The sequence below is a fragment of the Benincasa hispida genome, chromosome 7 (assembly GCF_027475165.1).
Source record: "Benincasa hispida cultivar pf3 chromosome 7, pf3_genome.v1.1, whole genome shotgun sequence".
Taxonomy (NCBI): domain Eukaryota; kingdom Viridiplantae; phylum Streptophyta; class Magnoliopsida; order Cucurbitales; family Cucurbitaceae; genus Benincasa; species Benincasa hispida.
Genome location: NC_143484.1, coordinates 47225446 through 47297534, shown reverse-complemented (window position 1 = coordinate 47297534; position 72089 = coordinate 47225446). Strand labels below are relative to the sequence as shown.

Below are 72089 nucleotides of genomic sequence, written 5' to 3'. Positions count from 1 at the left end.
CAATTCATACAACAATTCTCTCTGCATGAAAGTCATACAATAAATATATAAGATTGAAGTGGAAATCGGGCATGCAACTGAAAGTTTTTTGCTGAAAAACTTGAGGTTGAAGAAGGTCTTCAGCTATGGTGATACAGTAACCTCATCTTCAAATTCCCTTAATCCAGGCTTATTTTGAATCCCACAACTCAATCTAAGGCACCAAGAGGATAGTAGGGAAGGTTTTGAGGTGGTTCACAAGTTGACCTAGAGAAGATTTTCAGTTGAAATTTGAGTTTTAAGTAGTTCTTCAAAGGTATGTCATGAAACCCTCTTATTAGTTTATAAGCATGCTTGGTTTAAAGCTAAAATTAATGAATTAGAATGCTTTTCGATCCATTTAACTTTCGCTTTGTGTTTTCTAACTCTAACAATAAGAGGTTAGATAGGTTTGCGATTTGTTGTCTATAATGAACAGTATTGTTCCCATTGACCAAGGGAAAACTTTATTGAATGTTTGGTTAGACGATGAAAACTAAATATTCCTCATAGCGTAAGCTTTAGAGCATAATGTTGTTAGGTAAATGTGTTTAGTATGGATTCATCTAACATGTTTAACTAATTAGGCATTTAGGACTATTGGTTGGATATCCAATCAGTTGGGCTAGGCATAATTAAGAACCACAAGATTGCATTCGAATAATTCGATGAACAAGATTAATTGAATCATTCTGATATTCATCCTCTGAGCTAGAGCATATTTGTTAATTGCATTTCTATATTTTATTTTTCTTGCAATTCGACTTATTCAAACCACCCCCCTTTCCCCCTTCAATTTTACCACTTTAACCAAAAATGCGCTTCGAGGAACTAATCTTCCGCGCTTCCCTGTGGTTCGATCCCGAACTTGCCGCTTGTACTACTAGTTACTATACGTAGCTTGTTTGGTGATTTATAAATATTATTTTTCTAGTAAGGGTTTATGTGCGACGATAAATTCCGAGCTTAGCAATTTTATAAAACAAAATCTAGAGACCAATACATCCAATTGCTTCTGCTATGGGGAATTCCAATCCCTTCAAATCAATGATATCGATTGCTATTTGATTTCCATTTAATTGTTATTTGATACTGAGTACTTTGTGATTACTATTTGATCATCATGCAACTTCTATTTGATCTCCGAAGCTATAATTGGGATAGTTGATAAAATAATTATTTGATGCAATTTGATATGAGATTTGATAATTGAGGATTTGGAGAATTCGAAAGATTTGAAACTTAGGCATTTAGAATTGAATTGGAAAATTTTAATTCATTGGTTTTAATATGAAATTTGAAGTTTTAAACAATATACATATACATATATATAAAAGAAGAAAAAGGATCAAAGCACACATTTTTAGAATTGTTACACTTAGAATATCGTGCTTATAAAATGAAATACACATGTGTTATTTTAAAATAAGTTACTGATTGAATGTTGATTGATATTAGATATATTGGCGACACATTTGAAATGTTGATTATTGTAAGATATACTATTAATATGTCACATTTTAAGTGAAATACACATGCTTTACTTAAAAATAATATATTAAATGCACATTGATTGTTGTTGGATATACTAAAATTGAGAAAGTGGATAAAAAAGAAATGAAGATTTGCCATCTCCCAAATATGATTTATGTACCAAACATATTGTTATAACATTATTCTTTGGTTTCAGGTACACATGTAAATCTTATTATTATTTTTCTTTCATTTGTTCTCCTAATTGTATATTTAAATTTAAAAATTCACATTATGAAAAAAAGACGATGATCAAAAAAGAGAACAAAATCGCAAGGAATTCAGAGAAAAAGAAAGGGCAAGCCAAATTAAAAATCACACCAAATTGAGAGAAGAGCAAAATACGATTCACACATGATCAGAGGAGAGAAGAGCAAAAATCAAGCGAGAGAAATTCACAATGACAATTAAAAAGAAAAAAGATAAAAAAGAAACCTCACACAAAAGAAATAAAAAATATTCACTCGCAACATTGTAAAAAATAAAAAGAAAAAGAAAATGATAAAAAAAAAGAGAGAAAGATTTATTGAAAAGAAAAAGAAAAACGCAAAAAAGCAACAAAAAGAAAGAGATAAAAAAGAAGAAAATACGCAAGTGATAACAATGAGAAAAAAAATCTGGCTTTTAAAAACCTTTTTTTATTTACTATAGATGCAAAAGTTTAAAAACTCAAGCTATAATTACAATACACGATTATATTTGACTACTCATTACAATCTTCCTGGATCTTTTCCAATTGACTTCTTGACACAAGCTAAAGTCTTGAGAAGGAAGAAATTTACATTGAAATCAAAGAGGTCAAAGTAGTAATTTCATATGATGTTGACATAATCAGAAGCCCAACTCTATAAATTTGAGGCTAACTTTCAGCTGGTTTGCAATTTTCTTGAATACTACTCATGAAAGAAAAACCTCGAGAAATTTGCATGGATGACCCCTGTTTAGGAGTCTACTCGAAATTTGACCTCACTTTTACAAACAAATGAATTTTGACCATTTGTTGACATCATCATGCTGTAAATTTACCACGTTAATATTATTTCTTATCCATCATTTCTTTTGCAACACTTTTATTACTCTTCTTTTATTTCAATTTTCGTTTCCGACGATTTATTTCGTTTACGCTGCCATTTAGGCGATTTTCCTTTTTTTTTCTCCAACGATTTCTATTTATGTCGCCCAATTTTTTTTTTGTTTTTTTCTCTTTATTCTTCTTCATATAATTTTTTCTCGAAGAAAAAAGGTGTTTGATGAAGAATAAGACAAAGGAATGGGGAGCGGGAGCAAGGAAATGAGATGAAGAATCTGAACAAATAAAAAGAAAAATGGGAGAAAATTATTGTTGTGTCTCATGAGAATCAAGACAAAGGAGTTAGAAGCATGAGTGGGAGTGAGAAGCTAGAAATAGGCCCTCGAAGCTAAAAATAGACCCTCAAAATGGATACTTCCATATGTGAATAATGTTAGGTCAAATTTCGAGTGTTTTTAAAAAAATGAATCAAATTTCGAGTGACCCTAAATAGGGTCATCATGCAAATTCCCCAAGAACCCCTGGCGACTCTTCTTGGTTTATAGGGTTTAAGCATCGCCGGCAACTACTGCTCTGTTTACTCTCTCGACATACACCATGGATCAATTTTCCGAAGATCTCGACAAGGAATTCTGCAACACGAAGAAATTTGAGAGAGAAGAAGAAGATGACGACGACGAGGAGCAAGAAGATGGACAAGACGACTGGGACGATTGGAATGCAGACGAGGAAGAAGGAGATGAAGCATTTGATTCGAATTTTCTGTGTCTTTTCTGCAACTCAAACTACAATGACTGTGACACTCTGTTCAACCATTGCAACTCTGTCCACTATTTCGATTTTCACAGCATCAGAAGGGCCCTGGGTTTGGACTTCTATGGTTCCTTCAAAATTATCAACTACATACGATCTCAGGTTAGATATGTTTGTCTGAGGGTTTTTTTTTAAATATATATTTTTTAAAATTATTATAAATTTTGTGAGTATCGCGTTTGTTGGATATTGTTGACAAATGGTCTACGAGGATTTGAAGGTTTTAGTTTACAATTATCGTTTGCTACTGTACAAGCGTTAACTCGTTATTTACCATTTATGGTACTCAGGTAGCAGAGAATAGGTGCTGGAGCTGTGGTCTCTCTTGTAAATCAAACCAGGATTTACAGAATCATTTACACAAAATTTTAAATCTCAATGACATAAAGGTTCTTTGGGATGATGATAAATATCTAAAACCCTTCAGGCAAGATGATCCCCTCCTGTACAGTTTTACAGAAGACGAAGAGGATGATGAAGAAATGACTAGAGAAAATCTTCCAATTCATCCAAACCAAAACAAAGAAAATGGAATGGAAGATTGTAGTTCTACTTCACATGGTTATTTGAATACTCCAAGCAACTTAGAGGCTGAGATTGAGAAAACTGTGAAAACCACGGAGACTTTGGGGTTGAAAGATGAGATGCAGGAAGACAATCAATTTAAAATAGCCAGACGAAATTTTGATAGAAAGGATATAAAAAATGCAAATGAAAATTACTTTGGTTCATATAGCTCTTTTGGCATACACAGAGAGATGTTAAGCGACAAGGTGCTACACTACCTCTCTGTCTGCTTTTGAATTGAACATCATAAACTGATTTATATTATAGAGGGGGATATTTAATTTTTGAAGTAATACATCACCAACATTACCTTTTATGCAGGTCAGAATGGAAGCTTATATGGAGGCTATTTTGCGAAATCCGTCTCTCTTCCACAATGCTACTGTGATGGATGTAGGCTGTGGAACAGGCATACTTAGGTGAGGTGGGAATAAGTTGGCGTAGTTTCATTTGTGCTTTTGCATTTGCTACTCGTTTCTAGAAGATTTCGACGTTTACACTTTAATCAGGTGCAATAACTACAAACAGTTGCTTTAAGCTATTTGTGTGTATAGATATTCATCCCGACCTGTTATGTTTTTCAATCAGGTTTGGTCGATGTTGACAAACCATACACTCTTCATTGTTCATTTAATTACAAGGTTTATGTAATCTTCATCCTCTTCCTTTCTAGTCTCTTTGCTGCAAAAGCGGGTGCATCAAGAGTTATTGCAGTTGAAGCGAGTGAAAAGATGGCAGCAGTGGCCACCCAAGTAGTGAATCAATTTCAGTATAGTCAGTTAGTTTCCTTATTTCTTAGATGATTTGTTTTACGGTAGCTCCTTTACTCAACTTGGCTACAGATTGCAAAAGACAATGGCCTCTGGTGGAACAGGAAACAAACTGGAGATTGTGGTGTGTCAAGTGGGACTATAGAAGTGGTTCATGGTATGGTAGAAGAACTTGATAAGAACATAGAGATCAAGCCTCATAGTGTTGACGTATTATTGAGTGAATGGATGGGCTATTGCTTGTTGTATGAATCAATGCTCAGCTCAGTTCTCTTTGCAAGGGATCGTTGGTTGAAGCCTGGAGGTGCAATCTTACCAGATACTGCGACGATTGTAAGTCTGCATTATTTTGTTTCACCTTGTGGAAGGTCTAATCTTGAAATTACATTTCACTCAATAATTTCTATCTACTTTTCAGCTTGTTGCTGGATGTGGAGTTGGTGGAACTAGTCTTCCATTTTGGGAAAATGTGTATGGTTTCAAAATGTCTTGTGTTGGCAAGGAACTTGTAAAAGATGCTGCCAACGCTCCTATTGTTGACATTGTGGATGCTAATGATTTAGTAACTAGTCCTGCAATCCTCCATGTAAGTACTACCAAACAAAATTTTCATTTATTGTGAATGCATTGTACTCTACTACCACAGTTTGGTGAAAAGTTCTCTCCACGGCTTTTAGAATCACAGGTGTTCTGACCTAAGTATGCTTGGAAAATAACGTGATTACTGGGGCAAAAACATTTTATCGTACTTTTACTACATAGTTTGTGAATACTGTTTTTCTATTTAGGAAGGCTATTTCTTGGATCCTTTATCTTAGAAAATCAGATTAATATTTTAGTTATGCTCACATCACTGCGTACTAGTGCGATTCGTGGTTTTCATTACTAATGTATTTTTGAGAAGATCATTGGGTGGGGGAGAAACCCCTGTGTGGGGCATTTCCTCGGTTATACCATTTGTCCTCGTTTAAAAATCATTTGTGGCCAACTTTCTTGTGTAGATAGGGAGTTCTTGTTCATTTTCCTTAAGGTTCTGTCGTGCTCTTTCCAATAGGGAAACAACGGATGTGGTTGCCCTCCTCTCTCTCCTCGAGAGTCATCCTCATCCCTTTTGTCTTGGGAGGCGAGATGGGAGAGTTTGGAGCCCTAATCCTTTGGATGGGATCTGGTGCAAGTCTTTCTTTCAGTGTTTGGTTAATCCTTCACCTTTGAGTGAGTATGTTTTTTCGTCCTTGTGGAGAATTAAGATCCCTAGAAAGATTAGATTCTTTACTTGGCAGGTTCTTCACGGGTGTATTAGTACTTTGGATAGACTTGTTAGGAATATGCCTTTGTTGGTTGGCCCCTTTTGGTGTATTCTTTGCCGAAAGGTGGAGGAAGACTTGGATCATATTCTTTGGCGCTGTGAGTTTGTGAGCCTTGTTTGAGGCTACTTTTTCCATACTTTCGGTTGGGTGTGTGCTTGTCATAGAGGTTTTAGAGAGTTGATCAAGGAGTTCCTCCTCAATATGCCATTTGGGGAGAGAGGGCGTTTTCTCTGGCTTGCTAGTGTTTGTGCTATTGTTTGGGTTTTGTGGAGCGAGAAGAATAATAGGGTGTTTAAGTGGCTTGAGAGGGATGCTAGGGAGAGTTGATCTCTTGTTTGCTTTCATGTGTCTCACTGAGCTTCGATTTTGAAGGTTTTTTGTAATTATTCGATTGACATGATCTTGTTTAGTTGGAGTCCCTTCTTGTAGTGGGATTTCTCTTTTTTGTGGGCTGGTTTTTTGTATGTCCGTGTATTCTTTCATTTCTTCTCAATGAAAGTTGTTCTTATTAAAAAAAAAATGTAGACTTCTTTTTCAGCTATTTTCAAATTGATCCATTGTGCTATGTTGAAAGGTTTCATAAAGTTTTTGTCCTTGTTTGTTTGATTAAGTTTCCTCTATTTTACTAATGCTCGAAATGCTCGCAAGTCTTGAGCCGTCTCTTCAGTTACTAGACTAGCGTTGATTTTTGTATCATTTTAAGAATATCATATGCATGATTTAGGATGATCTGAGCATATTCTAGGGGCAGACGGGTGAGCAACCTGTAAAGTATTTCCTTACAATGGTATTGATTCAGTAAATGCAAAGTAGCTCGAAGGCAGTTACAAGGTTCTCCCCTTCACTCTCTCTCAAGAATTCAATAAAAAATAGACTAACCTTTAAATAGTAAAAAAAAGAAAAAAAACAGATTAACTTCCTCTACTGACCAACCACTTATTTACATACCCTCGCTCATTACAAAGATCACTATTCTGATCTGTAAATGGTCCCCACTCATAACAACCACACACACTCCCGCTTACATAACATTCCCTGTGCTAACAGACTCACCACCAATTCCCCGCCCCCCACCAACATACTGTAATACAATTGGTGACCTAGCCTTACTCTCTGCTTCTAAATTCACCTTGCTCTTACGGTGAAACTCAGGAAACTACCGTTGAAAGTCATCAAGCTTGTAATGACCCAACTCTCTAATGCTTATTGGAGGGACGTTACTACATGCATGCATAACTTGAAAATAGGTCTTTTGTAAATTTAAGGAAAAGAAACAAAACTCGTTTCATTAAATAAAGCTTTGAAGAGTGAAAACATAAAATCACTGTTCAGGGTACCCCTGAACTCTAATTTAAAATAAATTAAATAAATAATGAAACAGAACAGAACAATCAAAGAATTTTAAATGTCTAACTCCTAAACCAAAACATAGAAATTTGAGAAAACATATGCGAAAGCGGTGCCAAGTCCCAAAGCCTCGGTCACAGATTCTTCATATTATTCGTTGATTTGTTCTTTCCTTTACCTGAAAAACATGTAGAGAAAAGGGAGAGTATAAAAATACTCAGTGAGTGACCCACTATTGCGTCCACTAGGTGATATTGTTAACTTTCCTATCGAGACATAGGTGCACATCATGTATCATAGGCATAAGTATAAGGGTGAACCCGAAGGCACATTTTCATTAGTAGTGATCCCAGGGGTCACAATCATAAGCATAGGTGGCGATCTCATAGGGACGCCGAAATATGAACGTAAGAAGTGGACTCGAAGATTCACAATCAGGAGATGTACACAGCCTGATAGGAGCGCTAACAATCACCATCAGTCTAACATGCAACAAACAATATCCAAATTTCGTATCTAACCATAAACATGTATAGCAACATAACTCAGATTTTCAGAACACCTCAACAGGCCATCCATTAGCAAATCATAGCAAATCACAATAATATCATACTTTCATGTGTATACAAAATCTTAACATCAACTTGGTTAGGGTGCCTAGTTCGTGGGTGAATAGGTAGTAAACCACTTACTTTGATATTAAGCCCAACCAAATAACAATTTAATCTTCGTGAAATCCTTGAATCTTGAGTCAAGCCTATACATAAACCAAGTTTTAAAATTAATAACCAAGGCCAAGTTCCAAACACCTAAACATTGCTACATAACTCCCAAATTCCATCATTTTAAACCATTCCAAAAACTCAAGGCTCAATACTCATCGAAACCGATCTTCTAAACTCTGGACAACCCACTGAGCCCCTCCAACTTTGCCTAAAGTCAAAATAAAGTGGGTAAACAAGTGTAATCCAAATAATTTAATGGGTATATCTCCTCAACCTAAAAGTTCTATTGAAACTCCAACTCACCAATTTGTAACAATTTCCGCCAAACTACGATTGAATCCCTTTAGTGACCTCGAACCAAAATCTCTCGAATTCAACAGTGGTGACTCTCTCCAAAGATGGTCAGTTGACGAAAATCAGATATGAGAAGGAAAGATATCAGTGACAGAAATCGATTAGAGAGGGAGAGACATCGAAGGTGGGAGGAATTGAAGATGAGAGATATCGTTACCCAAAACTGGCGATTGACGACAGTGACTGCCTGGACGTAAAACCCCTCCCACGTGCGGCCACTAGCATTTGAACGTCGATTGTCAAACCAAGACGGGCTGGAACGACTGAATAGAAGAGACTTGCCTGCGGTTGGTCGATTGACGACTGACAGCGAGCACTGCGGTAACACGACGGTTGTCAAGGTGGTGGGAGGTGAGAGAGAAGGTTGTTGGTGCTGAAGGTGCACCGAAGAAGAAGAGGAAGATGAAGAAGTCTACTCACGCGTCACGAGGAGAGTAAAAACTAATTATTTTTTCTCTTCTCTCTCTTTTAATCCTCTAAAACCTTAAGCGCACATATATAAATAAGCCCAATTCCTTATTTAACAGGGTAAACCCCAATGCCAATATGCATATTCTTTTCCTTATTTCCTTCCAAAATTTCCTTAAACAAAATCCAAATATTTTAATTATTAACCCAAAATTTCAAATCTCCTCCAAAATTTCTATTCTTTTCTCACTTAAAAAAAATCAATTTGAATTAACTTAACATATTAATTCAATTTTGGCCTCAAAATTCTAAAATCTAACTAAAATAGTTTAAGAAAAAAATTAAATAGGATTTACCTGAAAATTTGGGATGTTGTATTCTACCTTCCTTAAGAAACTTTCGTTATAGAAAGTTCTAATCTTGAAAGAGTTCTAGGTATTGTGTTCTCATCTCGTCTCCTTGTTTCCATGTTGCCTCTTTGAACTGGTGATTCTGCCATAAAACTTTTACTAGTGCTATCTCTTGGTTACGCTGACACTTTCACTTTCATTGTCAAGATTTGAGTAGGTTTCTCCTTATAGCTCAGGTTCTCCTTAAAGGGCTCGCACTTGAAGTCTATCACATGAGACGGATCTGTCACATACCTCCTCAACATCGACACATGAAAAACGTTGTGAACTGCTGAAAGAGATGGTGACAATGTAACTGATAAGCCACAAGGCCAATTCGTTCCAAGACCTCATTAAGTTTATCAGAAGCCAATAACTGAATTAATGTGCAAGTCATTATGAAAATGTAAACAAAATCTATTAGTGAATTGCTTTTAAACCCAATCATAGAGGCCCAATAAAATGTAGACTTAGCTTTCCCTTTCTACCAAACCTTAGAACACCTTTCTTAGATGCCACTTTCAAAATACTTTATCACCCATTTCAAATTCCAAGTCTTTACGCCTAACATCAACGCAACTTTTCTGTCTACTCTGAGCTGTTTGCATTTGCACTCTAATCTTATATGTTGCTTCATTTGTAGCCTGCACTAACTTCGGTCCCAACAATTTTCGCTCACTAACCTCACCCCAACAAACGGGAGACCTGCAACTCTTCCCATATAGGACATCAAACGGCGCCATACCAATAGTAGCCTAATAACTATTATTATAAGCAAACTCCATCAAATGCAAGTGAGAGTCCCAACTCCTTGAAAATTCCAATCTACAAGCATGCAACATATCCTCCAATGTTTGGTTCAAACGCTTCGTTTGACTAGTTTGTGGGTGAAAAGTTGTGCCGAAATCTAACCAAAGTACCCAACACTGTTTAGAGGCTCTTCCAAAAGCTAGATGTAAAGCGGTCGTCTCTGTCAGACACTGGCACTCCATGTAATTTGACCACCTCTTTCATATACAACTACACTGACATATTCACCGAATACGTAAACCTTCTTGGAATAAAGTGCGTTAACTTAGTGAGTCTGTCCACTACAACCCATATCACCGTATAGCTTTTTGTTGTTCTTAGCAAGCCTGGAATGAAATCCATAGACACATTCTCCCACTTCCACTCTGGTACACTCAAGGGCTGCAACAAGCTTACTTGCTTCTATCTCGGGGCCTTCACTTATTGACACACTAAGTACTTATTGACAAACTTAGCTATCTCTCTTTTCATATCATACCACCAGTAATACCGTTTTAGGTCCTGATACATCTTGCTGCCGCGATGATGTATCGAGAATGGGGAGCTATAAGCTTATGTCAATAATTCATTCTTAAGATCATTGTCTGCAGGTACACATAAATGTCCATGGTAATAGAGACCATTATCTGGGGATAATGAGAACTCACTATCCCATTCTGTCTCTACTTGGTGAAATTTCTCAACAAGGTAAGGGTCATCCTTGTGCATCAATAATCTTCTGTTTAAAGGTTAGTTGTACTGTAAACTCTACCAGTTGAGAAGTGACTTCGAACTGCTATTGCAATTTCAGCCCATTCAAAATCCTTGCATAAATGTATCTGTCTGATAATTAAAGCTGCTAAATGGGCTGTCTTTCTACTCAGAGTATCCGCTACCATATTCTCCTTGCCTGGATGATACAAAATTTTACAGTCATAATCTTTCACTAACTCTAGCCATTTGTGCTATCTCATATTTAACTCCTTTTGAGTGAAGAAGTATTTTAAGCTCTTGCGGTCTATGAAAATCTGTATTTTCTCTCCATACAAGTAATGTCTCTCCATACAAGTAATGTCTCCAAATTTTCAAGGCAAAAACCACTGCTGTCAACTCTAAGTCATGAGTAGGATAGTTTTGTTCGTGGTTCTTCAACTGGCGGGAGGCATAAGCAACCACTTTATCGTGTTGCATAAGCACACATCCTAGCCCTTTTTTAGAGGCATCACTGTAAATCATAAAACTTCATGATCCATCTGCCACTGCAAGAATTGGAGCAATAACAAGCTTCTGCTTAAAATCCTGAAAACTGTCCTCACAATCTTTACTCCTCACAAAGGAAGCTCTCTTTCTGGTCAACTAGGTCAAAGGAGAGGCTATGCGAGAGAAGTCCTCTACAAACCGACGATAATAACTTGCTAACCTCGGAAAACTACGCACTTCACTGACTGTCGTGGGACAGGGCCAACTCGTAACCGCCTCAATCTTTGCTGGGTCCACTGAAACTCCATCCTTCAACACCACATGTCTTAGAAAGGACACATGGCGTAGCCAAAATTCACACTTGGAGAATTTGACATACAACTTATTCGACCTCAAAGTCTCCAAAACTTTTCGTAAATTTTTCTCATGTTCAGCCTCTGTCCTAGAATAAACCAAGATGTCATATATAAAAACCATCACAAAAGTGTCAAGCAACTCCTTGAACACTCTATTCATTAGGTCTATAAATATTGCAAGGGCATTAGTCAAGCTAAACGACATTACAATGTACTCATAATGTCCATATCTAGATCGAAAAGCAGTCTTAGGAATGCCATTGTCCTTTATCCTCAGTTGATGATACCCTGAATGTAGATTGATCTTGGAGAAACCTGTAGCCCCCTGTAATTGGTCGAACAAGTCATCAATCCTGAGGAGAGGGTACTTGTACTTGATGGCCACCTTGTTCAAATCTCTATAATCAATGCATAAGCATAATGACTCATCCTTCTTCTTTACAAACAACACTGGTGCACCCCAAGGTGACACGTTTGGTCGTATGAAATCCTTATCGAGCAATTCTTGCAATTGAACCTTGAACTCTTTCAACCTTGTTGGGGCTATTCTATACGGAGCCTTCGAGATTGGAGCTATACCTAGCTCTAACTCATAACGAAGTCTATCTCCTGATATGGTGACAAACCTATAAGATCCTTAAAAAAAGCATTTGTATATTCTCTCAACATTCGGTCTGAAGTCATGGCGACCTTAGCTTCTCTGATGTCAACCACATTGGTCAAAATACTCCAAGTACCTTGGTTAAGCAACTTGTTTGCTTTCATAGCTGAAATTACTTTGGACGAAAGGAAAGAATAGAAGAGAAGACTACCATTGGAGGAGGAAAAGGGGTCGGAGAGCTGCGAGAATTACCATTGTAAAACTCCAAGCTTGGAGTTTCGTTGTTTAACATTACGTCAATATTTCACAACTTGTATGATCATATCGTTTGTTTTTTTAGATTTGGTTGCAATGGACGCGTTGATTGAGCTCAGCGACTTGATTGCATAAAATCCAACTTTGTTCTCTAAAAAACTCTCGTAGACTTGTAGTCGATGTCCTCCATCTGAGGCTATTCTTGCTGGATCTCCTACCATTTTGTGTTCTTAGCTCAATGCAATGCTTGCTGTTGCTCGACTTCAAAAAAAAAAAAAAAAAATAAATAAAATAAATACTTTGGGCGTGATCGTAGTCCCGACCCCTTTAAATTTAAAGCTAGCTTCTATAGGAGGGTTAAAATTCACCTCCTTACGGGAACGGTCTATACTGGCATGGTTGACAGCCAACCAATCCATGGCTCATATAACATCAAAATCACGCATGTCCAAGATTATTAAAGTCACATCTAGTGTATGATTTGCTATTACAATCTGACATGTCCTTATCTTTTCATTTATTATCATAGTTTCTCCAAACATAGTAGAAACTGATAAGACATAATGCAAAGGCTCTACTTCTAACATAACATGCTTCACAAATATTAATGATATGAACGTATGGGATGAGCCAGAATCAAACAATACCAATGCATAATATCCCAAGATTGGGAGTGTACTTGTCACCATTGTGTTAGACTTCCGGCCTCTTGTCGAGTGGTAGAATAAATACGGCCCTGTTGTCGCTGACGGTCTGTACCCTCTGATGGGCGTTCAAGGGCTGGTTTTTGCTACTACTAGATTGAAAACCAGAGAATTGATCGTCGTATGCTCCCCCCACTTGCATCTAGAATAAGTGCCTGCGCCAATCAAATGCCGCCCCCAGGGTTGCCTTCCACATGAATTGCAAACGGGCCTGTCTTTCCAATTTGACATAAAGTTCAACACACAGTACAACTCTTCCATTGATGTAAAGTTCATAAAGTTCCTGCTCATAACTCTTTCACTGACGTAATCCCTTGGCTTCAAATTTAGAAATTCAGCCTACTTGTTGTACTGTGTGTTTGCAGGGAAGTATTTTTCATAGAAACGCTCTTTAAACTAGGCCCCCGTTGGTATCAGTCATCTTTTCCGCTAAACGCCACCATATCTTTACGTTATCTCTCAACATAAAAACTGCGCATTGGAGTTTCTGGTCCTCTAGGCACTTCATGTAATGGAAGATTGTTTTGATGGAGGACAACCACATCTCTGCCTTCGTAGGGTCCTTCAGCTACTCGTCGAAGGTACGAGGGTTGTATTTTCTGAAAAGTGTTTAGCTTCAAGGGACAAATCTTGCACGTTCTGGTTCTGGGGCTGAGTTAGTTGCACCTAAATTGGTGGTATTGGTACCTGATGAATCCGATTAGTTTGAGCTACCTGCTTTGCCACTGCACAGCAGACTAGTTCTTGTATCCTCCCCAACAAAGATGATGTAACCATTTCCTCAATTTGCGCTGCCATTGCCTGGCTCCATCCTCCTACACTCTCGACGCGGAAGGGTCTTGGGCCTGAGGATCCCAAACTTGGGGGTCTTGGACTTGTGGATCCTGAACCCCTCCTCTAACCTTCCTTTTTATTTGAGTTTTGATGCCATATTCTCACATTCACACATAGTCAACTTATATCAAACTCTATCCCAACAGAAAAATGACAAATACAACTGTAAATCAAGCAATACTCTATACGTATAATTCTAGACCCCTTTTTTTTAAAAGGATATGTCTGGCAATGACGAAGAATCCATTAATAGCCAATGAGACAATCTGAATTTTCATAATAAGTCAGTCTACAGAACCTAAAAACTTGGGCGTTGATACCAACTGTAACGACCCAACTCTCTAACACTTACTGGTGGGAGGAATCGAAGATGAGAGAAATCAAATCTAAGAGGGAAAGATATCTGTGGCAGAAATCAATTAGAGAGGGAGACATCAAAGGTGGGAGGAATCGAAGATGAGAGAAATTATTACCCAAAACTGGTGATTGACGACAGCGATTGCCCGGATGCAAAACCCCTCCCACCTGCGGAAGAGACTCACATGCGGTTGGCCAATTGACTATTGACGGTGAGCATTGAGGTGGTGGGAGGTGAGAGAGAAAGCTATCGGTGCTGAAGTTGCACGAAGAAGAGGAAGATGAAGAAGTCTGCACACACATTAGGAGGAAATTAAAACTAATTTATTTTCTCTCTTTTTTCAAATCCTCCAAAACCCTAATTACACATATATAAATAAGCCCAAATCCTTATTTGATTGTCAAAATTCCAATGCCAATATACATATTCGTTTCCTTATTTCCTTCCGAAATTCCCTTAAACAAAATCCAAATCTTTATTAATTAACCCAAAATTTCAAACCTCCAAAATTTCCATTTTTCTCCCACTTTTAAAAAAAATAAAATTGAAAATACTTAACATATCAATTCAATTTTGGCCTGAAAATTCTAAAATAGGATTTACCTGAAAATTTGGGATGTTACAAAGCACCTCTCTATGTGGCCTCATGCTACTGTGCCAACTAATCATCAAAGCTTCCACACCCGTCGCAGTATTCTTTTGATAGGCAAACACCTCCTGTAGAATCGCGATCCATTCATATCGGACAAAGTCTGGAGGCGAAGATTGCACCTCATGTGAGCGGCCCAAAGCATGCTTAAGCTAGGAAGCATGAAACACGGTGTATTGCAGAGCCCTCGGAGTTGTAGCTTATAAGCCATGCGTCCAATTCTCTGTGCCAACAGATTCACCACCAATTCCCTTCTTGCTCCTCCTTTGATATTGTAATATAATTGGTGGCTTAACATTACCCCCTCCCAAGAGAAACTAATAAAGCTGTAGTATATGTGTAATGTAATTGTGAACGTTATCTCACATGCCGTTTTCTTCTTTTTATGTTCTAATTTGGCTTGGCAGTGAATGAAGACATGCCTTCTTTTCTTTTTATTTTTTAGACTTTCGATCTAGCAACTATGCATCCTGATGAAGTAGACTTCACTGCAAGTACCGAGTTGGAACCAAATTCACATGATCCTTCAAACAACTCAAATAGTGTTGAAGTTGAAGCATCTTGGTGTTATGGAGTTGTTCTATGGTTTGAAACTGGTTTTACAAGCAGATTTTGCATGGGATCACCGGCTGTTCTGTCTACATCTCCATATACTCCCAAAACTCACTGGTCTCAGACCATATTAACCTTCAGAGAACCGGTTGCTATAACATCTAGAAAATCGACATCCAACATATCAGCACCAGTAGGTAGCCATGCCTGCCCTGCTGTCAAAGTTCATGTGCGTCTAAGCATTGTCCGTGCGCCTGAACATCGAAGCATTGACATTTCACTAGAGACTACTGGAATCGCTGGTGATGGTAGGAAGCGCCTCTGGCCTGTACAACTTTTCACACTAAGATAGAGTATGCAAACGTAAATGACAGATGCTTGGATCCTGAATCAGCAATTTCAGACAAAAAACTGGTCGTTCCGTTTGTGTTCAGAAGATTCATCTATGGAGTTCGTCAATTTTGACTCTTAATCTTTTATATGTAAGTTATATTAATAGGCATTGAGAATGTAAGCGAGTTAAGCTAGTTAACTTTAGAATGATATTGCTCTCTGTCTCTAATATCATAGTGGTTGTTGAGGCTATTAGTTTTGTTTTTATTGTTGTATTCTATTGTGTGTAGTTTCATAACACAACAATGAATTTGGTTTTTTAGGAATTTACAATTCTGCCTTTACAATTGCGTTGGATAATGGGCCTTGATGCAAGAATTTGATATAATTTTGGATTTTAATGATTTTTTGACTAAAATCCAAGGCTTTTTTGTACGCAATTCGACTAGGCAAGAGGAAAGCAACTAAATATGTTTTGGTTTCTCCATTCTTTTAGGGGGTATTTCTCTTCATTCTTTTAGGGGTGAGACAGAGAATGAAGGTGTCATGGTTTTCATCCATATAAAAAAATTAATACATCATAGAATTGATATTTTTAATTGTGGGATAAAATTGGTGTTTTAGTCATGGGTCACAAACTCCTTGGACCAAACAAGAAGTGAAGTTTACAATTCTACTACTTCAAATTCCAACTCTTTGGATCAAACACCCATGGATAAAAAGGGTAAATGCAATTATGAATGTGGATATTTAAACTTTTTGGGGCGCATAGTAGGTTATTATAATTTGTAGGTAATAAACGGTTTGTTTTTATAGTATGTGTTTGGGGTGCAGACTATTATAGTTTGGTTTATAATAGGTTATTATAGTATGAATTATAACAATTTGTAATTTAAATGAAGATTATTGTAGATCGTGCGTCACTTTTTTTGCTACCATATTTTATAATACTAATAGTTATGCATATAAAGTATCATATTTTGAAAATATAATTAAAATTATATGTTTCACCAATTTATACAAAATTAATTGGATATTAATTTATGTTAAAAGCTAACCATTTTTTTTTTGTCATTTTGGGAGGTACCTTGGTTAATATGGACAAAAAAAAAAAAAAAAAAAAGTATATTACTTTGAGATGTAATTCATATGTTTCATATATAAAGCTTTCTTCTTTGGAGGTACAAAAAAATGTAAGACAAAATAAGTAACTCATGATTCATGATCAAATATGACCAACTAGATTTTATATCAAATTTACTACAAACTTAAATGTATAATTGAAACGAAGTAATTATTGTTCATTATCGAAAAGCAGTCCAAAACACGTGTTGATAAAACATTCTCTTGAAGGAGGAGGTTGCAATAGTCCAACTTCAGGGCTATGAGAATGGATAAGAAGCTCACTATATCTTGCACACTACGGAATATAATTGCATAAGCTCCATCCTCTGTTAGTTATGCAATTCCAGAATATTTTGGAGTTGGCTTACGACTTCCGCACGATGTTCGACCTCGGTTGCATGCTTCTCTTTCGGTCATTCTGCAATCACCTTCAATTGGTCATTTACGAAGTCCATGGCATTTTTAACAATGTCTGACGTTTCAGATTGATTTCCACTTCGCTTTCTCTTACTTCCTCTCAAAGCGTTTCCTCCTTTAGTGCTTCGACCAATATGTATTCCATGCATGTCATCCTATGACATGTTCATTCTCTGACTAGACATCGTGGAGATGTTCGAATCCTGTGATTCACTAATAGGAACACCATCATTCATATGGTTTGGCACATTCAACCGGACATCCGCATAGGTCTCCGATCGTCCTCTAGTAGCCCGATCCTTGTGGAAGACGTAGACCAAATCATCATAGTATGGGAATGACTTGTGTAGAAGCCCCTTTGCTGCAAGATGACTCTACATGATGGGCAAAGTGGATTTTATGATTAGGTCACGAATATTCGTAAATCAATTTAGACAAAATTGCACATTCACCCATCCATCGAATAACTCCCGCTTTGTAGTGATGCATTAGGATTCCTTATTCTAGCTGAATCCACCAAGTCGGTCCTTTCATTTCTGTGTTCGCTTGGTAAGTTTTTTTTTTCTCCAGGATTTGACTCACAATCTATAGTCGGCGATCCTTGGATATTATAGTCGGGCAACTTTTCAACTATCATACATTGTAGTTGTGCCAAGTACCCAGGTCGAAATGTCTCATTGTCTAATCTCCATCCCCCAGTGCGACCAACGCCACCAAGCACTCGACTAGCTTCGCTTCTTCCTCTTTAGTCCAAGTGTACTTTGGGGCTCTAGAGGAACTTGACATTCTAGTATACACATGTACACATTTTAATACAATTAAACAATAAATAAAAGTATGGAACATAACTAATAGGTGAAATGAAGTACAAAATATAGTAAACATAATGATATTAAGAGATTCCAAATGAAGTCATTTCATAACACATGACAAAGGAAATAAGTGTTCTAATTGATTAAAGAAGCATAAAGGCACTACATGTTATGCAACTTCCATTCAATAAACATCCGTTGCACCAATTCATCCCTCCATTGGGTCCATTTATTTGAACTCTTAATGTAATTGATCTCATCCTCCCATTTGTAGCAAAGTTTGAATCCACCTCATCCAAATCCTCGACTAGTTCACTATTAGTCAACTCCCTATTGATTAGATTGTGCAAAAGACAACACGCCATGATGGTTCTGAAGGAACTCTTATTCAAGAGTACCTACAAGCGGAAGCAAATCTTTCCAATTACCACATATACATTCAAACATACTTTCATAATGCTAAAGAGGCCAAGAAATTATACCAAATGAAGATTTCTTCTTCACAACAAGTCTAAAGCCCAATCGTCTACCTCGAACAATCACTACTCGGACAGAAGGAAACGGAGAAGACAACACCACTCAGAGCCCTCAGTATTACTGGAGTGAGAATCCAAAGTGTAGGCTTTGTTCGGATCTGGTAGAGGGAAGGAGGAAGAGAAACCGTATACAACGATCAAGCAAGTGGGAGATGCGGTCATCTATTGCATAGACAAGATGCTTGATCATTTAGGTGAAGTATACGATCGTGTAGGAAAAGTAAGCAATCGTCTAAATGATCGTGTAGCAAAAGGTAAACGATCGTGTAGGAAAAAGGGTGAGCGATTGTCCGAACGATCGCGTAGGAAAAACTAAGCGATCGTCTATACGATCGTTTAGTAAATACTAGGAGCTAAACGATCGTTTAGATAATAGCACGTGACGGTATAATTGATATGCGATCGCTTAGCAATATTGTATATGTAAGCGATCGTACAATCACTATCGTATAGGCATTGATTTTCTAAACGATGACACTATCTTTTCACAATGTTCGCGCACACCGAGATCACACACACCGTCTGCTATTTATAATGCACTCATCCGTTATTTAGAACATAAGAGACGCCTTCCCATTTCCTTTATAACCGTCAAATGAATGTGATCTTATTACATTCATAACATATAAATTAATATCATATATTAATTATAATATTTTCCTCTACTAGATACAAATCATATTTATATCCAGTTTCCTCCAAATTAATGTATCTTATACATAAAGTTAATTATATCATATTTAATTAACTCGTTCAATTATATCATATATAATCGAACTCTCTCTTGTCAATTTGAACATTTCAAACTGACCCAAAAACTGAATCTCAATTTGTATCCAAGCTACCAAGGGGACCTTATGGACTTATGGACTTATGGCTTAAAGCTCCAATGGTACGTGAATAGTTGACTAAACTCTTTAATCATGATATCCACCATCCGTTAACTGCCAGACACTCTACTAAAGACCGACAGTTGAACTTTTCTTGCTATAGATATATTTCTATGTCCATTGGATATAACCAATCATCAGTATGATGACCCTTCACAGATGCTCGTAATTACAGCAGGCCAATTTACCGTTTTGCCCCTGTAATTAAATTTTCCTCCTTAAGTACCACTGATCCCTCTAATGAACAATACAACATAGTCCTACTATGTGTGAACACCTCTCGAGCCATGAAAAGGTACGTGGAGCCACATCGTTCAAGCCCTGGAATAAGCCCTTTAGGGAGCTATCTATCTACTTACCCTTGCCTCGGGGAAGGAGTGAATTCCATCTTGTGTAGCTGAGTTCCCAGCTCCCAAATCAGACGAATCCTCAAAATGGTAAGTTTGAGTCGGCGTTCTGGCCACTCGCACCCATGCAAATCAAAGGACCACCCTTAATGGCAGGAGTTCCCAACTCACTCAGGATTGAGGTCATATTATCTATGGTCATCCTAGTGAAGTGAAGTCTCAGTTATGAACGGTGTTATATAACGAGACATTAACACTTTGTGGTCAGGTCGTATATAAACTCTTTGTATAAGACGCCCCCGCTCGCATGTCCCCTACACGAATGATCGGGATTAGACCATCGTGACAAGTCACAACACTTGTGACCATTCCACAAAGCGGGTCGCATTCGTAGTGTTACCAGGATAAGGTTTCTCTCCTATATCCATATACTACAAACTATTTTAGTTATCTCTCAAAACATAATCCACTTGTATGTCACCACATACATGCTTAAGTTATATACAGATAACCAGGGATATTAAGTTTATTAAAATGAAAAACATCTAAATGTGCAAAGTCAAGTAGTGAAGTAAATATCATTTATATTATACATCACAAGTATTCGTACAAAGTTGTTTACAAACTACTAAACGCGAGACTTTAGGGCACAAACCTCAACAGGTTCGACATTGATTTGCACTAAGTAATATGATTTTCCTCGCAAGATTGCCTATCTACCCTTCAACAACCCGAACGTTCTCTCGATGACATTCTGTGCAGAAGAATGCTTCATGTTAAAGAATTCTCATATAGTTGTTGGTGAATTACCTCCTCCACGCCATTCTGAAGATATCTTTTGTTATATGGCGTAAAGAAACCCTATGCATTTGGGTACCCTGTTGGGGTTGATGCCCTAAATCTCGTAGGGTCCTATAGTTTGTAATTGTAATATACAAGCATTTTATTTATGTAATAAAATATGTGATGATTTATTTTAAAATTAGTTGCATTAACCACAAACTCATAAACTAACATCCAAGATTATCTTGTAGCTTAAACATGTATGTAGAGACATACGGGTGGATCATGTTTATGTGATAACCTAAATGGTCTGTAGTAGATGGATAAGGATGGATACCTTATCCTGGTCACACTATGAGTATGATCTGCTTTATTAGATGTTACAAATGCTGTAAAGTGACATAAATGATTTGATCCTGATCATTCATGTGGAGACATGTGAACAGAAATATTCTATACAAAAGAGTTTGTATAAGATCAGACCATGAAATATTTAGTCTCATTATATAACGCCATTTATAATAGACTTACATTTCACCAGGATGACTATAGGTAACATGACCTGAATCCTGAATGAGTTGTGAACTCCTGCCTATGAGGGCGGTCATTTAATTTGTATGGGTGAGAGTGACCAGATCGCCGATCCAACAAGCCTACCATTCTTCGGATTCGTTTGATTGGGGAGCTGGGAACACAGCTACACAAGAAGGAATTCACTCATTCTCCAATGTCGGGGCAAGTGATAAATTGCTCCCTTAAGGGCTGATTCTGGGGCTTGAACAATGTGGTCCATACACTCTCCTGGTCCGAGAGGGGTTTCATCATAGTTGGATTGTTATTTATTGTTCATTAGAGGGATTAGTGGTACTTAAGGAGTTAGATGTAATCATAGGGGTGAAATGGTAATTTTGGTCCAGCCTTACTTACGAGCAATTTGTGAAGGGTCGTCGTACTGTTGATTGGTTATATTCAATGGACACAGAAATATATATGTAGCGCGAAGAGTGCAACTGTCAGTCTTTAGTAGAGTGCCCGACAGTTAACGGATAGTGAATAATTTAATTAAAGAGTTTAATTAATTATTCACGTACCATTGGAGCTTCAAGCTACAGGTCCATGAGGTCCCCTCAGTAGCTTAATGGGATTAAATGAGAATCATTTTTTGGATTAATTTGAATTGTTCAAATTAATTGAGGGAATTAGTTATATATGATATAATTAATTAAATTTTAATTATATGTGTTATAGTTACTATAATGTATTTGATACATTATATTATCAACTATTTATGAGAGAAAATAAATATTTGAATATGATTCAAATATTAAATATATGAATTAGATTCATATAATTAAATTTAATGTAAATGTGATTTATATTAAAAATCATTGTTGAGAAAAAATTTAAACAATAGGCTATATTGTATTTGATGCAATATAAAAACTGTAGGTTATATGTTATATGTGATATAATATATAGTTATGTATATATGTATAATAAATTAATTATTATACACAAATAGTATATTAATTAATTTAAATTAAAATTATTTTTTAAATTAATTATTTTTGTTTTTTGAATTATTGTGAGGTAATTAACTTCCCTCCCCATTTTTTTCTCCACCCACATATTATGTTGGTGGTTGATAGAGAGGGTGGAGAATTAATTTAATTTTCTTCTTCTTCTTCTTGCAAAAGAGAGAAGTAAGACTACACAAGAACAGTTCTATGAAAACAAAATTCGAATCCTCCTTCATCTCTTCCTCACATTTTTCTCCTTCCCTCACCAAAATCACCATAGCACCACACCTTCTGGATTCTCACAAGAGAATACCGAGGTTTCTTTTTTGATTGTGTCCGGTTGGAGATTTGGATTTCTTTTTTGAAGAACTTCTTCAAAGATAAAAGTTTATGAAACTCAAATTTAATTTATTCTTCTGTAATTTTTTAAGCACACTGTAATTGTTGAAATTAAATGCATAATTGTGAATGTTTCTCTGTAAAAATTGAATTCTGTAAAAATAGGGTTTGGGATGATCCTTTTCTTCCGTTCAAAGACCCTTCAATGGGATCCTTCATACCCGACATCACATAGATAATAATACCCCCTTGAACATCCAACCGTTTCAAACCTTATATTAGAAATACAATGAGTAGGGAGAGATAATATGTGGAGCTAGTTACCCTTCGGAATCTTAAGTCCGTTAGGTCATGATATTGCATCTCTGATAACTCGAGAGTCAACTACAGGTCCTTCCTACCCTGATAAGATGAATATGAAGTCACCATTTGTATTGCAAACACAGAGTACATTTGTTGCAATTTCACCATTCCTCATCCTATACATTTGGCGATAAGTTGTACTAACATTTACCTTGATGTACAAGCCACCTAACACACCCAGAAAATTTTGTGGTGGAACAAAATAAGAAATATTCATGTGCATACATTCACCTAACAAATAAGTCACATCGAACTAATATTATTTTAGTTGAACTGTACCTCGAACCATTTCCATCTCTGATCTGTACATGAGTTTGTGATCGACAAAGGTTTTTTTAACAACACGTCGTGTAATCTTAACACCGCTAATAAAACAGTATTGAAATGCCTAGGAACAGACTCACTAGACTGTACAAATTCTTTTTAAACTATCCGGTTCTTAACGTTGTGGGCTAAGATATGTAAGAACATGACAACCATCTCCTCTTCATCTATGATTTCAGTTTTGACTATTCCGCTAGTTGTCTTAAGTAAATGACATAGAATGACAAAACATCTTCTATCCATTCTTGTACTTCAACGACAACATAAGTCAGATTCATCAATGAGTCTAGTTGCCTAATGCGATGTCTACTGTCGTGTGATGTGTTTTCTATCCTCTTATAGTCATTCAGTAATAACTCTGGTGTTAAAAGTAACTGATGTTGTGATGTTGCGAATGCGGTTAGTATCGTAACTAATTCTTTTGGGTCCATTATGTACTAAAAGCTATGGATCTGGTCCTGAAAGAAAAATTTTAGATCATAAAATAATTAGAATACTGGCTTTTTTATGTTCCTCTTCTTATGTTCTCCCTTTACATTCTTTTAAAAACAAATACACAATAGATTAGTACTCTATTTTTTAATTCACGTCTAGCAAACTGATTTTTTATGTTCTTTTTCAATGCCATATTAAACAACATTGTTTTTTAGGTCTCCGTTTTGAATTTTCTTTTAAGTCTAGCAAACTGATTTTTTTTTTTAAAAAAATTATTCCATAGTAAACAATGGAGACTTACAAAACTGATTTTTTAAGTTTTTTTTTATTCCATAGCAAACTATTCTTTTTATTATATTATTGATTGAGACTCTTTTCTTAAAAAAACTGATCTTTATGTTCTTTTTTAATGCCATATTAAACAACATTGTTTTTTAAAGGCATATTTTTATGTTCTTTTGAGCCTAGCAAACTGATTTTTTGAGTTTTTTTTCGTGGACTTAAAAAACTGACTTTTTAATTTTTTTTTTTATTCCATAGCAAACTATTTTTTTGATACACTATTGATTGAGACTATTTTCTTAAAAAATTGATTTTTTATGTTCTTTTTAAATGCCATATGAAACAAATTATTTTTCAAGTCCCTGTTTTTAGGTTCTTTTGAGTCCAGCAAACTAGTTTTTTAGACTTAAAAAACTGATTTTTAACATCGTTTGTTTTCCATAGCAAATTGTTTTTTTTTTTTTTTTAATTACACTATTGATTAAGACTCTTTTCTTAACAAGCTATTTTTTCATGTTCTTTTTTTTCGTGTTATTCTAGAAATGAATGTGCTATAGATTGGTAATCCTTTTTTAATAAATAATATAGCAATATGATTTTTTATATTACTTTTTCATGTCAAATGAGTACACTACAGGTTGGTAATCTTTTTTAAAAAAATTGGTTTTTTGTGTTCTTTTTTTATGCCGTATTAAACAACACAAATTTTTATGTTCTTTAAAAAAAAAATATTGTCATTCCTCCAAACATAGTAACAAGTATAAAGTCATGTTATTCATCTAGATATGAACAAGAATGAAAAATATTCATCTAACTATAAATTCATCCAAACAATTATAAATACGAAACAAACATATATTATTATTTTCATCATACAAATAACTATAAACAAAAATATATGAATATTCATCAAAATTACTATCGGTTCATGTTAACGAATCTCACGCAATGCTCAATTATGCCAATAGTCCACCCTGACAAGAGCACACAAAAAATAAACAAATATAAGAAAGAAAAATGTGTAACCTATCCTTCGAAAAGAATTACATAAACCATAATAATGACACATAGTTATCATCTTAACAAGATATAGTTGGTAAAAAGTGTTTGATGTGGCTGATTCATAACAAGATCAACCCTAAAACAAGTTACAATAAAGAACATTAGTACTACACGAAAGAAGTTACAACAGGGAGGCACTAGTCAACACCCATGATAAAAAAAAAATGTTGGAGAAAGAGGGAAAAGACATACCATTTGCATTTATAAAGTAGATGGAATGTGTTTGTCCTTATAGTTGAAGGCAAGTGAGACCATAATTATAAAGTGCAAAAAAGAAAAAAGAAAAAAGAGTGGAATAAAGTCTAAACTCAGAGTTCTGAAATTCATTCATTGAAACTTGAATTTCATATGATACCATGAATAATGGTAAATAAGAAATCAACAATGTAGATAAAATAACCAACAATTGATTTTAAATCAGAGACAGACAATGATAAATCATTTCATTCAAGGAAGAAGAATTGAAAATCAAAGAGGAACATTAGAGACAATAGAAATCAAAAGATGTGCAGAAGTTCATTGTAATGTGAAATGAAACACAAGATAAAAAAATATTGGAGGCAAGAGAAATGACATGCCAATTGCATTAAGTAAGTAAATGGAATGAGTTTGGGCCAAAGTTGAAGTGAAGTGAGACCCATATATAATAGTTGTGTGAACTATTGGCCCATGAAATTTTTTAGGTGAGATCCATATATAAATAATAGTCAATGATTTTGATAAAAACCTACCCAAGAAATAGTAATGAACAACCACTGTCAATCAATATACAATAAACCATCCTTAAAAATGGGATATGACAATGATGAATATAATAAACAGTATCCTACAACCGCTGTCAATCAATATATAATAAATCATCCTAAAAATAGAGGATATGACAATGATGAATACAACAAATAGTACCTAACAACCACGGTCAATCAATATACAATAAACAATGGACAAACAGAGGGAAAAGTTTCAAAATGGATGAGCAATGGACAAAAGAGACTGAAATAACAAACAGTGGACAAATAGATATCAAAATTTACGAAAATGGTCAACCAATGGACAAATTAAGACCAAAAGTGATAAACAATTGATAGACAGTGACCAAAATGGACAAATGGTAGACCACTGCATAGAGAAAATCCATCTTCCTTCATCAGTAAAAATCATCAAATATCCTATAGACAACACAGTGATAAGTAAGCAGTAACATTAGAATCAACCCAAGAAGCAGCAGCCCAAAACACATATTTCTCCATTTTGCCATAATTTAGAAAATGGACAAATAATGGACAAACAGAGACGATAATGACAAAACAATGAACTTGAAATGAAATTCGGAGCAAAACAATGAATATGAAACGAAATAATGGACAACAGTAGACAAATATAGAGCATAATTTACAAAATTTTGAGCATTGAAAAAAAAAGGGACCCAAGCTCCAGAACTTGTCCTTCACCCTCTACCACTCTCCAAACGGTAACCTCCACCCCCACCAAGCACAATCGTTCCTCAACCAAACAAATTAGGCTGAAACGACAGAGTGAGAAGATTAAATGATGCAGCAAAGGGAATCAAAGGTTTGGAGCGACAAGGGATAGTATTCATTTGGAACGGCAAAGGTAAGAATGAACGAACACGTTTAGAACGACAATGAGAGGAAGGAAATCAAACAAAACCCCAATCAGAGATGAAGAAACACGAATCCAGATATGTAGATTTATAGATCCGTGAAGGGTCTAGAAGAAAACATGCAAGAAGAGTATCACCATAAACATAGATCTATAGATGTGTGAAGAGCTAGACAAAATAAAGTTAGGGGCTAAGGATCTAGATCTAGTTTTGACATCGATGGAACTGATGGAGATGAAAAAAAAGGAAACTAGATCTGAAGACGACACCAAAACCAGATCTAAAGATGGAGAATAAAGAGAGAAGGAAGAACATCATTGATCTAAGCATTTCGTTCGATCGGAGAAGAAAGAAGACAGAAGAGATGAAGGAGAAGAAAAGGGAGATGTTGTAAATAGTGAAAAGGCACACATCGTGGAGTTGGGAACAGTATTCCCTAGGGTTAATTTTGAACATAATTTTAGGGCTCCAACTAACTGTATTCCCTAAGGTTAATTTTGAACATAATATTGGAGCTCCAGCTAGGGCTATTATAACACACCATGTAGAATTAGTATGGCAACCCTAAAAGGAGTGAATATGGTTGAATCAAACTAATTTAAAACTTTTTACTAATGTGGGCCCCATTAAACAAATTAACAAACTTTCAAGCACCCAAATAATTTAAAACAATAAATTCAACTAGCACAGTAATTAAAACCAATACTTTTAAGCACCCAAATTGATTTGAATAAAAAGATTGGTATGAGATATGTGAAGATCAATTCAACCTACCTAAATAAACTTAAACAATTAATTTAAGGAACAAATATTGCAACTAAATTCATGCAATAAAATATAACAACACATTAATTGAAAAATTAAAGTAGGAGAGGGATAGAGAAATTAACATAAAATTTTTTTATTGTGGTTCGACACAACCGACCTACGTCCACTTCTAAGGTTGGCATCGGGGTTAGTGCGGGCTGGACTCCCCGTTCTCGTGGGGGTGTTTCCCCCATCCCGTTTATATATATTGAAAAAATAAAAATTTAATCGGGGACGAGGACAGGGCGGGGATACCCTCCCCATCCCCAACCCGTTCCCGATCGAGGACCCGATTAGGATCCTTGGTCAAGCTGGGGATTCCGCGCCCTGATCGGGGCGGGGACCCAACCCCGTGGGGATTTTTGCAAACTCTATCCACTTCCCAAGCTCCTCTTGGGTACTTCACTAGAAGTCTTTGACTCTTTCCACGACTTAGAGTCGAACTACTACAACATTCTCTTTTTGGGCGCAAAAACAAACCCGATCTTTTCCACGGTTGAGGATCAAACCGTTACAACGACTCTTTTTCCGGGATCAAGAGCAACCCTTATAAAATGTTTGTAAAAATAAAAAAGCACACTTGACACTCTCTACAAGAGTGGGTTTACAAATTTAGCACTCAATGAATCAATCATCACAACATAAAGTATCTCTTTCAATAAGAAGATGAAAAGAAGAAAATTGAATCTTGGAGAGAGAGCAACAATGGTGGCTTAATGAGTTATGAAGGATTGAAAATAATAAAAATTGTTGTTGTGATTTGGAGAAGATGAGTTTAAATAGAGAGGAAAAATTGTTCCAAAACCACATTTAATATGGACAATTGGATCTTGGAAAAGAAAAATCAATGGTGGAGATTTTAAACTCAACTAATCGTTAGACACAAACAAAATATAATATTAAATTCATTTTCTTTTTTTAAAAATCTAACAAAAAGCAAAAACTTATCATGTGTCCAGAACTAGCTGTTAGTCATAAACATAAAATAATATTATAATAATATATATTTTTTAAAAACATTTCTTTTAAATCCCAACAAAAAAGAAATGTCTACATGTGTCCGAAACTAGCTGTAAGACACAAACATTAAATAATATCAAATTCATTTTCTTTTTAAATCAATTTTCTTCTTAAAACTAATCCAAAAATCAAAAGTCCACCAGTGTCACTTCTCTATTGCTCCAAGTGGCATATTCCAATCGGTTCAATTTGATGAAAAAGATTTGCCACGTCATCAAGTCGAAAATTTTCTTTTAAGCTTTTTTTGGCCATATCTTCTTCGTTTGAACTCCAATTTGAGTGATTCAAATTTCGTTGGAATCATTATTCCGAGCTCTACGCAATAAATACTTCAAATATTCAAATCGTTAATGAATAAAAACAGGTTTGTTATAATCAAAATATTAATTAATTAATTAATTTGAGATTAAGGATAAAAAAAGCCAACACACTCTACCCCACTCCACTCTTGAGCCCAAACAAGCCCTTTATAATATACACACGTACACATACACAAAGAATCCTGATTAAGAATGGATTTGACACAAGTTTTTAAAATAAATTAAAATATTTTATTCATAAACTTGATGAAGTTTATTTTCACAGTAGTAGAACTTTCAATTTTATCATTAGCTTTGATACATGTAATTTTAACTTTCAGTTCACCCACCTCCACTTACTTTAACCAAAAGAACACGTTTTATATTTCTTCGAATAGATTGGGAAAACTATTTTTCTCAATGATTCTTTTAGAAAAAATCAATGTAAAAATGGCTGAACACTTATTCAACTTTTAAGTTTTAGTTCAATGTAGGACGGAGAGATTCAAACATCTAACCTCTTGATCGAAATAACATATTTTATCCTAATCAAACTATGTCATTTTAGCTTCAACTTTGAAGCCAAAGGCCGGCAACAATTATCCAAATATAAAATCCAATTCAATGGAATTGAAAGCTCAGGATAAACATTTTCGACTGACTTGGCTTTGCAAGTTAGAGAATATATGACCTGCTATTGTCCACGCTGTCTAAGACGAACTTGGCTTAGCAAAAACAAGGTCCAAATCTTCATGGTTACGAGAAAATGCATAGTAAATTCAAACATCAATGCAATGTCCGAAGTCTGAATCATCTAAAAACAAAATGTGTTTCTCATGATCAAGGAGGTGAAAAGATAATCGAAGATTTTGACATCAATCAATCTAGACAAGAAAATTTCTAATATTATGAAAATACCATATTTTCTTTATTCACACAATATATATTTATCTTTATAAGTATTAGTGGACCCTATATTAGTGTCAATGGTCACCCTTATTCTAAAACATACTGCCACATAATAAATAAAGAAAATATGAAAAACCTTATTAATAAGAATATAACCCAATCAAAACTGTAACGCGCACTAGAATGACTAAAATATTCCATTTCGTTGAGCACTTTCAAACACCCAGTACCTAATTGAAGAATGCCTCTCAACATTCGAGTTTGTGTTCATTAAAATCTGTATTACGAATGGTTGCTTTAAGACTATGAAACTCTCAGGTGCCATTAATTTTTCTAACCATTTTTTAAGTTTAATATCATTTTAGTTCTTAAACTTTCAACTTCATTCTATTTGATCTTTGAACTTCAATAATAATAGCAATAACAATAGTAATCATTTTGGTCTTATTATATTATTCTGTAATCTAATATCTACTACAAATATTTATCTCATCCTACATGAAACATGCTCACATTAACATGCTATTATACATCCTCTAAACTATGTTATTAATCTGTTGAAGTTAAAAGTAACTATGTTATTAATCTGTTAAAGTTAAAAGTAAAAATAAGAACCAACTTAGTTAATTTTAAAAAATTCGACAAACCATTTATATTTAAAAGGGAAATTTTCATATATTAAAAAAATATCAAACTATTTACATAAATAACAAAAAAAAAAAATACCGATAGACACTGATGGACTTCAATCCGTTTTTATCACTGATAGACACGCACAAACTTCTATCAACCTCTATAAAAAAAATTACAATTTTATTATTTTGTGTAAATAGTTTCCCTCATTTTTCTATTTCTAAAAATCTCTATTTAAAAATTAGGCGACTAAACTATAACAAATCTAAAAGCTCAAAAACTAAAATGAACATTTTAAAAGGCGAATGAAATGAAACTTTAAAAATGACTGACCAAAATGTGATTAAACCCCATTTTTTTCATCCAAAATCATGTTTTATATACAACTTTAAAATAAATAAATAAATAAAAAAGAAGAAACTCCTTGTTACATGATACCTTGCCTAAATCATTGGCACATTTGCTAGCAACTCGTAATAAACTATCACAGCTGCAATAAATTAAATTACTTAAATTGAACACATCTGAAATTGAACTAAACTAATTAATTATAGCCAACTACAAATTTCAGATGGATGCCTAAGACAAGGGGAGTGGTGGCGGCTATTCTACACAATAATTCACCGCTCAATACAATACCCCCGTGGTAATACAACTTTAGAGGCAGAGAGAGAGAGAGAATATATATTTAGATATATGTACCAGAGTTTGGGAAATTGTAAATTAAAAATCAGGTTGTTCAGATTTAATAGGTGCACCTGAAGATGATCCACAACTTCCATTTTGTAGGTAAAGGCTGTTAGCCACCAGGGAATCACTGACTAAACCAACGTCCGCGTCGTCAAAATTTAGTGTGCCTCGGAGTTTCCGCGTACTACGTGAAGAAATAAATCAAATTAACATATTAATGATGTCATCTTATTCATGAAAAATCCTTAGTTCTAAGTTCTTTTGATAACCATTTCAATTTTTAGTTCAAAGCTTCTATTGAAAACCATTTCAATTTTAGATTTTTTTTAAAAGAAAAGTTATGTAGGTTTATTTACAATTTCTTTATCGAAGTTCTCATCTTTTTCAAAGAAACACATGAATTAGTCCAATTTCAATAATATTAGAAACAGTGTTTCAAAACTAACTTTCTAGTTTTCAAGAATTGACCAATAGAAAATGGATAACAAAATTAATTTTCAAAATAAAAATCAGAAACTAAAGGCCTAAACTCCTAGACGTGTTTGAATTGAAACATACCCATTCAAACGGTTGTTTATGGCAGTAAGGTCTTTCGAAGGGCTTTGAAACGCATGGGTGCTTTCTCCGACGCAAGCATAGTAGCTTTTTGAGCTATGTGAAATCAATGCATCCATCTGCATACATTTTTCAAAATTTGGTTAAATATTACACAAATATATGGTGCTACTACTCATGGTAACTTATCACCATATGATGTGGCTACAGGGAAAAAAACACAAAAGACGAAATCAAAGATATCGCAGAACTATATCCGGATTAAATGTCTCAAAGATAAACAACTTGTGACAATGACATGCCAATACAGAGTGAAATATGAATAAAGCACCATGCTACGGGTCCACTAAAAAGTCCACACCTTTAAAAACAAGTGCCGACTTTGGACCATTAGTTTAGCATGACTTGCTATATGGGATAGGAATCATCTATCAAACGGACAAGGGTATGACAGGAATGAACAAGTTTTTCTTCAAGTCTTATATCAGAATACAGATTATTGCATGTTATTTTAAGGTTAAAAAAGATGCTACAATAGCCAGTGAAACTAGTAGCATGAACACTGAAAATTATAGCCCAAGTTAATTTTTTTTACTCTTTTTGACATGACCAGGTGGGAGATTGAACCTCAAACCTCGAGGTTGATTATGCAAATTTATGCTAGTCGAACTATGTTCAAGTTGGCATCATGCGTTAAGTTAAAAGAAATAACTACAAAAATAAAGTAAATAATTTTTTAGATTATTTACAGACTCAACTGTACAAGATAGGTAGGACAAGATAAAGTTAAAGAGAACATTTAGATGATATAGTGAGCTGATCTATCCATATGATGAAAAATATATATTCCCATCCCCATTCCTCGTAATGGAGGCATGTGTCATATGCCAATTCAGCCAAGTAGTGAGACCAAAAAGAGACAGACAGAGAGAGACAAATCAACTAGCAGTACAAAGATAAATATATTGAATGTATGATTATACAAATACCTTCGATGATCTTAATGGAGAGACATAGACATTATGTGCTGAAGATACTTTCTTTGGAGACATATCGGGAAGACTTGGAAAAGGAGATATCTTGGGTGATCCAGGACACGGTGCTAATCATTAGACAATAGAAAACCAAAAAGCATATTTAGAAATGATATGCAAGATACTAAACTGCAAATAGGACATCATCATTACAGTTAAATAAACTTGATCAGGTGTACCGTCGCTGTTGTTGTTGACTTGAGGAACCCTATCAGTTTTCATGGTTGATCCAGCCGGGCCAATCTCAACAAGCAAAGGTTTTACAGAAGGAATAAATATTTCATTGTAGAAGGTAATTATATCCACATGATCCTGTCCTGATTTCTGAATCCAGAGCATTCAAGGAGTTAGACTTGCCGTTCCACTATGCATTTATTCATTAAACTCTGTTTAAATATAATAGATCAAAAAATAAAAATAAAAAACAGCCTACCCCATTACGACGTGCTGAAGACCAGTCAACAAACACATTGCGGAAGACTTGTGGTTTACATTGTGGTTGCTTCCTGTAGTTGTATATGATTTCCCTAAACGTGAGGCTCAATTGAGATATCTGCAACATTGTTTGTGTTAAGATAAAATAAATAAAATGAACCGAAAGGCATCAAAATCTCTTCCAACATCCTTTAGAGCAAACCTTTGCAACACCATAGAAACAACAAAGGATGATCTGGTCGATGTGACGATTAAATAATAGTGGTGTCTTCTGACTGAGTATCTGTTGGAAAAGGCAGTAGACATTCTCCCTGATCTGATGAGATAACTGCAACCTTTCCACCATACCGTTGACTCTTACGGCAGCCAACTTGATGATCTAAAAGTAGAAAATAATATGAGGCACTTATTACCAAATGGTTAAAGGAAGACAGGACAAATAATAATAATAATCACAGATAATGGTGATGGGAAGGGGAAACAGAAAAGTAAAAGAAGTTATGAAAGTAATGTTGAAGATGACCATCATAACTTTTGTCACCAGGCTGAGCGATCTCACATTTTCAACATATGAATAACAAATGCAGGTTACACACACACAAGTCATTTACTCCCCAAATTTCAATCACATTGAGTAATAAGTCAAAGTAAGTTGATCGACTCATCATGTTTCTTACATTGTCATCTTACTATTCTTTAGAAATCACGAATTAGAATGTCCTAAAATGTTTTTATTTGCTTTTATTCTCTTTATACCACAGTAGCGAGAAGTACACATCCTTAACCTTCTCACATATTTAAAATATCTTAAACAATCATATATGTTAACGACTGACCACTACATTTCCAATCAAAATCCAGAAGATCATGTTTTATACCTTGCTAAAGAAAATGTTAATTCCAGTTTCAGCACACGTTTCTCCACCACCTCCAGGATTAGGCCGAGTAGGACTGAAAATAAAGTTATAACGCATGGAAATAATAGTTAGGGAGTAGTCAAAAGATTGACATTTAAGCAGTAGCACTTAAAAGATGCTGATTATACCTTGCAAATGCCGACTGTAAAGGAGGTGGCAGAAGCTTGGACTTAATACTACTGAAAGCCACGAGTCGGTCCTTTACTGGAGAAGTAAAGGAATTCCGCTCCACTAGCACACTTCTTAAATCTGTGCACAATCTTTTGGGTGACCTTATATCCCCATTCTGACCTGAAGGATAATCATATAAATCCATGTTCATAACTGAGGGAAAGGAGAGAAACATATTTGATAAATTAAACGCAAGCTTTTGGACTCAGAAAAACTCTGGGCAGTCAAAGACATTTCAATCTATCTAGAATAAAACACAAAATTTGATTATTTCAGTAAACGTTAAAATGACAACTAGATTGTTTTCTGCTAATGCTGGATTTTACTGTTAAATAATTGTATTTTAATGACATAAACCAAATATGAAAACAAGAGTATTCACTTACCCGGCAAACTCTCATGCTTTTGCAAATTAGGCATGGTTGATACACCAATACCAGAAAAGTTAATTTGAACAGCAATGGCATCCAAAGACGGCATGGGTTCAGCTAATAAACCCAGACGATTAATTTCGGCAGCAAGGGCAGGTTTAGCAACAATCAGGGAGTTATACATTGATGAACCTTTTTCCCATACCATGCTCTCTAATAGCCGTTCTTCCAAAGAATTAAGATGTCGCCTCAATTCTCTAGGTAGCGATTCTTCATGTCTAATGAAACTTTCTATCACCTTACTAAGGTCAAAAGCTGTTATGCCAGTTCTTTCCAATACTGCAGGGAACAACATTGTAACAGTTTTATGAGTTGCCAAAACCAATTCGGCAGAACAAGCCAGCATACATCTGTGGAACCTCTCATTAGTCAGCAAAGAGGTCAAATTAGTCACATGCAGCATCTGAGACTCTGCTCTGCACATTGCTTCCAGAACTCTATAATATAACTTCAGTGCTTCTAGTCGTCGCTGTTCTGCCCAGATGTTATCCATGAGGTTTGCACTTGGTAAATTTCCAGCGATACAGCGCTCTCCTAGAGCACTATTTGGAAATATGGCCTCAAGTATAATATGCGCCCTGCGGACTACATCATTAGTTACATCCCTATCACATGAAGCCAAAAAGCGCTCCATTTCTGCTGAAGGTTTTGCGGGAAGTGGGGAAATAACAGTTCTGAGCCACTTTGCCGTTGTCATGGCTGTGCTAACAGGCGTGGCAGCAAGTTTGGCGTTACCACTATTTAGAGTGCCATTGGCATGTGAAGCAGGAGAGCGAAGTGGAGACATTGGACTGGTTATTGTCCTTGCAGGTGAGCACATTGAGTCAAACTTCCTCTGAAGAGATTAGAACCAAAATCATAATCCAATAGGAATAAAAGAAAATAAACACTGATGTCGGTTGCAATGGGGTACAAAAATTTGCAAACTCAAAAGAAAATACCTTGATGCCACCCATTGTAACAGCACCTGCTGACAAGCTACCTGACCCAAGTAAACTGTCCTCGTCATTAACAAATACCCGCTCATCAAGCTCACCTTTATTACAAATTGCATCTTCATAGTCCTTTTCAAGAATTTCTAAACTGGATGAAAGAGATGACTCCTCCATTAAGCCACCAAAGTATATCAAACCCTCTGCATTAAAATGCAAAAGGAAAAAAAATGAAATTTTATGAAGGGCGTAGAGTGCAACTAATTCATCAAATGAAGCACACTGTAACTGACCAGTGTCAATATTCTCCAAGCTTTTACTGTTACACTCAGAAGCCAAACGAGGCTTCTTCTTCAAAATATCTTCTATCAAACTATTTGCCTTCTCCATAACTTCCCTCAGTTCTTCCTCTGAGGTGTCATAGACATTACATAGTGATCCAAGGAGATCCACTCCTTTTACACCTTTCTTAACTGGACAAAATATAAACACGGTAAGCAACTTCAAGAAAATATGAGAAAACAAATACAGATAGAATATTACCAAAGCGTTCAGAGTCAAGAATGCTGAAGTTTCTGAAACGAACTGGAACATGAAGAATTAAAATAGCCTGTAAGAGAGTTTGCTACTTGTAAGGTTGGGCAGACATTTGTACATATATTCAACATTACATTACATAAATCTGATATGATTCTACGGTACCATAATTTTAGCCCCCTAATTATTGTGTACAAGTTTTAACAATGGAAATAACAACTTAAGAACAGCAGTGACCCATTTATGCCAATTAGACCATTCCTTTATCCCTAACTACTATGGTCATAGATTCATAGAGGAACAAAACTCACCAAAATGGAAACCAAACCATTAGTGCAAGTCACCAAGTCCTTAAAACGACTGAAAGCATGTACACGAAGTGCCAAAAACAATAACCATCCAAAACGATGGTAATCAGATAAGTAACCAGCAGGGCAGGATATAGCTGACTGCTTTTCAACATTAGCATCATTGGTGGAGAAGAACTCTCGGTAGACACGCTTATAATACCTTGAAACATAGGTGTGATATAAAAATTTGTACAATGCAAACAAACAAAAAGACGCTATGACCAAAGAACTAATTTAGAGGCCCTAACAAATCTTACAAATCACAGAGAAAAAATAATAATAATAATAATGATAACTAACTTGCTTAAGAGGCTCAAATGCACGAAGTTAGCCTGCAACTCCTTTGCCTGCTTAAATGAACATATACGAGAAAAACCATAAGTGACAACTGAAAGAAAATACATTCTTGATTAAAAAATACATAATGCCCCTCAAAATATATGCCAAAAATTACTGTACCTCTAGTCTATTCTCCCAGTCTGCACCATAGAGATTACTCAATACTGGACCAGCTTTAACAACAAACTGAGGCAGCTCTTTAAAAAATTCTACAATGCTGTATGATAAGCAGGACAAGAATAAATAAATAAATAATAAGGTCTACAAAAATTGAAGCTACTAAGAAGTGAGGAGGGGAAAAAGGATCCATGACAATGTACTTCAGCTTGCAAACTCTCAATATGTGGCATAAAGTGAAGCTGTTGTTCTCAGATCCCTGATGTGAACTCTCTGAATTCTTATCTCTCAGCCTCTTCACAGAATATAAAACAAAGGCAGACCAAAAACGTTCGGCTTCTTCAGGCTGTTAAAGTAAAACTTGATTAGATTTCAGGGAAATTTCATCAAAAAGAAGAAAAAAAAATCATCCTCGAAGTTGCTAAAAGAAATATACAAGTCCACTCCCAATTGCTGATATATTTGCAACCAAAAGGTGCTTCGTCTCTCTAAATAACTTCAATGCTTGATTAAAACAATTCTCATCCAGATGTAGTCCATTCTGCAGCAAACATTGAATTATAATAAAAATTGACGTAAATGAATTGACTTGGATAAATCTACAAATGACGTGATCCTAGAAACACAGATTAATCACGACTAGGAAGACATTTGGGGGAAAAAACACCTGACACAATCCTGAAAATTGAACGTCAGCAGTGTCTGTTCCACCATCTGTATGACAACTATTTGTAGCTGATGGCTTCGTTTTCTCCACGTTTTCCATGAGTAAAGTCCTAGCTGATAAATACAATCCATTCAGTCAATTAAGAAATAAAATTTAAAACCGTAAGAACAGATATTGCGAAGCTAGTAATTTGGGCGCCAATAACAGTTCAAAAATACAAAGACTGCAAGTAAAAACCAATCGTCTAGCACATAAACCCCCCGACATTCATCAAACGAGTAGGCTAATTCACACAAAAAAAGGAACCCCCCCCCCACCAAAAAAAAAAAAAGAACACAAACTGATTACTAAACAAGCTATTTCCTACAAAAGTAGAAATACAGGAAGTTCCATGCTCATTTTCTCAGCAAATCCGCAACCAATTTCCCAAATCACCTCTATTTCCTCCAGAACGCCCATAATAAAAGTTTGGAAATTAGTTTATATCAGGACTGACAAGTAACCAAGGAATTCATAGTACGAAAAGCACCACAGCATTCGACAGCAGAGGGAGCATAAGCGCACCTTAAAACCCACGAGAAAAAAAGAGAAGCAAAATTTCTTGCCACGGGCTTCGGAAATTGACAGAAATCGGTCGGATCTCTAATTGAACTTCCACCAACTTGCAGATCCAGTAAAGAAACCCGTCCAGTGGCCGGCTTTCTCCGTGGAAACTGAATCAAATGAGGATTCTTGAAGGGCGAAACTATGAACCCTATCTTCTCACTCTATCGCTTGCTCTCTCAAAATTTCCCTCGTTCCCTTCTCTCTCTAAAATTTTGGGGTTTCTCTCTCTTCCAGGAAAACCCTTTAGAGTGGCCTCGCGCGGGAAAAACAACAACATGTCATGATACCATGCCCGACATACATACATACATATCTACCCAATTAGAGAGCGACGCGTGGAATACGTTAGGTTCTTTTACCGCCAAAAATTCCCACCGTTACGGGATTCGCTGAGAGACACTGGGGTATGAAGAGCCAGGTAAACGCCGTTATGGGCAGACGACCGAATTTACATTTTTGTACTTTTTACATGCGCTAAATTACCAAACTTTGCTACAAATTTTTAGGTTACAAATTTGGTCCAAAGTTATAAGTCCATGTGGTTTTTAGATTAGAATTTCATCTTTATAATTTATAGGTAATTTACTAAAAGTCTTTATGACTTGAGCAAATTCTCATAAATAGTATGATTATTTATAAGAGTTGTATCGAATTCTATTCTTAGAATTTTAGAAATTTAAATTTAAATTTAGAGTTAGATTAGAGCTTTTGTATCAAATTTGATTTTATGGCGTAGTCATACCATTTTTATTTTTATTTTTTTTTTTACAAAGGATGATTTAGTTCAACCTCATAATTCTTTTTCCGTTACTATATTGACATTTTTATTTATGTGATGATGAACTAGTATTTTTTATTTTGTTAATTGTGATAATTAAAGACCGAGTACAAGTATAAATAAATACAACCATTTTGAAGCTTAGGATAGGTCAGAACAAAATTTGAAGTCATAAAAACTAGGGTTCTAACTAGTAACATTTTCTTTTTTAGTCTTACGTATATATATTTTTAATTTAATGTTTGCTTCCTCTCAAATTTTTAATTATAATTTCTACATTTCTTAAATCAATAATTGAGATTGCGAACAAAATACATATATAAAAATCATTGAAATTGTGAATTACCTTAATAACTGATGCATAAAAGGACGACTTAAAAAGTATTTGTTATGTTCGATTTTATTATTTAACCTTTTTTCTTTATACTTAAGTCATTTTACCTCAAGTAAAAGGTAATAAATCAATGGTAATCCAAAAAGTGGGTCTCATTTTAATGCATTTGTAGTTGTTGGTTATCTAAAATGAAATCGTGCAGACTGATTGAGGAATTAAAAGGTGCTCAATCTAATTGGGTTTGAAAATGAAATGGGAGCCACTTTCTGTTTAAAGATAATTTTTAATGACTTCCCAATTTTTGTCCTCACATGTCGTCAATCATGGTTCTATCATTGAGATTGATTGGCAATGGTCAGATATGCCATTTTATCGTTCGTTTATTTTTAAACGATTATCGATCTATCGTTGTATACTGTCGCTAATCATAGTGATAAATTTTGTCTGCCTTATTTTTTTGTCTCTTACTCATCTCCTTACATTATTGCATTGCATTAATTTGTTCAATACGTGTAGGCTTTGGAAAATTTACGTAATAAAAGAGGGAAGAGGTTGACCGAACAAAAAAAAAAACAAAACAAAAAACAAGTACAAGAAGAATAATAAACACTACTCCAAGTCACTGGATATGATCACTAACGCACGTCTAATCCTATTCTCACATTTCTTCGTGTCGTTGGGTCCTTCGACGACACAACGTCTTTTCTGAAGGGATCGATTCCCGCAGCGGAAGCGTCTTGTATGAGATCGTCTTGCATTATGTAATTCGATTTTTATAATAAACAAAATCGTTGTACTAGACGGAATAGATAAGCACGTAAATTAGCATGCTATTAGGGAAAGAATTAGAACAGTTGTTACTTTTGTACATTCTCCAAGTGCCACAAACAATCCTCTCCAAGGTTCCAATGAACGAATCTCCAAACAATCTTGATCACGAACAACTCCTTAAGCAATCTCGAACACTACCACGAAAGTTATCTCGTTATTCTTTAGGATTCCAACAGAGTGATAGGTGGTATCCAATTATTGGGAGAGGGAGAGGAGGAGAAGGTTTTGGAGAGTAGAGATGATTTATGGCTTATAAAAGATTTTGCATAATAATACTAAGGAGTTGTGTATTGTCAAAATTTCTCTGCCAAAGAATTGTGTATTTAGTGGTGTGTATTCCCAAAGGGCCATGGAGAGTTTTTATATAGAGAATGGTCAAACATCTTTCCCAACATATTTCTTTTATATCATTAATTAAATTACGTTTTTAATTATTTAGCTTGTTTAATTAAATAACACTTATTCAATTAATTAGTCTAATTAAATAATACTTATTTAATTTGCACAAATAAATAATACTTATTTAATTTTAATTTACATAATAATTAAATAATTATTTATACATTAAACCAAATTTAATGTATATATTTAATTATCATATACATCCAATATATATGTGCAAAACCTCTCTATTAATTAATTATTTGTGATCTAATTCACTTGAATTAATTAATTTGAGTCTTTTCAAATATTGCTTTCCAATTTGATTATAGATCATATCCATGATTAATTATATATCAATTACGTTAATATATGGTTTCCTCAAATTAATTTAAGCAATTCAAATTATCATTTTTAAGTATCTTCTAGTGAGCTAACGAAGGGATCTGGTGTTGAGAATGTCTTAAAACTCGCAGTTCGTAAATTTCGTGTTAAACATTTTATTTATCAATAAAATATTATTGAGTATTTTATTCAATAAAGTTGTTGATAATACATTCTATTATGAAAATTCAATAAACAAATATGTGGCTATATTATGAATACTTTAACTTTATGTAGTGACAGAAATAGGATCAAGTTATAGTATATATCCTAAATGGTCTATAAATATATGGATGAAAAAATGTATCTCATGCTGGTAACACTATTGGATGCGGCCCATTTTGTATGCTGATACAAATGATGTGATCCACATATCATTCATGTAAAGACACATGAGTGTGGCATCCTATGCAATGAGTTTGCATAAGACTGGACCTCGAAATAGCCATTTTGCTTTATAATGACCGTTTTCTATTAAAACTGACTATTTCATACTAAAATAACCTAGGATAACTCGATCTTAATCCTGAACTAGCTATGAACTCTTGTTTATTCGGGGTTATTCTTTGAACTGCATATGTGAGAGTAGTCCAACAACACTGCTCAATAAGCTTCCCATTTTGGGGATAAGACCAGATAGATAGTTGGGGACATAGCCTTGCAAGATGGAATTCACTCATACCCGTCATAGGGTTAGCAGATAGGTTGTTCTATTAAGTGTTGATTCTTGATCTTGAACAACGGGGCCTCGCCCTCTCTTGATAAAGAGACACATGATTCATAAGTGATATTATGAATCAATATGTTCAAATAGAGGATCAGTGGGAGCTTAAGGAGCAAAATGTATTCACAGGGGTAAAATGGTGATTTTGACTCAGATATAAATACAAACGACCTGTGAAGGATCGACTTACCAATTATGATTAAAATGGACATAAATACATCTACATTGAGAATAGTGTAACTATTGAGCTATAGTGGTATGTCTTGATAATTAACGAATAGTAATCAATTCGGTTTTAAGAGTTTAACCAATTAATTACAAATCGTTGGAGCTCATGATATATAGGTTCATTAGATCCCTCTACTTGCTCATAAATTGGATAAATAAATTGAGTATTGTTGGATGAAATTTGAAGTTTGGGTTATGAATTTGAAATGTTTAAATTCAATTTAGGGGTTTTCAATTGATTGTACACGATACAATTAAAACGTTTAATTTAGTCTAAATTAAACAAAATTAGAGAATTAATTAATATTTAAATTATGATTTAATATCATTTATATGAAATTGAATCATAATTGCTAGAAGGTGTTTTATTAATTTAATATTAAGATATTCAACTACTAATTTAATTATAAAGTTTAATTAAAAAATTGAGATTAGTTTTATTTGAAACTAATATGAATCAATTTATAAAACTAAAATTTAAATAAATAGTTTATTTAAATACAAAGTCATACTTTAATCAAATATGATTAGATTAAGTTTGAGTGGGTTTTCCCCAAATTTTGGAAAAATCCACTTTGTAATTTAATGGTTAATCACCAAATTCCACTTGGATCATATTAAATTGGTGAAGCTAGAGCTGACCTCCATGCGAACACCTTCTCTATGTAGCTTTTCAACTTATAAATTAGAAGTGCATGCAGAGAATTGTGAAAAGAAGTTGTGTTCTTTTACCTGAAATACTGCTGCTGTAGAAACCCTAAAAACCCACCAAAGTTCATCCAAAATTCAACTCAATTTGAGTGTTTCCACCACACAATCCTTATTGAGATTAGTAGAGAAGATCTTGATGGCGGTCTATTTGTAGATTCAAGCTCAAATTCGTGGATATTATGCTGAGTTCATGAAGGGTTCTTCAAAGGTAATGTGTAACTCAAACCTTCTTATAAACTTGTTATGAGTAGCATGTTTTGAACTCAAATTAAAAGTAGTTAGAGTACTTATTAATTATGAATTCTTCCATTGCATGTTATATAACTCCTTCAATTGGTATCAGAGTATGATCTAAGCATTCAATTGTCGTTAATTTGAGTTTGGTGGGTGAATTTCTAAACATGTTTGAGTTTGTGACTTATATGGTATAAATACAACTTTGACATTTTTTTTTCTCTTTGATTTCTTTGTTAAATTTGTAGTTGGCTCTTGTTTGATGATCTTATATGTGTGCTCAAGAGTTTATAATTTATTTGGAGTCATTAGAGTTGAAATTAAGTTGTAATCGAAGAAAGAAGTGAAGAAGGTCGAGCTGCAGAATTATGACATTGAGCTTATGTCTAGGCGCATTGCAATGCTGCTCATATTTTTATCAAGGATTGAGTTTCAATCGAGCGTCGACGAGCGAGTTTCAAACCAGTCGAGCAGCGTGCATCGAGTTTGAACCGGTTTGACGAGTTTTGACCAGCGAGTTTGAACCAGCCAACTGTCGAGCAACGAGTTTTCAACCGAGGACCGAGCGAGGAAGAGTGAGACCAGCCGATTCGACCAGTTTTCCTTAGGATCTATCCGGTTCGGCCTCAAATGATTTTTGGTTGGTCCGATTCAAGCAGTTTGGGTTCGGTGTGGGTCGATTTGAGCGGTTCTTTCCCAAATTTGAAGCTGTTTTTTATACAATTTTATAATAATTTAGTATTTTTGATTACTTAGAATGCCAAAGTTGAACCATATTAGTATTATTTAATTATTTTATGCATGTGATGTGTATTATTTTTTAATTAAACATGTCTGTGCATATCGTATGCCATATAGATTTAAAATCCCATCATAGGTAAATATGTAACATGCATTATTGTATGTTATAATTAGTTATAATATATAATATGCATGTTTTAGGGTTTGTTAAAAATTGATGTAATTGTTATATTAATTTTGAATACTTTTGAAGCATGTTATGGTTTAATAGAGCATGTTTATTTTATAAGTTTGTTATAAAATGGAATTAGACTTTAAAATCCATAACAAAGATAAACAACATGCCCACTTAGGTTAACAACTTGTTTTAATAGTTAAGATAGATTGTTACCTTATAAAATTTGGTTACAGACTCAAAACAATTCATAAACCTGTCTACGGCTGGGGATATTTAGATTGACAGTTTACGTAACACCTCCTACCTGGGGATTATGGCCGAAGTGTTGAGCGTTGTTGACTGATTTTATGAGCTTGCGTGAGCGGTGTGAGGTTTAAAACTAGTTTAAACGCTTAGACATCGTAGGTTAATATCCAAATATAAATGATATACTTGGATAAAAATCACATAGATTTAGGTTGTTTAATGTTAGCCATATTAAACCTAAGTAAATAAATACCCAAATATTTAGAACACTTTAGTGGGAGATTAACAATATATTTGATATATAGCTATTAGCTCTCACGTCCCCAAGAGTTCACGTCGTGAGATCCGTACTCGGCTTTGTGTCGCTTTTACCGCAATTACTCCATTCGGAAAGTGTTTGCATGGATCAATAACAAGGTGAATGGGAGAAGTAGTACATAGTAAGTGGGTGAAGGAAATATGTTAACATTGTTCTACGGTCTCCTCCATTATTTTGAACCGTGAGATTTCTATATTGCGTCTGCTGTCATTTTTAGGTGGCACTAGCTAGTTGTTAACCATGACGATCCCTACGAAGGGTTGTAACATAGGATTCAGAACAACCCAAGCTTCAGAAATGAATAAGGTCTTATAGTTCCGTCTTGGATATCGTCTTCCAACTTGGGGACATATTCATACCATTCTATAAGATTTGAAAATGGTGGGACACACTTACAAGAATTACTAATTGTTAGTAAAGATCTTGACCGAAAACAGTAACCAAATGAAGTATAAGAATAAGAGTTATTTTGGATATAGTATTTGGTTGAGATTGTCTTGCTTCGGTGAAGGAATTTTTTGACTGCCCTGCGGTAGCAACTATTCTAAATCACTAAAGTATTGTTGCAAAATAAATAAAGGAAAATAGGTACTTTATTTCTTTGCTAAAATTAGATTTAGATGCATAAAGTTTAATAGAATTTATTTAAATTTTTTTTTCAGCAATGTCGAATTCAATAATACAACTACTCGCTTCTGATAAGTTTAATGGAGAAGGATATCCAAACTGGAAATCCAATATAAACACGATATTAGTTGTGGATGGTCTGAGGTTTGTGTTAATGGAGGAATGTCCTTCGATTCCTAATTCAATAATGAATTGAAATATTCGGGACATCTATGATCGGTGGGTTAGGGCTAACAAAAAAGTTAGGGCTTATATCTTAACAAGTATATCTGATGTATTTAATAAGAAACATGAAGTAGTGCCGACTGCCCGTGGGATAATGGCATCGCTCTAGAAGATATTCGGGCAACCGTCATCCTCTGTTTGACATGAAGCCATTAAATATGTTTATAATACACACATGAAAGATGGTACCAACATCAGAGAACATGTTCTCGATATGATGGTCCATCTTAATGTTGCTGAGGCTCATAGGGTGACAATAGATGTAATACCCCGCACATTTTTTAGTAATAATATAATTTTAGTAACTTTATTATTTGAAATTTTAGTAATTGTTATTAGTTGGAGGGCATTTTTGGAATTTTGGACTTCAAGTGTAAGTGCGGGAATTTAATTGTTGGCGTGAAATTATTCAAATTGGAAATTAATGGCAGGAATTAATTTTATTTTGAAACGGAAGGGAATTTAATAGTAAAACGGAAAGGAATTAAATGTAATGGAATTTAATAGTAAAATAGAAAGGAATTAAATGTAATTATACTTAATTCCTTTATTATTATTGTTTTTTTTAAAAAAAAAAATCAAACCCCACCTCCCATCTGTTAGTTTTCTCCTTTCAATGAACAACGACAATGCCCACGATCTCCAACCAATGTCCTTTGCTGCCGTAGCATACAACTTCAACTGCCACAACGCTTGCGACTTCTAGCAACTTTAAGCAGCATCTCGCATGATCAAAACACCCTAACAATAACGTTTTTCCCCTTTTTGACAATTGTTCGATAGTTTCCTGTTCTATTTCGACATTAGATTTGAGTTGCCCACTTCTTAATGTTTGTTTGATTCTAAGTTCCATTGGGCAAGGAAGAGGTTGAGCTTTTAGTTTCTAGAGTTTGCGATTAGAGGCAAGTAATCTTACTACTGGAACTGCCCACGGGCCACATAGTAGATGTATACTAGCATGATAAATGAATGATATGGCAGGATGATAGCATGATAGACTGATAGTATAATATGATCAAAATATGTTATGGTACGAGATTTGAATTATTTATTTATGCACATAGACACTTGAATGCTAGCATGAGATGGTATGTGATTCCATATGGTTGTATTTGATATGTTGACGTTGAGGATTGTAAGACTAGTTACAAGGATAATCTTGACTATTCTAAGATTTAATAGACTGTTTAGAAAAGATACATGAGCATGTGATAATATGACTGAAGCACGTTAATGTATGAGCATGATTTAGAATTTTATGAAATATATTAAAAGGACGATTGGGCATGACCCTAAATTATGAGTTAAGCGACACCACTACGGAAATGTTTTAAAGTTAGGTGAAAGTTGGAGCATTTTGTTGATGTGCTTATTGATGTGATTTATTATGAAAGTACGTAAGTTATATGATGTATTATGAAATTTCAAATGTTTGATTGTTACATGAGTTAGTGCGTGAAAGTGATGTACTAGAGTGGATCCATTAATACTAGATTAATTACATATGTCGAGGTTAACTAGCCCGACCTTGATCAGGAGATTTTATAGGATTCATGATTAGGTGAATGTTATATGTAATATGAAGTTAGATGCAATCTCTTTTCCTTTCCAGACTATGTGACTGCATGAAAGTGATGCACGTCCAAAGGTGCAAGTACATGAAAGAGATGTATTTGAGCTGGTGTGTACGAAAGTGATACATATCCAGAGGGTACTGGGGTGTACGAAAGAGGTACATACTCAGTGGGTTATGTGTATATGAAAGAGGTGTATGCCTAACCATGTGTACGAAAGAGGTACGCATCCCTACCTTTATAGAAAGGATCTAGGGTGTACGAAAGAGGTACAGAGGATCTAGGGTGTACGAAAGAGGTACAGAGGATCTAGGGTGTACGGAAGAGGTACATATTCAGTGGGTTATATGTATACGAAAGAGGTGTATACATAACTAGATGTACGAAAGAGGTACATATTCAGTGGGTTATGTGTATACGAAAGAGGTGTATACGTAACCATGTGTACGAAAGAAGTACACATTAAGTGGGTTATGTGTATATAAAAAAGGTGTATGCATAACCATGCATATGTAAGAGATTGTGTTTCCTTCGAGATTCATCAGAGGTTGTGGATCCTACGGAACTTACTAGAGGTAGTGGACATAATTAACTACAGTATGATAGAAATAAGTTTTTCATGCATGTATGAGTCCCATGAGGACTAGAACAGTTTATATGTTTCACCAAAGGTGGGTATCTAGAGGACATAGATGCCTAGCCTGACCTCATTAGTGGGGTTACTTACTGAGTATTTTATACTCATTCTTTCTCATGTTGTTGTTTCAAGTAAGGGTAGAGATGCACTGGCGATGGACAAGTGGAATTCGTGATCGAGCCACTGAGACTAGTTTTTACGCTTCTGCATCATGAGATTTAGAGTTCTTTTCATGTCTCTCTTAATTTTTAGTTTTGATGTTTAAAACTTACATTTAAGAATCGTTTTTCAGACTTATTTATTATCCATTATGATTTATGGGTACCATACTATTGATTTAATATTTGAATTTAATGAAAGACTTTTGAACTTACCTTATTTAATTAGCATTTATTTCTCCATAATCGAGTGTCGTTTTGAGTTCCATGCATGCATGTATTTAGTAACGGCCTAACTTAAGTCCTAGGGGGTCGGATCATTATAATAGATGAAACCAGTCAAGTCAGTATGATATTAAAATCTCTTCCGAAGGGTTATCTAACTTTCCAAACTAATGTTGTTATGAATAAGATTAGTTACAATTCGACAACACTGTTGAACGAACTGCAGACTTATCAGTTTATGATGAAACTTAAAGAAAGTGAAGTAAATATTATTTCATGACCTAAAAAGTTTCTCAAGGGTTCTTCGTCTAGAACAAAACCCGCTGATAAAAAGAAGTTTATTCCCTCTTCTTCAAAAGACAAAAAGTGTACAAATGAAGAAGAAGAGTAAAGGGAATAAGAAAACCACTGCAAAGGGAAATGTTTCTTGCGGAGAAGATAGGCACTGGAAACATAACTACCCAAAGTATTTAGCTGAAAAGAAAGTGGAAAAGGCAAACCAAGGTAAATCAGATTTACTAGTAGTTGAAACATGTCTAGTGGAGAATACTCACTTAACCTGGATATTAGATTCGGGTGCCGCTAATCATGTTTGCACTTTTCTACAGGAAACTAGTTCTTGGAAACATCTTTCTAAACAAGAAATGACTTTCAAGGTGGGAACAGGAGAAGTCATTTCGGCTGAAGCAGTGGGAGATGTCAAGCTATTTTTTGGAGAATCTTTCATCTTACTTAAAAATGTGTTTATGTACCTAAGATGAAAAGAAACTTAATCTCCATTTCCTGCCTACTAGAAAATATGTATAGAGTATCTTTTGAATTTAATGAAGTGTTTGTTTTTTCAAGAGGTGTTCATATTTGTTTTGCAAGACTCGAAAATAACTTGTACATATTAAAACCAACTAAAGCAAAGGTCATTCTAAATATAGAGATGTTTAAAACGGTTGAGACTCAAAATAAAAGATGGAAAATTTCTCCTAACACCTATCTTTGGCATCTCGGATTTGGTCACAATAATCTCAACAAGATTGAGAGATTGGTTAAAAACGGTCATATAAATTAGTTAGAAGAAAGTTCTTTACCTCCATGTGAATCATGTTTTGGGGGAAAAATAACGAAAAGATCTTTTTCTGAAAAAGGTCTTCGTGCCAAAGAACCTCTCAAACTTATACCTTCAGACCTCTGTGATCCGATAAATGTAAAAGCATGAGGTGGATATCAGTATTTTGTCAGTTTCATTGATGATTACTCTAGATATGACTACATTTACTTGATAAGTCACAAGTCTAGAATTCTTGAAAAGTTCAAAGAATTTAAGACCGAGACAGAAAACTTGTTAGGTAAAAAAATTAAAACACTTCGATCTGATCTAGGCAGTGAGTATATGGATTTGCAATTCCATAACTATTTAGTAGATCATGGAATTCAATCCCAACTCACAGCAGTTGGAACACCACAATAAAACGGTGTCGCAAAAAGAAGAAATCGAACCTTGTTGGACATGATCCGATCAATGATGAGTTATGCTTAGTTACCTCAATCCTTTTGGGGGTATGCAGTACAAACTGCGGTATATATTGTGAACGCCGTTCCCTAAAAAAGTGTTTTAGAAAAACTGCATGAGTTATGGAAAGAACGCAAAAGTAGTTTATGTCATTTCCGGATCTGGGGATGTCTAACACATGTGTTGGTACAAAATCCTAAGAAACTGGAAACACGTTCGAAATTATGCCTCTTTGTAGGATACCTAAAAGAAACAAAAGGAAGATTGTTATGATCCCTAAGAAGATAATATGTTTGTATTGACAAATTCTACATTATTGGAGGAAGATCATATTAAAAACCATCAATCTCACAGTAAACTAATATTTCAAGAAATGACCAAAGATACTGCAGAAAAATCAACAAAAGTTGTTGATCAAGCTGGTCCATCAACAACTGTTGTCGCCTCGTCAAGTCCTTCTCAAGAGTTGAGTATGCCTCGGCGTAGTGGGAGGGTCATTTAGCAATTTGAATGCTATATGGGTTTGCCAGAAACTCAAAACATCATATATGACGACGGATTAGAGGATCCATTGACCTTTAAATAGGCAATGGAAGATGTTGATAGGGAACATTGGATAAAAGCCATGGACGTAGAAATGGAGTCAATGTACTTCAATTCTGTAGGGGAACTTGTAGATCAACCAAATGGGGTTAACCTATAGGTTGCACATGAACCTACAAAAGAAAACTAGACCAAATTGGCAAGGTGCAAACCTACAAAGGCAGACTTGTGGCAAAAGGTTTTACCTAAAGAGAAGGGGTTGATTATGAAGAAACATTTTCTACTGTTGCCATGATAAAATCTATAAGAATACTTATATCCATTGTCACATATTATGACTTGAAATATGGCAAATGGATGTCAAGACAGCTTTTCTGAATGGTCATCTTGATGAATGTATTTTTATGTCTCAACCAGAAGGGTTCATTGAACAGGGACAGGAACAGAAAGTCTGTAAGTTTAAAAGATCCATTTATGGATTGAAACAAGCTTCAAGATCCTGGAATATAAGATTTGACACTGCGATAAAATCTTATAGCTTTAAACAAAATGTTGATGAACCTTGTGTATACAAGAAAATAGTCAACAAAACTGTAGCATTCTTGGTGCTTTATGTTGATGATATCTTGCTCATTGGGAATGAGACAAGTTTCCTTGCTGACGTAAAGAGATGGTTAGCATCACAGTTCCAAATGAAAGTTTTGGGGGATGCTCAATATGTTCTAGGGATTCAAATTTTTTGAAATCAAAAGACTAGATCCCTAGCACTATCACAAGCATCTTATATTGACAAGTTGTTGTCAAGATATAATATGCAAAATTCCAAAAAAGGTATGTTACCTTTTAGACATGGAATTTATTTGTCAAAGGAACAATGTCCTAAGACGCCTTAAGAAGTTGAGGAGATGAAAAGAATTCCATATGCATATGTAGTTGGGAGTTTGATGTACGCAATGTTATGTACATGTCCTGACATATGCTTTGTAGTTAGAATCGTCGTAGGTTCCAATCCGATCCAAGACACAGTCATCGGAATGCTATAAAAAACATCCTCAAGTATCTAGGGAGAACGAGCGATTATGCGCTTATGTATGGACCTAAGGATTTGATCCTTACTAGATACATCGATTCTGATTTTCAGACTCATATAGATTCTTGAAAATCTACTTTAGGATCAGTTTTCACTCTCAACGGAGGAGCTATAGTTTGGAGAAGCATTAAATAGAGTTGTATCGCTGACTCCACGATGGAAGCAGAATGCGTAGCTGCATGTAAAGCCATTAAATAAGCAGTATGGCTACACAAATTCTTGGCAGATTTGGAAGTAGTTCTAGATATGCACCTACCCATCATTTTGTATTGTGACAATAGTGGTGTAGTTGCCAACTCCAAAGAACCAAGGAGTCACAAACGTGGAAAACATATTGAAAGAAAGTACCATTTCATTAGTGAGATAGTATACCTAGGAGACATGATCGTCACGAAGATAGCCTTAAAAGACAATCTTGTTGATCCATTTACGAAGGCCCTCTCAGCTAAAGTGTTCGAGGGCTACCTGGTTGGACTAGGACTACAAGCAACATAATCTAGGGCAAGTGGGAGAATATCTACGGTATTATAGCTGCCCTAGTTTATGTATTTTCCCTCTATGTTTCTCAACATTATAAACATTGTATATATTTGTATATTTATTCTCACTGGAGTTTTAGTCCAAGTGGGAGATTGTTGGGAATGTCCTAGAACTCGCAGTTCGTAAATTTCGTGTTAAACATTCTATTTATCAATAAAATATTATTGAGTATTTTATTCAATTAAGTTGTTAATATTGCATTCTATTATGAAAATTCAATAAACAAATCCGTGGCTATAGTATGAATACTTAACTTTATGTGGTGACATAAATAGGATCGAGTTATAGTATATAGCCTAAATGGTCTATAAGTATATGGATGAAAAAGAGTATCTCATCCTGGTAACACTATTGGATGCAACCCATTTTTTTATGCTGATACAAATGATGTAATCCACAAATTATTCATGTAGAGACATATGAGTGGGGGTATCCTATGCAATGAGTTTGCATAAGATTGGACCTCGAAATAGTCATTTTTCTTTATAACGACCGTTTACTGCTAAAACTGACTATTTCATACTAAAATAACCTAGGATCACTTGATTACTTAATCCTGAGCTAGCTATGAACTCCTCTTTATTCGGGGTTATCTTTTGATCTACAAAGGTGAGAGTAGTCCAACAACACTGCTAAATAAGCCTCCCATTTTGGGATAAGACCGGATAAATAACTGGGGACATAACCTTGCAAGATGGAATTCACTCATACCTGTCGTGGGGTTAGCAGATAAGTTGTTCTCTTAAGTGCTGATTCATGGTCTTGAACAACAGGGCCCCATCCTCTCTTGGTAAAAAGGGACATGATTCGTAAGTGGTATTATGAATCTGTATGTTCAAATAGAGGGTCCGTGGGAGCTAAAAAGCAATATGTATTCACAGGGGTAAAATGGTGATTTTGACCTAGTTGTAAATACGAACGACCTGTGAAGGATTGACTTACCGATTATGGTTACAATAGATAGAAATATATCTATAGTGAGGATAGTGCAACTATCGAGCTATAGTGGTATGTCTTGCTAGTTAACGAATAGTAATCAATTTGGTTTAAAGAGTTTAACCAATTAATTACAAATCGTTAGAGCTCATGATCTATAGGTCCATTAGGTCCCTCTACTAGCTCATAAATTGGATTAATAAATTGAGTATTGTTGGATGAAATTTGAAATTTGGGTTATGAATTTGAAATGTTCAAATTCAATTTAGGGTTTTCAATTGATTGTATACGATACAACTAATACGTTTAATTTAGTCAAAATTAAATGAAATTGGAGAATCAATTAATATTTAAATTATAATTTAAATATTATTTACATGAAATTGAATCTTAATTGGTAGAATTGGTGTTTTATTAATATAATATCAAGATATTTAATTAAAATGTTTAATTAAAAAATTGAAATTAGTTTTATTTGAAATTAATATGAATTAATTTATAAAATTAAAATTTAAATAAATAGTTTATTTAAATACAAAGTCATACTTTAGTCAAATATGATTAGATTAAGTTTGAGTGGATTTTTCCCAAATTTTGGAAAAATCCACTTTGTAATTTAATGGTTAATCACCAAATTCCACTTGAATCACATTAAATTGTTGAAGCTGGAGCTGGCGTCCATGCAAACACCTTCTCTATGCAACTTTTCAACTTTATAAATAAGAGGTGCATGCTAAGAATTGGGAGAAGAAGCTGTGTTCTTTAACCTGATATACTGTTGCTCTAAAAATCCTCAAAACCCACCAAAGTTCATCTAAAATTTAGCTCAGTGTTTCCACTATACAATCCTTCTTGAGATTAGTAGAGAAGATCTTGATAGTGGTTTGTAGATTCAAGCTCAAATTCGTGGATATTCTACTGAGTTTGTGGAGGGTTCTTCAAAGGTAACCTGTAATTCAAACCCTCTTATAAACTTGTTATGAGTAGCATGTTTTGAACTGAAATTAAAATTAGTTAGAGTGCCTATTGATTCTGAATTCTTCCATTGCATGTTATATAACTTCTTCACCTGGTGCACTTGTAGATTAGAAGCTCAAGTGATATGAGATTAATTGGTTAAATTCATTAACCAAGTTAATCAATATTCGTTAACTGTGTGTACAGTCCACTAAAGACCCACAGCTGCACTCTTTTCACTACAGATATATTTATGTGTTCACGGTATAGACCAATACCAGCAAGTTCACAATTGTTCATAACTCTAACTGGGTCAAAATACCGTTTTAGCCTTGGATTACCTCTAGTTCTTTAAGTACCAGGCCCATCTAATGAACAATCTATTTATGGTCCAACCAATAAATAGAAACCCTTCTCGGGCCAATGAGAGGGTAGGACCCTTTGTTCAAGTCCCGAAGACACCACTTAAAGGAAGACTCATCTACTTACTCTATAGGAAGGAATGAGTGAATTCCATCTTGTATTATCATATTCTTAGCTCTCTATTGGATATCGTCCCCAAAATTGTAGGCTAATTGGGTCATTAATCTGGCCACCCTCACTCATACAAATCAAAGAATAATCCCTCGTGAACAGGAGTTCATAATATACTTAGGATTAAGGCTAAGCCGCCTAGGCTAAGCCGCCTAGGTCATCCTATTGAAATAGAAACCTAACTAGTCAACAATGTTACATCTAGTGGTTACTATTTCGCGGTCCAATCTTATGCAAACTCATTGCATAGGATACCTCCACTTATGTGTCACCTACACAAACGCATTGGATCATTATGTTTGTATCAAATACAAAGTGGGTCGTATCGATAGTGTTACCAGGATAAGGTACCCAACTTTATCCCTATACTATAGATGCTTTAGGTTGTATCTTGAACATTGATCCATGTATGTCTCCATATACAATTCAAAACCCATACGACAACCTTGGATGTTAGTTTAATGGATTTAAGGTTATTTGGAAAAAATAGACAACAAACAATAACATTTATTGATTTAATATCTACAACTCTTTATTGATGATAGTCAAATAATATTTATTATCTACGAGTTTTATGGTATAAAACCCAACAAACTCCCACTTTAACAAAAACTCTATTCAGTGGGTTGTGCACAATCTAAAAGGTGGGATCATGCTAAATACAATAAACTAAAACATCCATATACCTATTACACATTTCCCACTTGCCCTAGATTATCCAATGTACATTTCTCGTAGACCTAGACTGTCTAGATGACCCTCATACACTTTAGCTGAGAGAGAGCCTTTTTAAATAGATCAGTAATGGCTACTGCCCTACTATTGTCACAGTATAAGGTGACGGGCAAGTCCATGTTTGGAACCACTTCCAAATCACTTAGGAACTTTCTGAGCCAAACTTCTTCATTTTCTGCTTCACAAGAAGCCACATACTCAGATTCCTTAATGGAATTTGCAATACATCCTTACTTGGTGCTATACCACACTACAGCTCCCCCGTTCAGGGTAAATACTAATTCTAACATGGATTTCTTAGATTCCTTGTCAGTTTGAAAATTAGAGTCGGTGTATCCTACAAGGATCAAATCCTTAGCTTCATACACTAGCTTGTAGTCCCTCGTTCTCCTAAGATACTTGGGGATGTTCTTAACTGCTGTCCAATGGTCTAACCCTAGATTGGACTGGTACCTACTGACAATTACCACTACATAACAAATGTCTGGCCTAGTGTAGAGCATAGAATACATTAAGCTACCCACATTTGAGGCATAGGGAATACGTCTCATGCCCTCAACTTCTTGAGGTGTCTTAGGACACTTTTTCTAAGTGTCAGTATGGTACCCTACATCATTCCCAATGAGTAGGATATCGTCTACTTAAAGTACTAGAAAAGCTACTTTATCTTTGATGATTTTCTTGTAGATACAAGGTTCACCAATGTTTTGATCAAAACCAAAAGACTTGATCGTTGTTTCAAATCTAATGTTTCGAGATCTAGATGCCTGTTTCAACCCATAAATGGATCGATTCAGCTTGAAAACTTTTTGCTCCTGACCTTAGGCAACAAACCCCTCGGGTTGAGGCATAAAGATATTCTCCTTAAAGATTGTTGATAACGGGTAGAAATTCATGTTATCATTATGCTAAGTTCTTAAACAATGTTTGATTGCGTTGATGAAATATGTTAAATTGCGTCCATTAAGCATAAAATCTATAATACTGCGGTCGTATGCGTCCTACGCATTAGAACAGTTGATGTTTATATTTTCGTGCAGAATATGCGTTAACGCAATACAAAGATGGCGATCATAGGAATTCACTGGTCGAGCGCAACTTCACTACAAGACTTTGCGTTGATCGTGCTTGCAAACATTCGCCCAAGAAGAATCACCGCAACTTGGTCAGCGCAACATGGTGGGCACATCCGGGTGAAAGGATAATTAAGAGCGATGAGACAGAAAACTAATGACAGTCAGATCCAAATTAAGTGGATAGCTGATAACAGTCACAAAGTAATTCAGCTTTACTGGTGATAATTATTCGACGTGTCAATCAGGAATTAAAGCTGTCCATCTGTACAGCCGGGAGAGAGAAGTCGCCTTTCACCATGGAAGCTCTATAAATACCAAGTGCATTCTTCAGAGAAGGGGTTAAGCAGTCGATTAATTCATCACTTTACAAGTTTACGCCTCTGTCCATAGATTTCTTTCATTTTAAGGCGGACACGAGGAAGAAGGTGTGCCGATAGATCATTCCGGTAAGCTTGGGAAAGCACCGGAAGCTCCAAGACAGAGAGAGGGCCGACGCTTGTTGAAGCGGGAACATTTGTAGATCATAACAGAGATTCAGTATAAAAAGCCTCGGTCAGTAAGGAATTGATAACAGGCTCTCTACCTTTACTTTCCATTGTCATTTTGTACTCAACTCAGTTATAAGAATGGAATTTCTTTCTCTATATCTGTTCACTCTCTGTTATTCATGCATGAGTAGCTAAATTAGTTGAATGGGTTGAGAAGCAGTTAGCTAGCATAACGAGGGAATCTTCATTCTTTGCGATTATCTTGTTTATGTATGTTGCATTCGTCTATTAGAGATACTTAGGAGGGTAATCTAAGGACAGGATCTAGGCTTGGGAAGGTCATGTTAGAATCTAGGTTTGAAAGAACCAGGTTAGAACCCATAAACGAGAGATAGGTGCTTAGGAATGAGCATTATTTGTTATTAACGCATCGGCATCTTAGCGATAAGATATGATTGTATGCGGTCACCTTGCTTTCATGCATTTTACATCAACGCATAGGACAAGAGTAGAGACTTAGGGATAAGCTCTATGGACATTTTGCATTCAACACATGCATCCTAGACTTAGGAGCATCGCATTTACATTGGGAAATGACTTGCTGTGCATAGTTGTCAAATGATCGCAAAGTTTGATGCATTCCCGAGTAACGCTAACTAAAGATCTTCTCAACCCGTTCATTGCATACTCATTGCATCTATCAATGCAACTATCTTTCTCAAATCCGCCACCTTTATTTACTTCTTTTTCATCAGCGCAACAACACACCCAACACTTTATTTATTTACTTGGTTACCACAGAGTTTTCATAAACATTATCAACGCAACTATTTTCACAAGTCCATGTGTTCGACCCTGGACTTACCAGAAAACTCAGGGAAATTTACACTTGAATTCCGCTGGGGAAACTTGAGTGCACAAAACAATCCATCAACGTATATCATCCATATTTCCATTCAATAAAATAACGCATCAAGTTTTTGGCGCCGTTGCCGAGGACTTCGGCAAAATAGTTGTTAACGGTAATTTTTGTGATTTCTTTGCAGAACTCTCAATCTCTGGCGAACTACAACCCGGAGATTGAAAGAACATTTCGAAGGAGACTACGAAACCGCTAACAACAACCATAATTCGATAAAGAAGAGATGGCGGAGCAATTAAAAAAAGTAGTCTTGACATCCATTTTCCATATCTCATAGTCATGATATGTTGCTATAGACAAGAGAATTCTTATAGACTTAAGTATAAAATCAAGGGAAAAATTTTCCTCATAGTCAACCCATTACCTTAGGGTATAGCCCTTTTCTACAAGTCTAGCTTTGAAGGTATGTACCTTTCCAACTACAACTCTATTTCTTTTGTAGATCCATTTACACCCTATGGGTTTGACCCCTTCAGGTAAATCTATAAGTTCCCATACTGATTTGGAGTACATAGATTCCATTTCAAGGTCCTTGTCTATTCCATTCATCGCCTGTTTATGGGATAATGGATTCAACACCATCATCTGGTATGACAACCTGAGTTTCAGTTAAACCTAAGTAGAGGTCAGATTGTATCACAATCCTCCCATTGCGTCGAGGCACTCTCAACGATTGCGAAGGACAAAACTGACTTGAAGTGGTGGCTCCTTCATTAACTCATGATGAAAGACTAACTTTATCAACAACCTTTGTTGATTCTTCAGTAGTTTCATTTAATACTATTTTACTACGTGGTTGATGATCTCTCATATGGTCTTCCTTTAAAAATGTAGCTTTTGTCGATACAAACCCTTTATTTTCTGGAGGATCATAGAATATATCACCTCTCATCTCCTTAGGGTAACAAACAAATTGGCACAATCTTGAACAAGCTTCCAACCTCTTAGGACTTGTCACTAACACATGTGCAAGACAACCCCAGATTCTGAAGTAATGTAAGCTCGGTTTACGCCCCCTCCATAACTTGAAAGGTGTTTCAGAAACACTCTTCGTGGGAGCATTGTTCAAGATGTGAACTATAGTCTCTTCTGTATACCCCTCAGAACGAGTAAGGCAATTTAGCATAGTTCATCATAAAACGAATGATATCTAATAAGGTTCTACTTCTCCTTTTTGATACACCATTCTGTTGAAGTGTACCAGGTGCTAAGAGTTGGGATTGAATTATATGTTTTACCAAATAGTTTTGAAATTCTAAATTCATATACTCTCCACCCCGATCAGATCAAAGTGTTTTAATTTTTTTTACCTAATAGGTTATCAAATTCAGCCTTATACTCTTTGAATTTTTCAAAGGCTCCAGACTTATATTCCATTAGGTATAAGTAACCATACCTTGAATAATCATCTATAAAAGAGATGAAGTATTCATACCCTCCTCTAGCCTTTACATTCATCGATCCACAAAGGTTCAAATGTTGAGCTCTAAGGGCTCTTTGGCTCTATAACCTTTTCCACTAAAAGGTCTTTTAGTCATTTTTCCTTCGAGATAAGATTCATATGGAGGTAATGAATCATCTTCTAACTTACTTAGAAGTTCATTCTTTACCAATCTCCCGATCCTATCGAGATTTATGTAGCCTAATCTCAAATGCCAAAGGTATGTAGCATTGTTACTTGGAGAAATTCTATGCCTTTTAGTTTGAGTATTAGCAATTTTAAACATCTCATAATTTAAAAGTTATTTTGATTCATTATGTCTTAACATATATAAATTATCTTCTAGTTTAGCTGAACAAATAATCACACCATTTTTCATAACGAATGCTTTATTCAAATTAAAAGAAACTGAATATGATTGCTCAATTAAACAGGAAATAGAAACAAGGTTCCTCTTCATCTTGGGAACAATGTATAAGTTTTTAAAAACAAAGATCTATTTCCAAAAGACAACTTAGAAGCTCCCACTATACGAGCTGAAATGGCGTTTCCCATTCCAACCCTAGGCGTCATTTCACTCTATTTTAACTGCTGAAAAGAACTAATTCCCTGTAAAGAAGAACAAATATGATTAGTGGCTCATGAATCAAGTATCCAGACATCATAGTCATTCGCCACTAAACAACTTTTCAGAATTAGTAAATAATATTTACTTTCCTTCTCTTTCTTCTTTTCAGCAAGGTACTTGGGGCAATTGCTTTTCCAATGACCATCCACATTACAGTGGAAGTATTTTCCCTTGTCAGCATTAGCTTTGCCCTTGCCTTTACCAGCAGTGGGAGCCTTCCCTTTTCCTCCTTATTTTTTTTTTATCTAGATCCTCTTAGTGCCAGAAGTTGAAGAAATAGACTTAGTTCCAGAGGATGAACCCTCATAGAACTTTTTTGGAATGGGAAATATTTGTCTCTTCTTCTACTAGTCCCTTATCTTTCATAAGAGACTAAAAAGTTTATAACTTGTTCAGAAGGATAGTCAGATTGTCCTTTATTTTGTTCATTACTGCATTGTTGCGGAACTGAAGAAAACTCTTCGAAAAAGATTCCAAAATAAAGGACCTGACTCTGCTCATCTATGTCCACTTCGTTCATTTCGATGACATTGAAATGGACCATCAGGTCGAGAACATGTTATCTCACTGTTTGGCTTTCTTTTATGCACACATTATAAATGTACTTGAGGGCCTTGTGTCGGGTATGAGAGGATGGTTGTCCAAACATTTCCTGGAGGGACTCCATGATCTAACGTGCAGTCATCATGGCCACATGCTTCTTGGTAAGAACGTCATACAGACTTGCCAAGATGTACACTCGGGCCTTATCATTGGCCTTTGTCTAACAGTCATAAGCATTCTTTAACACTTGAGATGCATTTTGAGTGGGGACTGAAGGACATTCCTCCGTCAAGACAAACCGCAGATCATCAACAACCAAAATCGTATCCAGGTTAGATTTCCACGTCACATAGTTTTTACCGGTTAATTTCTCATTTTTAAGCAAAGATATGAATGTGGAAGACATGCTGAAACCTATAACAATCAATCGACCTTATTAGTTATTTTTTTTCATAACCCATTACTTAATTATCCAATCAATTTAGTAAAAACATATCAAATTAAAGAACCCTAATTAACTATTGATTTCAGTTTTTGCAACGATACTTTAGAGGTTTAGAGGAACGACCATCGAAGGGTGATCAACTACTCCTCCCCTGAATTGAGACAATATCAGCCAATCACTAATACCAGAATAACTTTTATTCCTATAGTTTTTAGTAACCGTTGTTTCGGTCAAGGATTCATATACTGACTTCACTCCTCTCATAAGTGTGACCCTAAAATTTTTGGATCCCAGAGGTACACTTCACAGGCTACCGAAGGGAAATACAACTGTTGAAGATTAAGCTAAGAAACCCTTCATTTCTATAGTTTGCATTGTTCCGACCCCTATGCTGAGGCTCTCTGAAGAGCCAGTTGCTCTAGGACAACACGCATGTGGACCAGGAATCTCATGGTGCAACCTAATGGAGGAGACCATGGGATATGTTGACACGCGTCCCTCTCCCACTTACCGTGAATACTTTCCCCATTCACATTATTATTGACTGATGCAAACACTCTCCGAAGGGAGGCTGTTGCAAGGGAGACACGAAATTGAGCATGGAGCTCACGATGTGAATTCTTGGGGATGTGATAGCTAAAATTTGATATATCATATATACCAACTTCTTCCCACTATAATATTCTAATATTTTATTAGGATTTCATTATACTTAGTTAAAACCCCGACTAATGAATTTTTTCTAAGTCCTTTACATTTGTTCAATATAACATTTATATTGAATGATTTAACAATACTTGATTTCATTTATTAAACTCTTTTAATAAAATTAATCATTTATTGCATGCTTATAAAATATTTGCCCAATTCACCTTCCAGATTAGTTCCCAAGTTTTTTGTTTTCGTCAGCTTAAATACCTCTTCCTAGACATAACCTTACTTAGACAAAGGTCCCTTATGGGCAATTATTTTATAAATTTAATCTTTTATTGAAATTCATTTCAATCTTATTAAAATAAATTAAAAAGATTAACTTATTCCTAACCCCATTAGAAATAACATAAGTCAATTTTAAACCATTTAAAATAAATTGGACCTATGTTTGCATGTAGTCTAGATTATAGATTTTAATCTATTTCATTAATACTATAAGTCTTTATAAATTAATAAATTATTAAATCTAAAAAAATTTGAAGCATTCACATACATCATTCTACTATTTATTAGAATAGTTTTAATATATAGTATGATGCATGGACATGCTTAGGTTAATCATATATCACTAACATAACACTTATATTATGATACATGAACATGCTAATTCAATCATGCATCTATGAAATATAACCCTTTATATATAATTATGATGCATGTACATGTTTATCCTAAGGTGAGTATTTTTTTTAATCTATATGACATACAATATGTAATATGAATTCAAAAAATAATTTAAAACATATATCCAATGCATAATTAAATTAAACAGCAAAAATTGGACGGATTTTGGCACCCTAAAACAAAATTAATTGATTAAATTAATATAACCATTATATTAATTTAATTAATTAACATATAAATTAAAAAAATACATAAGATAAATTAGGTTAAACTAGCAGCCGTTGTGTTCCACACGCGCCGCTTAGAGTACATCAATTCTCGGAGCGTTACAACGTTGTGACTATAGTGCTTTGCCTCTGTCGCTCAGCGTTGCAACGCTGCTATTCAACTTGCTCCAAACACTTCCATTTCTTTCCAATCTCTTCAGTAACCATTGCTCTATCGATTGATACGGACTTATAGACTCGAAGCATGAATTAAATTGCCCAAAAATATAACGGGCCCTTACAATTTAATCAAATTAAAAAGTAATCAACTGCCAAAACCGAAAACATCCAATTTTGCCAACCAATATTCAAATCATTCATAATGCAGAGTAAACCCACATCTAAACGATTTTATTTTTAAAAATACGAAGAACGAAGATGCAAGGAATTGGCTCTAATACCAATTGAAGGGATCGAACCCCACAGCGGAATCTCGTGTGAGATCGCTTTGCATCCCACGATTCAATTTTTACAATAAACAAAATCGTTGTATTAGACAAAATAAATAAACATGTAAATTAGCATACTATTGGGGAAAGGATTAAAACGGTTCTTACCTTTGTAGATTCCCTAAGTGCCACAAACCATCCTCTCAAAGGTTCTAATGAACAAATCTCCAAATGGTCTTGATCACGAATAACTCCTTGAGCAATCTCAAACACTACCACGAGAGTTACTTCATTATTCTCTGGGATTCTAATAGAGGGATAAGTGGGATCCAACTATTGGGTGAGGGAGAGGAGAATAAGGTTTCAGAAAGTAGAGAGGATTTATGGCTTAGAGAAAATTCTACACAATAACACTAAAGAGTTGTGTATTGTCAGAGTTTCTCTGCCAAAAGAATTGTGTATTCAGTGGTGTGCATTCCCAAAGGGCCATGAGATGGTCTTTGTATAGATAATGGCCAAACATCTTGCCCAATATATTTTTCTTTTTTATAATTAATTAAATAACATTTATTAAATTATAGCCCGTTTAATTAAATAACACTTATTAAATTAATTAGAAATAACACATATTTGATTTTAATTTGCATAATAATTAAATAACTACTTATACATTAAACCTAATTTAATGATATAGTTAATTATGATGTACATCCCATGTATATGTGCAAAACCTTTTTATTAATTAATTCTTTGTGAATCTAGTTCACTTGAATTAATTAATTTGAATCTTATTCAAATATTGCTTTCCAAATTGATTATAGATCATATCCATGATTAATTATATATCAATCACATTAATATATGGTTTCCTCAAATTAATTTGAACAATTCAAATTATCCCTTTTAAGTATCCTCTAGTGGGTTAACGAGGGGACCTAGTAGACCTGTAGATCAGAAGCTCCAAAGGTATGAGATTAATTAGTTAAACTCATTAACCAAGTTAGTCAATATTCGTTAAAATTGTGTACACTCCTTTAAAGACCCACAACTGCATTCTTTTCACTATAAATATATTTCTATGTCCACAGATATAGACCAATACCAGCAAGTTAGTCCTTCACAAGTGTTCGAAACTCCAACTGGATCAAATTACCGTTTTACCCTTGGGATACCTTTAGCTTTTTAAGTACTAGTGCTCCACTAATGAACAATTTGTTTGTGATCCAACCAATAAACAGAAACTCCTCTCGGGCCAATGAGAGGGTAGGGCTCTTTGTTCAAGTCCCGAAGATACCACTTAAGAGAACACTCATCTACTTACCCTCAATGAGGGAAGGAGTGAATTCCATCTTGTATTATTATGTTCCTAACTCCCCACTCAGTCTTGTCTCTAAAATGGTAGGCTTATTGGGTCGGCGATCTGACCACCCTCACCTATACAAAGCAAAGGAACAATCCCTCGTGAATAGGAGTTCATAATATACTCAGGATTAAGACTAAGTCACCTAGGTCATCCTATCGAAATAGGAACATAACCAGTCAACGGTATTACATCTAGTGGTTACTATTTCGCGGTCTAATCTTATGCAAACTCATTACATAGGATGCCCTCACTCATGTGTCACCTACACGAACACGTTGGATCATTACGTTTATATCAAATACAAAGTGGGTCGTATCCATAGTATTACCAGGATTAGGTAACCGACCTTATCCCTATACTATAGACTCTTTAGGCTGTATCTTGAACGTTGATCCCTATATGTCTCCACATACAGTTCAAGACCCATCAGGCAGCCTTGGATGTTAGTTTATTGGATTTAGGGTTATTTAGACAAAATAAACAGAAATACAAACAAAAACATTTATTGATTTAACATCTATAATTCTTTATTGATGATAGTCAATTAATAACATTTACTATCTACGAGTTTTAGGGCATAAAACCCAACATTTTTCTCCCTTCTTCTTTCTCCATCTCTTTCTCCTTACTCTTCTATTATGGAAGGTCATCGACAAAGTTGAGGGAGGCCTGATGAGGGGTATGGCTGGTTCACACTCAGTTAGCTCCGTGGTTGAAGTTGGAGTGAGTGATGGTAGGGGGGTCTCAGTCTGGAGTACTTGCAGCCTCCTTGATAACTTATTGAATTACAAGTTATTGGCAATTAAAATTAGACCATTCTTCCTTTGAGAGCATAAGACGTACCCATTCATAGATAATTCTATAAGAATTAAGCTAAGTATTGCATAAAGCATGTTTGCGCCCAATATATTAAAACGTGGTTTAAATATTACTTAACTTTGCATGAAATGATTGGACACTTAGTTGTATAAAATACCAGTTTGGTGCATAAGAAGTTCAAAGCATGGCCAAGATAAAATCATAAAAATTTCGAAGCATGGCAAAGTTCAAAGTACAATAAGTTTAACAAGTTCAAAACATGGAAATTAATGTTCAAAGCATGATTTGCTTTGAACTCAATTGTCATGTTGGCGCATAGCTAATGAAAGCATGATTATTGGGTGCATAGTTATGTCTGCTGGGAGCATTGCTCACTTTTACTTTAAAGTATAGCTCACCCTTGGTCTGGCGCATACTCCCATCTTGCGATCACCACATCATAAAAAGTAAAAAGAAATTATGGGACCACTTACATCTCTGGTGGAAGCAGAAAAGGACATGTTGCAGAATGATAGTGAGATGTAAAAAAGCAGAAGATACATGATAGTTTCTTGTTGGGAGCATAGTAGTATACAAAGGGGAAGACGTTTCTCTTCAAGTTCATTAAAGCGAAAGAGTCCTCGAATCACCATCTCTTTTTCTCTCCACTTTTCTCTTTCCAATCGTTGCCTTTCATCAACTTTTCTCTCCACTTTACTCTTTCCAGCCGATGCACGGTAAATGGTGCGAATGATTACCGTCACTCCATCAACATCATATGAAATTTTAAATGCACGATAATTTTGACGGTAAAGGTAGAGCTAATGCGAAGGTAAGTCTGTGAACATCTTACGTGTTGGGTTTTATGTGCTAAAACTCATGGTTTGTAAACATTAGAACTTATTCTGAGAATTCAATAAAGTTGTTGTTGAATATATTGTTTTTTAGAAATCCAATAAACCTAAGTCCTTTGACTATTATATGAGTACTTAACTTTATATGGAGACATACAAATGGATCAGGTTCGAGTAAATAGTCAAAATGATCTATAGTATATGAAGAAGGTTGGGTACCTTATTCTGGTAACACTATTGGATGCGACCTACTCTGTAGTTGTTACAAAGAGTTGTAAAGTGCTACATACGAAGTGATCCTAAGTCGTGCATGTTGAGACATGAGGAGTGGGGGTGTCCTGTGCAAATGAGTTTTGTGTAAGATCGGACCACGAAACCTATCACTCTTACTTTATAACGTTGTTTACTATTTAAGGCTGAATATTTCAAAGTGATGACCTAGGTAACTTAACCTTAATCCTGAGCTAACTATGAACTCCTGTTTGTTCGGGATTATCCTTTGATCTGCAAACGGTGAGAGTAGACTAATTTCCTCTGCTTAATAAGCTTACCATTTTGGAGATAAGACCGGATGAATAGTTGGGAACATAGGGTGCAAGAGGGAATTCACTCCTACCCGATTAGGGTTAGTAGAGAGGTTGTTCCATTCAAGTGCTGATTCTGGGTCTTGAACAAGAGGCCTCACCCTTTCATTGGACTGAGAGTGATTCGATTTGTTGATTGGATCACAAATCAATTGTTCATTAGGGGATCAGTGGAACTTAAGGAACAAGAGGTAATTTCGGGGGTAAAACAGAGATTCAACCCCGCTGTTATTACGAGCAACCTATGAAGGGTTAACTTACTAATCATGGTTCTATCGAGTGGATATAATATATCTACAATGAGGGGAGTTCAACTATGGGCTTGAGTGGAATCACCTATTAGTTAATGAATGGGGGTTAGATCGGTCTAACGAGTTTAGCTGATTAATCTCGGATCGTTGGAGCCCATGATCAGTAGGTCCGTGAGGTCCCCTTACTAGCTTGTAAATGGGTAAGCTTTAGGGTAGCTTGAGAAATTAATTTGAAACGTTCCAATTAAATGAAACAAGAGAATAAATATTTAAATATGATTTAAATATATGAAGATGATTATTGTGCAAAAAAATTAATTTAATATTTGATATTAAATTAATTAATTTTTTATATTAATTTATGAAATTAATTTAAGAAAATCAATTTTGAATAAAAATGATTTAAAATAATTTTTTGTTTTAAAAAGAAAATGGAAAAACAATTTGCATGGTTGCACAAAATGGAAAATGGATTTTCTCCATTACCATCATCTTTATGCTCACACAAAAACCATTATCTTCTCTATTTTGATTCTCCAAGCATAAGCTGCAAGCCATGCACTCCATTTCTTTACACGTTCATCTAAATATATAAAGAAGATTGGAGTTGTTGGAGGAAAAAAAAAAGAATACTGGTGTGAAACCAAAAATCTAATATTTTGAATCAATGAATCTCTCCCCAAAAATGAAGGAAGAGACTTTATTTATAGAGAAAGATTACAAGTTTGTTCAAAACTAACAAACTAACTATAGTTAAAGTCAAAACTAACAAACTAACTATAGCTAATTAAAGAAGTAAGCCTTGTAGTTACATCAAATCCACCCCCTCAAGATTGGACTCGTCCGCGAGGCAATTAGGATGCTAAATGGAAGTTGTCCGGAGCAAAATAAGGCTTCAAGTCAGCCACGTCGAATACTGGATTAATGTGTAAATTTGTTGGTAATTCAATGCAGTATGCATTGGTGCCATATTTCTCTAATACTTGAAATGGTCCAAGTTGTCTATCTTTCAATTTGTTGTACGTACCAGTAGGAAATCGAGCTTTGCGTAGGTGGATCATTACTAGGTCTCCTACCTCAAAATTAACTTCTCTTCTAGACTGGTCTCTAGCTTCTTTATAAGACAAGGTAGTTTTCTCCAAACGATCATGGACTTCTTGATGAAACTTTTGAATTCTTTCAGCCAGACTTTCAGCCTCAATGCTAACATCCACTACAGAAGGCAAGTTAGCAAGATCAAAAGTTAGTCTTGGAGTTCTGGTGTATACAACTTCAAAGGGGCATCTTCCAGTTGATCTATTCTTCATATTATTAAAGGCAAACTCTGCTTGGGCAAGGGATAAATCCCATTGTTTCGGTTTTAAGTTACTTAGACAACGTATAAGATTTCCCAATGTTCTATTCGTAACTTCTGTCTGCCCATCAGTTTGGAGGTGTGAGTCAGTGCTAAATTTCAATGTTGTATCAAACTTCTTCCATAGTGTACGCCAAAAATGGCTAAAGAATTTGACATCCCTATCAGATACAATGGACTTGGGCACTCCATGAAGTCGAACAATCTCTTTAAAGAAGAGACTGGCTATATAAACTGCATCATTTGTCTTGTTGCAAGCAAGAAAGTGAGTCATTTTACTAAAACGGTCCACTATCATCATTACTGCATCATACCCTCGTTGGGTTTTTGGAAGACCAAGTATAAAGTCAGCTGATAAGTCTTCCCAAATGGTTGTGGAAATAGGTAATGGTGAATATAGACCCGCATTAGTGCTTGTGCCTTTTGCTTTTTGACAAATAGAACATCCTTATTTGTGTCCTTCTGAATTTGTGGCCAATAAAATTGAGCAGTCACTAGTTAAAAAGTTTTATTTTGACCAAAATGTCCAGCCAATCCTATATGAAAATCATAGGGATAAGGTCAATAAACAATTGTTTTATTTGTGGCCAATAAACAAAAAGTTTTATTTGTGTGCTTTTTTTAGAAGAGCTTCTCGAAGAGAAACAATTGTTTTCCCTTGAATAAGAAATGATCCACTATATGAAAATCATTAGTCTTTATAAAGTGGCTGCAATTATACCATATCTCAACAAAATCAACATTTTCTTTATATAAGCATGGGAGATGAGAGAAAGCAGTTACTTCGGTGGCTAAGATAGTAAGGAGAGAATTCTTTCGACTTAGAGCACCAACTACTTTATTCTCCTTGCCTGATTGGTGTTTGATCACAAAGTCAAACCTTTGAATGAAGGAAATCCACCGTGCGTGCATACGACTGATATTCTTTTGAGATTATAGGTACTTCAACGAAAAGTGATCCGTCAACAAGAGAAATTATTTAGAAAGAAGATAGTGCTCCCATAGTTTCAAAGCTCTAACAAGGGCATACAATTCTTGTTCATAAATACTCCAGTTCTGCCTTGAATTACTGAGTTTTTCACTAAATAACTCAATAGGGTGCCCTTGCTGTGATAATACACCTCCAATGCCCATCCACAGGCATCCACGACTATTTCAAATGGTAAAGAGAAGTCTGGTAGCTTAATAACAGGGCTGGAACTCAACTTTCCTTTGATACATTCAAAGCTACTGTGTTGTTTCTCTCCCCAATGGAAACTGCCTTTCTTTAGACAATTAGTAATAGGTGCTACGATAGAGCTGAAATCCTTGATAAATTTTCTGTAAAATGAAGCCAAACCAAGGAAGGCTTGAATGTCTTTTCCCGAGCATGGAGTTGGCCATTGGATAATAGCTTCAATCTTCTTTGGATCAACTTTAATTTGATTGTGACCAATAAAGAAGCCAAGAAATGTAATTTTCTTTACTAGAAAAAGACATTTCTTATGATTGATATAGAGCTTGTCGGTTGTTAATGCTTGAAAAAGGCTTCGATGGTGCTGTAAATGCTCCTCAATGTTCCTGCTATACACCAAAATATCGTCAAAATACACTACGATAAATTTGTTAAGGAAAGGATGGAGTACTTGATTCACGAGTCTTATGAAAGTGCTTGAAGCATTTGATAGCCCAAAGGGCATGACTAGCCATTCGAACAATCCTTCATTGGTCTTGAAAGCCGTCTTCCATTCATCACCCGGTCATATTCTATTTGGTGGTATCCACTCTTCAAATTCACCTTAGAAAAGATCAATGCTCCTCCAAGTTGGTCAAGTAGATCACTTATACGAGGGATTAGAAAATGGTATTTCACAGTGATTCGATTAATGGCTCTACTGTCTACACACATTCTTCAGCTTCCATCTTTCTTTGGAGTTAGTAGGGTCGGGACTGCACAAGGGCTTAAACTTGGTTGAATGTACCCTTTGTTGAGTAACTCCTCGATGTGTTGGTGAAGGATTTCGTATTCCTTTGGACTTATTCTATAGTGAGGCAAGTTTGGTAGTGTAGCTTCTAGGATTAGGTCAACGTGGTGTTGAATATTTCTCAATAGGGGCAGGCCCTTAGGTTCTCCTTTAAGGAGGGGGAATTCATCGAACACTTCTTGTAACACCGGAGTGTTCCCATTCTCTTGTATTTCCTCAGACTTATCAACAACAACAAGTCCTAATATATATTCTTCTCTTTCTTTCATCAAAGTTTTTCCACTAATTGTTATAAACAAGTGGTTGCTGTCTTCCTTTTTCACTTTTACGCCTTTATCATTCTTCTTGTTTAGTGGAAGTAAGACCACTTTCTTGCCCATCCAATTAAACTTGTATGTATTCTCTCTCCCCTTGTGTAAGGTTTGAGTATCATATTGCTATGGTCTCCCTAATAATATGTGACATACATCCATTTCCAATACAACGTATACTATTTGGACCTTATAGCTATTACCAAATGAAAGGGGAATGGTGCAAATTTCACTTACTTGTGCCTCGCCACCTTTCTTTACCCATGCTATCTTGTATGGGTTTGGATGAGTCTCCACTTTGAGATTTAGAGCCGCCACTAGCTTTTTGGAGACAAAATTCTCGCTACTTCCATTGTCTATGATGACATTACATACCTTGTTGTTGATTATACACCTTGTTTTGAAAAGATAATGCCTTTGGGGGTTCAAATCCTCTTTAAGAGTGATTAACATTCTTTGGAGAACACAAGAGAGTCTATCACCATCATCCGGTTCAATGAGCTCGGCTTCTTCATCTTCTTCTTCACTGTTTTCAGCCATCATTTCTTCTTCCTCTTCTATGTAAGCTACAGTTTTTCATTGAGGGCATGCATTAGATAGATGACTAACTTGGCCACATTAAAAGCATTTGCCCAAAGAAGGCCTATTGTAGGGATTTTGAGCTCTCTTCTTGAATGTGGTCTCGATCTTCTTCTCTTCACTTTCTTCTTAATTTTCTTTATCTTTGTCTTTGGTCAAGGCTGGTGGATTTGGAGGATTTGGTGCTTTACTTGCAACACTAACCCTTTTGCTTGTGGAGACTTCCTAAGTGGATCTTCTTGATGAATTCTTGACTTGGATTTCGTTCATCTTCTCCACAGTTTCAGCAAAAGAGATAGCTTCAGTAAAAGAGTGGAAAGGTTGTAGTTTTACCTTTTCTTTGATATCCATGCGTAGACCTCCAATAAACCTTGCAATCAAATGTTGCTCACCCTCCATAAGGTTTGTTCTTGGTACTAGTCGATGGAATTCTTCAATGTAATCAGCCACCGATTGTTCTTCTTGTCTACAATTTTGATATTGACTATACAAGGTTTGTTCGTAATTAGAAGGTAGGAAGCATTCCTTCATTAACCTTTTCATCTTTTCCCACGAATGAATTGGTCTTCTGTCAATTCTTCTTCGATTGATCTCAAGTTGATCCCAATAAGCTGAGGCGCCAACTTTTAACTTTAATGCCATGAGAGGCACTTTCTTGTGCTTGAGAGTGTTCATGTATGTGTAGAAATTTTTTGTGTTCTTGATCCAATCAAGAAATGCTTCAATGTCTCGCTTCCCATTGTAACTTGGCAAGTCAATTTTCATCTTGAAATCATTGTCCTTATGTCTCTCTCCCCTTCCTCTTCTTGGCACAAAAAATTCTTTTTCTTGATCATATCCACCAGATGGATCCCAATCTTGGTTTTCTTGATATCTTTCTTGGCCAATTGGTTGTCTTCTTATATCTTCATGGTGCTGTCTTTGAATTCTTGGATGTCTTTCTTGAAATATTTCTTGCTAGTTTTGGCCATTTCTTGCCTATCCGCCGCCTCTTCTTCCTCTTCCTCCCCATTCTTGATCAACTGGTTGAATATTCTCTCGATTTTGAGGTGTGGTTGCAAGCATTTCAACTCTTCTAGCAAGGGTTTCCATGCTTTCTTGAAGGTTTGTTAAGGTGCCATGAATTCCCTCCAATGAGTTCTCAATGGACAGCAAGTGTTGGGTTGAGGTTATTGGAGAGATGGTGGGAGTATCTTCCACCTCTTGTTCTTGCCCGTGTATATCTCCTTCGATTGGTTGATGGGCTCTCCTCCCCCCCCCCCCCCCCCCCCCCCCCCCATTGGTTCCCAAATCTTGGAGTGCTCTGATACCAATTTTGGTGTGAAACCAAAAATCTAATATTTTGAATCAATGAATCTCTCCCTAAAAATGAGGGAAGGGGCTTTATCTATAGAGAAATATTACAAGTTTGTTCAAAACTAACAAACTAGCTATAGTTAAAGTCAAAACCAACAAACTAATTATAGCTAATTAAAGAAGTAAGCCGTTTAGTTACATCAAATATACAATTTTGAAGAGAAAAATATCGGTGAAGAGGAAACTGTCTTCTTCAATTTGCTACTGTGGGCTTTTCTTGTTTCTTCACATCTTCAAGCTGTTCTTGAGTCCCACAACTCTGCCTAAAGCTATAAAGCACCGACACTCCCCGACATGTGTCCGACACGCCAGCTGGCGTGTCAAATATTTTATTATTTTTTTAAATTTTCGACACAACGGAGACACTGGTAGGACACGAGTGGGACACGGTTGGGACACTTCTGGACATGGCGCTGCAAAATTAAAAAGAAAAAACAATAAAAGCTTATAAAACTAAAGTTAGCAGCCCAAAAGCATCAGCCCAAGCCCAAAACTTTTAGGATTTTGTGTTTTTTATTTTAATTTCTCAAAATATATTATTCCTTTCCACTTTTCTTTTCTTCAA

At 35.3% G+C, this 72089-nt stretch overlaps 2 protein-coding genes across 2 annotated transcripts; one reads left to right on the top strand and one right to left on the bottom strand.

The window, feature by feature from the left end:
- The first annotated feature begins 2895 nt into the window (after positions 1-2895).
- Positions 2896-16252, top strand: PRMT3 (protein arginine methyltransferase 3). Its single transcript, XM_039036017.2, has 7 exons — positions 2896-3496; positions 3685-4167; positions 4283-4380; positions 4635-4713; positions 4804-5064; positions 5150-5317; positions 15453-16252. The coding sequence occupies exons 1-7, from the start codon at positions 3179-3181 to the stop codon at positions 15909-15911; spliced, it is 1866 nt and encodes a 621-aa protein (XP_038891945.1). The 5' UTR covers positions 2896-3178; the 3' UTR covers positions 15912-16252.
- Positions 16253-30893: 14641 nt separating this feature from the next.
- Positions 30894-38475, bottom strand: RBR1 (retinoblastoma-related 1). The gene is made up of 19 exons (XM_039037066.2): positions 38159-38475; positions 37595-37707; positions 37364-37468; positions 37131-37273; positions 36931-37027; positions 36772-36818; positions 36433-36631; positions 36128-36194; positions 35878-36057; positions 35594-35787; positions 34608-35487; positions 34179-34341; positions 34012-34084; positions 33336-33512; positions 33132-33251; positions 32878-33022; positions 32654-32766; positions 31668-31783; positions 30894-31293 (listed from the first exon to the last, which is right to left on the bottom strand). Exons 2-19 carry the CDS (start codon positions 37691-37693, stop codon positions 31143-31145), a joined length of 3069 nt encoding a protein of 1022 aa, XP_038892994.1. The 5' UTR covers positions 37694-37707; positions 38159-38475; the 3' UTR covers positions 30894-31142.
- Between the last annotated feature and the right edge of the window lie 33614 nt (positions 38476-72089).

Coding starts and splice junctions, on each gene's coding strand:
- PRMT3 (XM_039036017.2), top strand. CDS start 3,179: ATGGATCAATTTTCCGAAGATCTCGACAAGGAATTCTGCAACACGAAG. Junction 4,714..4,803: donor TGGCAGCAGTGGCCACCCAA/GTAGTGAATCAA, acceptor ACTTGGCTACAG/ATTGCAAAAGACAATGGCCT. Junction 5,318..15,452: donor CTAGTCCTGCAATCCTCCAT/GTAAGTACTACC, acceptor TTTATTTTTTAG/ACTTTCGATCTAGCAACTAT.
- RBR1 (XM_039037066.2), bottom strand. CDS start 37,693: ATGGAAAACGTGGAGAAAACGAAGCCATCAGCTACAAATAGTTGTCAT. Junction 36,195..36,432: donor ATGGTTTGGTTTCCATTTTG/GTGAGTTTTGTT, acceptor ACTCTCTTACAG/GCTATTTTAATTCTTCATGT. Junction 33,023..33,131: donor CTTCAGCACGTCGTAATGGG/GTAGGCTGTTTT, acceptor CTCTGGATTCAG/AAATCAGGACAGGATCATGT.